The 72,089-nt window shown below is 44.6% G+C and overlaps 1 protein-coding gene across 1 annotated transcript; it reads left to right on the forward strand.

Annotated features, from left to right (window-relative positions):
• The first annotated feature begins 20,561 nt into the window (after nucleotides 1-20,561).
• On the forward strand, nucleotides 20,562-59,404 carry LOC139226205 (myosin-4-like). Its single transcript, XM_070856835.1, has 39 exons — nucleotides 20,562-20,762; nucleotides 20,870-21,013; nucleotides 21,095-21,251; nucleotides 21,404-21,431; nucleotides 26,638-26,752; nucleotides 26,868-26,960; nucleotides 27,133-27,196; nucleotides 27,305-27,403; nucleotides 27,561-27,664; nucleotides 27,982-28,120; nucleotides 36,227-36,345; nucleotides 36,447-36,596; nucleotides 36,699-36,869; nucleotides 36,957-37,257; nucleotides 37,354-37,424; nucleotides 37,608-37,695; nucleotides 37,851-37,968; nucleotides 38,058-38,181; nucleotides 40,269-40,405; nucleotides 40,528-40,783; nucleotides 40,876-41,118; nucleotides 41,232-41,408; nucleotides 41,503-41,648; nucleotides 42,447-42,537; nucleotides 42,647-43,036; nucleotides 43,158-43,284; nucleotides 43,404-43,522; nucleotides 45,451-45,647; nucleotides 45,743-45,926; nucleotides 46,015-46,180; nucleotides 46,305-46,429; nucleotides 48,091-48,399; nucleotides 48,650-48,853; nucleotides 49,859-49,984; nucleotides 50,107-50,277; nucleotides 50,427-50,531; nucleotides 50,659-50,754; nucleotides 58,787-58,921; nucleotides 59,390-59,404. The coding sequence occupies exons 1-39, from the start codon at nucleotides 20,562-20,564 to the stop codon at nucleotides 59,402-59,404; spliced, it is 5,805 nt and encodes a 1,934-aa protein (XP_070712936.1).
• The last annotated feature ends 12,685 nt before the right edge of the window (nucleotides 59,405-72,089 follow it).

Consider the following 72,089-nt stretch of genomic DNA (forward strand, 5'->3'; position numbering starts at 1 on the left):
CACAGCTACCATTGAGAGTCTTCGTGTCATGTTTGCCACACATGGTCTGCCCGACATCGTTGTAAGCGACAACGGACCTTGCTTCACTAGTCTGGAGTTTCAAGCATTCATAAAACTCAATTGTATCAAACTTGTGAGATCAGCAACATTCAAACACGCATCTAATGGTCAAGCAGAGCATGCTGTCCAAACCATCAAGCAGAGTAGAAACGTGTAACTTTCACTGCAGACTCGCTTGTCATGCATATTGTTTAGTTACAGGACAAGACCCCACACGCTTACTGGGGTCCCCCCCTGCTGAATTACTGATGAAGAGAAGTCTCAAGACCAAGCTCTCTCCTGTCCACCCTGACTTGAACGATCATATTGAATACAGACGTCAAAGTCAGCAGTGGTATCATGATCGCGCTGCTGTGTCACGCGACATTTCTGTTAACAATCCTGTGTATGTACTAAATTATGGTCAAGGTCCCAAGTGGATCGCCGGTACTGTTACGGCCAAGGAGGATAACAGAGTCTTTATCGTCAAGCTCAAGAATGGGCAAACATGCAGGAAACATGTTGATCAAATAAAGCTGTGGCACACGGATGAACCGGAACAGTCTGAGGAAGACACAATCAGTGACCAACCAACCTACTCTCAGTCATCAGAGGACTCCGCCGTCATCAATGAATCTTGACTTTCAATCCCTGACATGGTCATTGCCACTCCCATCAGATCGGCTACCCAGTCATAACAGACTCAGAACGCTCGCCCAAGGCTGGAGTTGAACTGAGACGATGAACTCGGAAGCGGAAAGCCCCGGACCATCTCAATTTGTAAAAAGACTGTTACTAATATCTTAAAGGTGGATATTGTCATGTATGTATGCTTGGGGTTACTAGCCACCAGTTGGAGCCACTGTCGGAGGTCATTGGGCTATACGCACATGTGTGCGGTCCAGGTATAAAAGGCAAGCCATCATGTAATGTATTCACTTTGGGCCCTAATAAAGCAGAGCCAGGTTTATACCTGTATTAGTTTACAGTATTCAGTCTATCGAGTTATTACATACATAACAGGGATGAGCTTGCAGAAGGCCCTACATACCTAACGGGGTCTACGTGTATTGGCTGATGTTCCTTGACCTGTCAGAGGAGCAGTGCTTCTGGGGGTTCAGAATGTCATGTCAAGTAATCGTAGATCCCTGCAGCCTCCGAGAGGAAGGTGCCTTCAACACCTGCGGGCCATTAGACGCTGTAAAAGTTACCACCGCCCTCAATTTCTTTGTCTTCAGATCCTTCCAGACTGCGACGGGAGATAGAGGAGGTGTCATAGTTGGCTACACATAAATGCATCTGGCATGTGACCAACGGATGATTTTCCAGGACAAGCAGGCATATAAGTTTCCCCTATGATGACTGCAGCTAGACTGAGTGAGCATTTGGATTCACATCTCTGGCTGGCTTCAGACAGCTACATCGACTGCCCACACTTGACAATCCAAACACCCGCTAGGCCAGCCAGGAGCATTTGTGAACTGCAAAGGATTTCATTCCATCAATGTGCAGCTCGTGTGCAACCACAAAAATAATTTTATGCGGGTCTACATGAGATTTCCAGGGAGCTGCCATGATGTGGCAGTCCAACATCCCAAACATGTTTAAACCTGGTATGTACCTGGTTGAAGAATGGTTGCTTGGGGGAAATAGGATTCTCTCTTCTAAATTTGGCTGATGACACCTCTGATGAATCCCATCAATATGGTAACGAGATGTGTCATCGAGCAAGCCATCGGCATGCTGAAATTGCACTTCAGGTGCCTGAACATGTGTGGAGGCTCTCTGCAGCACTCACTATAAAGTCCTGACCCTGCAGTACAGACTTACACGAGGCACATGCTGAAGTCAAGGTCACTCTGGACCTGCACCTTTATTTCACAGCTCTCGAGTGCCTCACTTGCCTGAGACCTGCCTTTATATACCTGTGTGGAACAGGTATGCAGTGTCTCCTGCAAGTGCACCCCTGGTGGTAAAGTATGCTTGTGGTTACAGGTCATATCGAGTTACAGTCATGTATAGCATGGTAAGATACAGTTACATACAGTAGTGTAAGATACATGACATCACCCTCCCCCAAGGTCTTATTGTCTTTATAGATTCATTCTCTCAGGTGGTCTACGCTCTTGCGTGGAGTGTCTTAGTTGTGGTTCAGTTGTTTGCCTTGGTGCCTGTTTTTCTTTTGGTGTGATTGCTGGTATCTCGCCTGGGCTGTCTATTTCATTCAGTATGATTGCTGGTATCTCGCCTGGGCTGTCTGTTGAGACTGCCCTTTCCTCAGGTTGTTCCCCCTGTCTGTCTACCAGGTCTGGTGTGAGTTTTACATTGTAGTCTGCCTCTGGTTCTGCAGTGTCGTTGGTGAATCTACTTTTTACTTGGTCTACATGCCTCCGGCAGGTTTGGCCATTGTGCATTTGTACAGCCAGTAGCCTGTTTCCTTCCTTGCCTGTTACTGTCCCTGCAAGCCATTTGGGACCCCTGCCATAGTTTAGCACAAACGCTTTGTCCCCTATCTCATTCCACCTCCCCCTCCAATTTCAGTCATGGTACTCAGTTAGCTTCCGGCGCTTTGCCTCAACAATTTCATGCATGTCTGGGAGGATTAATGAGAGCCTAGTCTTTAAGGGCCGTTTCATCAATAGTTCCGCGGGGGGAACCCCAGTCAATGAATGCGGATGAGATCTCGATGCCAGCAGCAGTCGCGACAGGGAACTCTACAGCGTGGGACCTTGGATTTTTAGCATGCCTTGTTTAACGATTTGCACTGCTCGCTCTGCCTGGCCATTCGAGGCCGGCTTGAACGGTGCCGTCTTAAACGTGATTTATGCCATGGTCAACTATAAAATCTTGAAATTCTGCGCTGGTGAAGCACGGACCATTATCACTGACCAATATGTCAGGGATTCCGTGCGTTGCAAACATGGTTCTAAGGCTCTCCACAGTGGTGGAGGTGGTGCTCAAGTTTAAAATGGTGCACTCGATCCACTTTGAAAATGCATCGACGACTATGAGGAACATTTTGCCCATAGTCTACATGCACCCGTGACCACGGTTTGGTGGGCCAGGGCCAGGGGCTTAGGGGGGCCTCCCTGGGGCCATTACTGAGTTGGGCACAGATGGTGCACCGCCGGACGCAGAGCTCCAAGTCTGCGTCAATGCCAGGCCACCAGACGTGGGATCTGGCTATGGCCTTCATGAGAATGATCCCTGGGTGCTCGCGGTGGAGCTCCCAGACAAATGCCTCTCTGCCTCGCAAGGGCATAACTACTCGGCTGCCCCACATCAGGCAGTCTGCCTGTAGTGATAGTTAATGCATGTGCCTATGGAAAGGTTTGATCTCCTCGGGGCAGGCATCGCCAGCCTCTGCCCAGTCATCAGTTAAAACACATCTTTTGACTAAAGATAACGTGGGGTCGCTGGTCGTCCAGGCTCTGACTTGGCGAGCCGTCATGGGTGAACCTGTGGATTCAAAGGCATTGATTGCCATGACCATCTCACAGTCCTGTTCAGCGGACCCTTCCGTGGTCGCCAGGGGTAGCCTGCTAAGCGCGTCGGCACAGTTGTGTGTGCCTGGTCTGTGCCTTATTGTGTGGTCGTAAGACGCCAGCATGAGTGCCCACCGCTGAATGCGCGCCGAGGCGTTGGCATTTATTGCCTTGCACTCAGATAGCAGGGACGTGAGGGGTTTCTAACGCGAACTTGGCCCCGAAAAGGTATTGGTGCATCTTTTTGACACCGTACATGCACGCGAGCGCCTCCTTCTCAACCATACCGTACCCGCGCTCCGCCCGCGAAAGTGACCTGGAGGCATGAGCAATCGGTTGTAATTTACCCGCATTATTGACATGCTGTAAAACGCACCCGATCCCATACGCTGATGCATCACACGTAAGAACTAGTTTTTTACTTGGGTCAAAAAAGGCTAAAACACTGTTGGAACATAGAAGGTTGCGTGCCTTATTGAAGGCACGTTCTTGGGCGTCCCCCCAAAACCAATCGCACCCCTTTCTGAGTAGCATGTGGAGAGGCTCCAGCACCATGCTCAAGTTCTGCATAAAGTTCCCAAAGTAATTGAGTAGCCCGAGAAAGGCGCGCAGTTCCGAGACATTCCAGGGCCTGGGTGCCAGATGAATTGCTTCGGTTTTGGATTCTGTTGGGCGGATTCCATCAGCGGCAATCCTTCTGCCCAAAAATTCAACCTCGGGCGCAAGAAACAGACACTTGGATTTCTTAACTCTTCGGCCTACCCAAGCCAATCGACTTAGTACTTCCTCCAAATTGCGGAGATGGAAGTCGGTGTCCCTGCCCGTGATGTGTAAGTCATCTTGAAACACCACTGTCACCGGGATGGACTTGAGCAGACTCTCCATGTTGCGCTGGAATATAGCAGCTGCCGACCTGATGCCGAATGGGCATCGATTGTACATAAAAAGGCCTCAATGTGTGTTGATGGTGGTGAGTAGCTTAGACTCTTCGGTCAGTTCTTGCGTCATATACGCAGATGTGAGATCTAGTTTCGAGAAAGGTTTACCTCCAGCCAATGTGGCAAATAGGTCCTCCGCTCTGGGCAGCGGGTATTGGTCCTGTAGGGAGACTCTGTTTATGGTAGACTTGTCATCCCCACAGATTCATACGGATCCATCAGGCTTCATGACGGGGACGATGGGACTTGCCCAGTCGCTAAATTTCACGGGTGAGATAATGCCTTCCCGCAGAAGCCGGTCCAGTTCGTGTTCAATCTTTTCCCTCATCACATAAGGCACAGCTCTAGCCTTGTGATGGACCAGTCTGGCATCCTGTGGTGATGTAGATTTTAACTTTGGCCCCTTTGAAGGTGCCCACACCTGGCTGAAAGAGATGTTCAAAACGACTTAGAACTGTTGAGCAGGAGGTCCGTTACTCTGACGACATGGCGTGAACATCATCCCATTTCCAATTTAGTTTTGCAAGCTAGCTTCTCCCCAACATTGCTGGGAGATCTCCGGGGACAATCCACAGGGGCAGTCGGTTCACCGTCCCTTTGTGACTGAGAGCATGGCGCTGCCAAGGACTGGGACAATTTCTTTGGTATAGGTCCTTAGTTTGGCGTTGATCCTTGTGAGTTTTGGTCTGTTGCTTTTGTGCGGCCGCAGCTGTTCATATTGTTGGACACTCATGAGAGATTGACTAGCTCCCGTGTCCAGTTCCATGTTGACGGGTATCCCGTTGAGTAGAATCCTCATCATTATTGGAGGCGTCTTGTTGTAAGAACAGTGGACATTGATCGTGTTGACCCGCTGTACCTCGGTGTCCCGGGCACTGTCCCCACCATCTTCTGGTCCGCTTTCCGACCTTTCCGATTCATATACCATCCGAGCTGCTGTTTTTCTACACATGCGAGCCAGATGCCCCGTATAGTTGCAATTTCTGCAAACAGCATGCTGAAATCGACACCCCCTGGTTGAGTGCCTTCCCCCACATCTCCAGCACAGACTGCTTCCATTGTTTCCGAAGGATGAGCTGCGTCTGGCTGATCTCTCTTGAGCTTCTCTCAGTTTGTAGTTGATTGCTCGCATTGTGGGTTGATTGCTCGCATTGTTCTTCGTGTGATGGCCCTGGAAGTGAGAAGAAAAAGATATAATAATGAAAATTTGTAAATCTTGAAATGCACATGATTCACCTGATCAGCTTTGATGATGTGCTGAAGTCAACTGAGGGTGATTTTGTCATGTAGGACATCCAGGTCTGAGAGATTAATGCTGTCACCCTGCTCCAATGAACCACAAACCTCACCATCACTAATGATCAGGGCAACAGAGATGTAATTTATATTCAGAGTCTTTTGTTCTATTGGGTAAATTTCAACAACTGCTGGGGGTCCGCCACTGGTCTGCGCTTTCTTCCCCTGCAAGGATGGCACAACAGACCTATGAGTGGCTCTGTGGCATGGGTGCATTCCATGGATGCAAAGCATGCAGTGAGGCTGGCAATCCGGCAGATGCATTACAAGTGAGACTGGCATGTATTTGAGGAACATGTTGACAGTGCCATTTCAGGCCATGTGCTGAGGATTGGGGCAGCTAAATGAGTTGGTATCAGATTACAGATGATTGGAGTGACTGGCAGTAGCCAAGGAAGGAAGCAGGAAATGATGATGTGAGGGGAGTGAGGTTGAGAGGATGTGCATCTAAGCAATATGATAGGTGCTGATGAAAGTGAAGTGGCTGTGAGGAGTGCTATGAATGGAATATGATTGACAAGACAGAGTCAGAGGGGTTTCTCTGCATGATGTAGGTGCATATAAAGGTTTGCTGACATTTCCTGATCTGGTCAAGTCAGTGACCTATTACGGTACTGGATCCAAGACCTCACGGTCAAACGCCTGCTGCTCATCTCTTCTGGCACATTCACCCACGCTGTGGTTGCAGCAGGTTTTTTCTTCCCACTGCTGGGAAATAGCACCTCTCTCCTGGCCCTTACTGCACCCAGCAAAACATCCAGGGAAACATCTGTGAACCTAGAGGCCGGCCGGCTTCCCTCTCCTTGCAGCAATAATGCACTATTTTTTCTTCTCCGTTTCAGTGCTGCACTGGGTCTTTAAAGAGTCACCAAGAAATTGAATAATTAGGGCAGGCCCGCTCATGCGTAATGGAGCCGCAAAGCCTCTTAAAATAATCCAGGCTTACCCATCTTGCGATGTTTTGTGTTCGTCACATACTCGCACCCCCCTCCACCTCCCCTCCCAACCAGCTCCCCCCTCCCCCACACCCTCCATTCCTGTCTCTGGATATTGGGACCTTACTGTGTTGGCAACAAAGTTTATGTGTGATGTTTGAGAAAAGTAGCTGCTTTGTGGCATCCAGTGTCCTGGTATCAAGCCAATGATGTCTTCCAAGTGAGTTAAGTGTCAAATCGTAAATTTTTATCACTGTTGTATGATAGCCAAATTGACAGTTGGCTGTCACTTCAGCTCTTAATTAAGTTGTTTATAGATCACTAGGCCTAAAATTAGACATCACACTAAAACAACTATAGCCATAAGTTCTTCCCACTTTTACTCCTTGCATGTTATACCTACACAGGATAGATGGCAGAATGGTGCATGTTCAAGTGAGACCTGAGGATTAGGGAACTAACAAAATAATAAAACAACTGTAGAAGGATGTTGACTGTTAGATTTAAAACAATGACACATGAAACAATTTCAAATTAATTTACAGTTTTATGCAATTACTGTGGTGTCCCTGCACCTTACTACAAATTCACACAAGGCATGTATTGCAGACACAGTCACTCTGTGACCTTAACCTTTATTCCCAGGACCAAGGAGTGCTGACCCTGGGTGGGACCTCCCCTTTTATACCTGGAAACCCAGGTGAGGAGTGTCTCCCACAAGTTCACCCCCTGTGGTCAGGGTGTTCATTTCTAGGGTATAAGTACAGTGTACAGGAGTTGCATGAAGGTTACAGTTACATGAAGATTACCGTTGCATGATGGTTACATACATGACATCACCTCCCCCCTTACATCTTTTTGTGTCGAAGGTTAAATCTTTCAGGTGGTCGACGCTCTCTCGTGGAGCGCCGCAGTTGTGGCTCTGGTGGCTGAGCCTCGGCATGCGTCTCTGTCACCTGAGGTGATTCCGGCCTGTCCGGGCTGGCCGCAGGGACTGTGCATGCTGTGGACTGTCCTTGTTGCTCGTCCACTGGCAGTGGTGTGGGTGACATCTCATGCTCTTCTTCAGGTTCCTCCGTGTCTATGCTGAACCTTTTTTTTACTTGATCTAAGTGTTTGCGGCATATCTGCCCATTGTTTTGATTCAGTGGGCCGGATCACGTCTGCGGCAACCCTCCTGCCCAAAAACTCGACCTCTGGGGCCAAAAACACACACTTGGCCTTTTTCAGCCGCAAGCCTACCCGGTCCAGTCGGCGTAGCACCTCCTCCAGGTTGTGGAGGTGTTCCTCGGTGTCTCGACCCGTTATAAGGATGTCGTCTTGGAAAACGATTGTTCCAGGAATGGATTTGAGCAAGCTTTCCACGTTTCTCTGAAAGATGGCTGCCGCCGAACGAATGCCATATGGACACCTGTTGTAGATAAATAATCCCTTGTGCGTCGTGATGGTGGTCAGAAGCTTGGATTCTTCAGCCAGTTCCTGAGTCATGTAGGCCAAAGTGAGGTCCAGCTTCGTGAACAGCTTGCCACCTGCCAGCGTGGCAAAAAGGTCCTCCGCTCTCGGGAGCAGGTATTGGTCTTGCAGCGACACTCGGTTGATGGTGGCTTTGTAGTCGCTACAAATCCTGTCTGAACCATCTGCTTTAAGGACAGAAAAGATGGGACTTGCTCAGTCGCTGAATTCAACGGCCGAAATTATGCCCTCTCTGAGCAGCCTGTCCAATTCACTTTCAATTTTCTCACACATCACAAATGGCACCGCTCTGGCTTTGTGGTGCACTGGTCTGGCGTCCGGAGTGATGCGTATCACTACTTTAGTGCCCTTGAACGTTCCGACACCGGGTTGAAATAGTGACCCAAATTTTTGTAGGACCTGTGAGCATGAACTTCGCTCCACAGATGAAATGGTGTGCACGTCCCTCCATTTCCAATTCATCTCAGCTAGCCAACTCCTCCCCAAGGGCGCGGGACCATTTCCCGAGGCGATCCAGAGTGGCAGCCGGTTCTGTGATCCATTATGTGTTACCACCAAGTTTGCACTGCCCAGCACTGGGATGATCTCTTTGGTGTACGTCTGTACTTGCGTCTCAATGTGTTCCAGTTTGGGCCTGCTAGCTCTGTGTGGCCATAGTCTCTCAATTTGTTGGACGCTCATAAGTGACTGGCTAGCTCCCGTATCCAGCTCCATGTGGAGTCATTGATGCCATTCATCATCATGGGTGGTGTTTTAGTGTATGAGCTGTGGACAGCCACATGAACCCGCTGAACTTCAGCATCCATGGCTTTTCCCCAGGCATCATCCTGCATTGCAGACCCCTCGTCTGGTTCCTTTGTCTCGCAGATTAGCCTCGCTACAGCCTTTTTGCACATCCTGGCCAAGTGTCCACTGACGTTACAAATCCTACAGGTATATCGCTGAAACCTGCAGCTTTTCGCAGTATGTCTACCCCCGCACCTCCAGCATGAGCTGAGATTGTTGTTAACAAAGGGACTGTTACCAGGCATTACTCACTGATTGCCCATTTGATTGTTTCTAAGCACTCTGATGTTGGGTGTTAATGATCCCATCGTGGGATGCATTGTTCCTTGTGATGGCATGAATTGCCGATCCCCTTTCCATTGTCTCTGTTGCGGGCCCACCCTAGAGTCTGTTGCTGCCTGGGCGGTTTTGAAATGCCCTTGCCTGCCTGCAGGGTCCCGAGCCGCGATCACCATGTTAACTCCCTGGTCCGTCGCCACACTGGGACCAGGGCTGTGCATGTGAATTAGCTTGGTCTCCTCTTCCCCTGCCATGAAGGTCTGAGCAATCAACGCCACCCTGTCTAAAGTCAAGTCCCTGGTCTTTATGAACTTCCTGAAAATCCCGGCATGATTAATGCCCTCAATGAAGAAATCCCGTAACATCTCTCCCCTGCAGGCGTTTGTGAACTTACAGAGACTGGCCAAGCGCTGCAGATCCGCAATGAAGTCCGAGATGTTTTGTCCCTCCTGACGCCGGTGTGTGTAGAACCGGTGCCGGGCCATGTGTACGCTATTCGTCGGCTTGAGATGCTCACTGATCAGCTGGCTGAGCTCGTCAAAGGATTTGTCCGCTGGCTTTTGGGGTGCAAGCAGGTCTTTCATCAGTGCATACATCTGTGGTCCGCAGCTGGTCAGTAGATGCGTCCTCCGCTTATCAGCCGCTGTCGCTCCCAGCCAGTCCTTCGTGACAAAGCTCTGCTGGAGTCTTTCCACAAAGTCGTCCCAGTCCTCACCCACACAGTAACATTCCTCTGTGCTACTGGTGGCCATCCTCGTGGTTTGGTGATTCCCGTTTCTCGTCGCCAAATGTGGTGTCCCTGCACCTTACTACAAATTCACACGAGGCATGTATTGCAGACAGTCACTCTGTGACCTTAACCTTTATTCCCAGGACCAAGGAGTGCTGACCCTGGGTGGGACCTCCCCTTTTATACCTGGAAACCCAGGTGAGGAGTGTCTCCCACAAGTTCACCCCCTGTGGTCAGGATGTGTATTTCTAGGGTATAAGTACAGTGTACAGGAGTTGCATGAAGGTTACAGTTACATGAAGATTACCGTTGCATGATGGTTACATACATGACATCTACTAATACATTTTACTTAATAAAAAATTGTTCTTGAACGTGTTGTTACCTCCAAAATCCATGCCCATCTTTTCCAGAACTCCTTGTTTGAATCCCTCCAAGCAGGTTTCTGCCCTGCTACAGTGCTGAAATTGCTCTTACCAAAGTCGCAAATGACATTCTAATTGTCTGTGACAAACTTAATCTATCCTTTCTCATCCTTCTGGACCTGTCTGCAGCCTTTGACATGGTTGACCACAAAATTCTGCTCCATTGCCTCTCCACCGTTGTCCAGTTGGATGCGACTGTACTCGCCTGGTTTCATTCTTATCTTTCCAGCCATAACGAATAAAGAGTCTGACCAGCTATTGTGAACTCAAAGTAAAGTGTGACCTTAGCCTTTCATTGCAGGTCTCCAGAGTGCCTCTCCAGTCTGTGAGGGCTCCTTAAGTACAGGTGCTCCCAAGGGATTGTGGGATCCCTTGGAACTCCAGGGGATGAGCCCTCTGGTGGTTAAACAAGGTATTTACAGGTTTACATATATAATAACAGTCCCCTCCCCCCCCCCACCCCCAAAAGTCAATAGTGTAACTATTTTCAAGGTGAGTCGAGCTGGGGCCTTCCTTTCCCTGGTTGATCGTCTCAGTGCAAATGCTGGTTTTGGTGAGTCGTTTGTTGGGCCCTCACTGGGCTGCTGTGCAGCTGGCCTTGCTGGGCTGCCTGGTGTGATGAGTCCTGCTGGGCTGCTGTGGGTGATGGTCAACCGCTGTGTCGGTTGTCACTGGTATGTGTGTTGGGGGGTCAAAAAAGGTCTAAAGTGGATTGCTCTGGATAGTCCGTGAATCTGAGTTTGGTTTGGTCCAAGTGTTTCTTGTAGATGAGTCCATTTGAAAGTTTGACCCGAAACACTCTACTCCCCTCTTTGGCTACGCCTGTGCCGGGAAGCCACTTGGGACCTTGTCCATAGTTCAACACAAGTACAGGATCATTAATCTCAATTTCGCGTGACACATTTGCGTTATCATGATATGTACTTTGTTGAAGCCGCCTGCTCTCTACCTGTTCGTGTAGATTAGGGTGGACTAACTAGAGCCTTGTCTTAAGTGCCCTTTTCATGAGCAATTCGGTGGGTGGAATCCCAGTGAGCGAGTGGGGTCTTGTGCGGTAACTAAGCAGGACTCGGGATAGGCGAGTCTGCAGTGAGCCTTCAGTTACCCTCTTCAAATTCTGCTTGATTGTTTGCACTGCTCTCTCTACCAGACCACTGGATGCTGGTTTGAACGGGGCAGATGTAACATGTTTGATCCCATTGCGGATCATGAACTCTTTGAACTCGGCACTGATAAAACACGGCCCGCTGTCACTCACAAGGAATCAGGCAGGCCGTGCATGGCAAACATGACCCGCAGGCTTTCAATGGTGGCAGCGCACGGGCTTGCCAACATTATCTCACTTTCAATCCATTTGGAGTACGCATCTACAAACACAAGGAACATTTTTCCCAAGAACGGGCCTGCATAGTTGACATGGACCCTAGACCACGGTTTGGAGGGTCAAGACCAGAAACTTAGTTGTGCCTCCCTGGGTGCATTGCTTAACTGTGAACATGTGTTACATTTGTGCATGCATCGATACCGGACCACCACACGTGGGATCTGGCTATCGCTTTCATCATTACAATGCCTGGGTGGGTATTGTGGAGATCACTAATGAAAGTGTCCCTGCCGTTTTTTGGTACCAATACCCGTTTACCCCACAAAAGACAGTCTGTATAGACATTTCATCTTTGCGCCGCTGCTACGACTTTATTTCTTCCTGCATTTCTAATAGGACACTGGACCAGCTCCCGTGAAGCACACAGTTTTTTACTAAGGACAGTAAGAGGTCCTGGCTCGTCCAGGTTCTAACCTGTCGGGTGGTAACAGGTGATTGCTCACTCTCGAATGCTTCAATTACCGTAACTAAAACTGCTGGCTGTGCCATTTCCACCCCAATGGTGGACAATGGCAGCCTACTGAGAGCATCGGCACAGTTTTCTGTGCCTGGCCTGTGGCGGATGGCATAGTTGTGTGCGGACAATGTGAGCACCCATCTCTGGAAGGGGGCCGATGCATTTGTATTTATCCCCTTACTTTCAAAAAAGTGGGCTATCAGTGGCTTATGGTCAGTTTCCAATTCAAATTTGAGCCCAAATAGATATTGATGCATTTTCTTTACCCCATAAACACACGTTAATGCTTCTTTTTCAATCATGCTGTAGGCCCTCTCAGTCTTAGACAGACTTCTGGATGCATAATCAACCGGTTGCAATTTCCCAGATTCATTAGCTTGTTTCAATACACACCTGACACGGCATCACATGCTAGTACCCAAACTCTTACATGGATCATGCAACACAAGCAATTGTTTGAGCATAACAGTTTTCTAACTTTTACAAAGGCATTTTCTTGGCTTTTACCCCATACCCATTCGTCTCCTTTACGCAGTAAAGCATGCAGTGGTTCTAACAGTGTGCCGAGACCCGGTAAGAAGTTACCAAAGTAGTTCAGCAGTCCTAGAAACGACCGCAGCTCCGTCACGTTCTGTGGCCTTGGTGCGTTCTCGATTGCCTCCGTCTTCGAATCGGTGGGCCTGATGCCGTCTGCCGCGATTCTTCTCCCAAGAAACTGCACTTCAGACGCAAGGAAAACAAACTTTGAGTGTTTTAACCTGAGCCCCACGCGATTAAGCCAACTAAGAACTTCCTCCAGGTTCTGCAGGTGCTCGACGGTGTCCCGACCTGTAACCAAGATGTTGTCCTGGAAGACGATGGTGCACGGGACTGACTTCAGTAAGCTTTCCATGTTTCTCTGGAATATCGCCGCAGCTGATCGAATCCCAAACGGGCATCTGTTGTAAATGAAGAGACCTTTGTGTGTGTTGATACAGGTGAGGCCCTTCGATGGTTCCTCCAGCTCCTGCGACATGTAGGCCGAGGTCAAGTCCAGCTTCATGAACGTCTTTCCACCCGCCAGCATCGCAAAAAGATCATCTGCCTGCAGGGAGAAACAATTGATAGTTACTTTGTAATCACGACAAATTCTGACGGTGCCATCTCCCTTGAGGACTAAAACAATAGGACTGGCCTACTCGTTGAATTCTATCGGCGAAATGATGCCCTTTCGTTGCAACTGGTCCAGCTCGATCTCCAACCTCTCTCTCATTATGTACGGTACTGCTCTCACCTTGTGATGGATGGGTCATGCCCCCAGAATTAGGTGGATCTGCACTTTTGCTCCTTGGAACTTCCCGATGCCTGGTTCGAACAGCGAGGTGAACTTGTTTAGGACCTGGGCACACGAAGTGTCATCGACGGGTGAGAGCGTTCGGACGACATCCCAGTTCCAGCGTATATTCCCCAGCCAGCTCCTGCCGAGCAGCATGGGGCCATTGCCCGGTACCGCTCCATCGTAGGAGACCTTTACAGTAGCACTTCGATTACAGGAATCAGTTCCTTTGTGTAAGTTTTCAGTTTAGTGCGAATTGGAGTCAGAACTGGCTTTGAGGCCTTGCTGCACCACAATTTATCGAAAGTCTTTTTGCTCATAATGGACTGGCTCATGCCTGTGTCCAGCTCCATTGACACCGGGAGTCCATTAAATTCAACCTTCAGCATTATCGGGGGACACTTTGTGGTAAATGTGGGCACCCTATATACCTCTGCCTCCTCGGTCTGAAGCTCTGGTTCATCGTGATCTGCCGTGGATTTGTCCTCCTCTGCAACATGGTGGTTTGCAGTATTAGCATGGTGTGCAGCTCGCCTGCACATACGTTGAAGATGTCCCATTGTTCCACAGCCCTTGCAAACATATCCTTTGAAGCGGCATGAATGGAAACGATGATCACCCCTGCAGCGCCAACAAGGTGCTAATGGCCTAGCATTCATCACCCTTGAGGGTAAACTCTGAGACATCTGCAGACTTGCAGCTGCAGGCATGTGAGGCCTGCCCTGTACGTTACGATTCGAAAACAACATTACTTTGTTCACAGTACTTGTAGCAGCACTTGTGTGCTGACAGATTTGCTTGGTATTGTCACTGGTGGCAATGAATGCCTGGGCTGTCGCTATAGCGTTACTCAAGGTGGGGTCTTTACGGTCAAAAGTTTGCGAAGTATTACCTCATGGCCAATGCCAATAACAAAGAAGTCCCTGAGCATGTACTCCAAATCTCCTTCAAATTCACAATGTCCTGCAAGGTGTCTTAACTCGGCGACATCGCTCGCCACTTTCTGGCCTTCAGATCTCTTGCATGTGTAGAACTGGTACCTCGCCATCAAAACGCTTCCCTTTGGGTTAAGATGCTCCCGGACCAGTGTGCACAAATCATCATACGATTTCTCTGTGGGTTTCACTGGAGCAAGCAGATTTTCCATACGTTGGTGCCCCGCAAACGGTGAGGAGAATCACCCTTCATTTGACAGTGTTCGCTTCTCCTTCCAGCTCGTTGGCCATGAAGTATTGGTCAAGTCGCTTCATGAAGGTTTCCCAATCATCTCTCTCCAAAAATTTCTCCAGGATGCCCACTGTTCTCTGCATCGTTGCGGTGGAGTTCATCATCTATATCGCCAGTTGTAGTGTATGAACAAAGAGTCTGACCAGATACTGTGAGCTCAAAGTAAAGTGTGACCTTAGTCTTTTATTGCAGGTCTCCAGAGTGTCTCTCCAGCCTGTGAGGCCTCCGTAAGTTGTGGGATCCCTTGGGACTCCAGGGGATGAGCCCTCTGGTGGATAAACAAGGTATTTACAGGTTTACATATATAACACAAATGACATCCTAATTGTCTGTGACAAACTTAATCTATCCCTTCTCATCCTTCTGGACCTGTCTGCAGCCTTTGACATGGTTGACCACAAAATTCTGCTCCATCACCTCTCCACCGTCATCCAATTGGATGCGACTGTACTCTCCTGGTTTCATTCCTATCTTTTCATCCGTAACCACAGAATCACTGCAATGGCTTCTCTTTCGATCCTGCACTGTCACCTCTGATGTTCCCGAAGGATATGTCATTGGCCAGCTCTTATTTCTTATCTACATGCTGCCCTTGGTGACATCAGCCGGCAATACAACGTGAGTTTTCACATGTACGCTGATGATACCCAGCTCTACCTCTCCTCCACCTCTCTTTCTCTCTCTCTCTCAACCCCTCCACCATCTCTATTCTATCAGACTGCTTGTCCGACATCCAGCACTTGATGAGTAGAAATTTCCTCCAATTAAATATCGGGAAGACTGAAGCCATTGTCTTCGGTTCATGCCACAAACTCAATTCCCTTTCCAATGATTCGATCTCATTCCCTGGCAACTGTCTAAGGCAGACCAAGTCTGTTTGCAACCTTGGTATCATATTTGATCACGAAATTGAGCTTCCTACCTCATATCTGTTCTGTCACTAAGACCGCCCATTTCCACCTTCGTAATGTCACCCAACTCCGCCCTTACCTCAACTTATCTGCTGCTGAAACCCTGCTCCAAGCCTTTATCAACTCTAGACTTGACTATTCCAATGCATTTCTGGCCGGCCTCCCTAGTTCTGCCCTCCATAAACTTGAGATCATCCAAAACTCTGCTGCCCATGTGCTAACTCACGTCAAGTCCCGCTCACCCATCTCCCCTGTGTTTGTTGACCTACATTGGCTCCCAATTAAGCAATGCTTCGATTTTAAAATCTCTCATGCTTGTTTTTAAATCCCTCTATGGCCTTGCCCCTCTGCCTCTGAAATCTCCTCCATCCCTATAATCCCCCTAGACCTCTATGCTCCGCCTATTCCAGCCTTTTGAACATCCCTCATTTTTAAATGCTCCACCATTGGCGGTTGTGCCTTCAGCTGCCATGGTCCTAAGCTCTGGAATTCCCTATCTAAATCTTTCCATCTCTCTTTCCTCATATAAGATGCTCCTTAAAACCTACTTCTTTGACCAAGCTTTTGGTCATCAGCCCTCACATCTTGTTATATAGCACGTTGTCAAATTCTGTTTTTTTTATGACACTCCTGTGAACCACTTTGGGATGTTTCACTACATTAAATGCGCTATATAAATATAAATTGTTGTTGTTATGCTTTCAAACCCAATTTAGAATGCTGCATATTAAGCACAGACCAAGACTTGGAGAATTAATGTCCTTATTACAATTAAATGGAGAAAATATAGTAAATACTGCAACTTCATGCCATTCATTGCTTTTCAATGGTGAGCAGGACAAAGACATGCTGTTTTCGCAAAGCCACTCGGACAGCAACTTTTAAATTTTTTAGTTTAACCCCTCGCCTGAAGTTGCTGCACCACTTGCGCATAAATAACGGCACGCACCATTAGCCTCACTTTTATTTTGACAGCAAAATCTGGCAATGTATCTTCTTTGCCGTAAATTGCTATATTTTGTATAAACTAATAATGGCAAGTAACATTAATTCACCATATTTATCCAGCAATTTCTAGGCCAAAATGTGCAAAAGCTTGTAAGAAAGATGCCATGTTCTACTGTATGATATTTTAGAAAAAATATACATCTCAGCAATTTTTCATTATAATTAATTTAATTGTAGTAAAATATTTTGATGCAAGATGTCATGCCATACTCCAGAAATATATGTTAGCAACAAAGGAATGAGTGGATTTATAAACAGCAAGGTATTTTTTGGCCAGTGGATTTCTAAATTATAAATGCAGTGTTTGCTTACCAAGAAAGTGCCACCTGTTCAACACAAGCCTATTTTAGAGGTTCGGTGGAATGAAGATTCTAAAAACTGGTCTTGTTGTATGTCAGCTTTACATGTTCATCTTATATGGATACACAAGATGACGACTGATTAATGTCACAGAATTCCAAACCAAATTGCTGACGTTGCTTCTCTAATTATATCCTAATATTAGAATGCCAGTTAATGCAATAAGAAAATCTGCTCATCAGGGTTTTGTACACTAAATATAGGAACTGGACCTGCTGTGCCTACAAAAAAAAACGTATATATATGATGTCCAGAGAACACATAAAGCTGCTGGTGTCCAACCATCAGGGTAAGTTTCTCACTAACTTTCTTCATGTTATTTGGGGTATTGATATTTTTTCTCGGGGACGTAGGAGGAAGAGGACCTCATCAAGTTATGTAAAATATTAAATTATATAATAGAGGAAATCAACCCAGAAAATTATCTCAAAATAAGTAAGGGCCAAAGGACATAAATGTAATTGATACATTTAAATCAGATCCAAAGAAGTAAAATTAACTTATCGATTATGTCTTTTCTTTTGCTAGAATTGCTGTGGAGGATTTTCTCTTATCTGGGACTGATAAAGGTAACGGATGTTAAGACAAGCAAGTGTAAACTACATTTCTTAAATAGAAAACGAATCCAAAAAGTCTAATAGCTTTGTTTGAAATTGAATTTGATCGTACATGTTCAATTACACTCAGTTAATTCATTAATTAGACGTTAATGACTCTCCAATGGTTGTTATTCAATACCGCATTCCAAGCAGCTGGGTCAGCATCGATAAACACAGCATCATGCAGCAGTTCAATACCATATAAATACGCCACACACATTCTATGTAACAGTGACAAGGCGATCATCATTTCCTACTATTATGAAACACTTATTCAGAAGTATTTAGTGTAACTGAAACGTAATGTGCCTTATGATTTATATTCCATTGAGCGATGTTTAAATCACATTGGTATTCTAAACATGCCAGGCAAATGAAAATTATTTTAAAGATATGATAACATGGGATTTTCTAGTCTCATTTGCAACACTATTAAATTACACAAGAACATTTAAAGCTACATTCCGCCTTGTGGCAATAATCCGAGAGCGGCAGACCAAAGATGCATCTTTGTTAGCTTTTTAAAAAGACTACCAAGGAAATACCAATAATATGCTTTAGATGAGAAACAGCTAACCGGAATATGAAGCTAACATAGTTCATCAAGTCTATCTAAACTGTCTTAGTCTTGAATGTATAAACTATATTTTGCAATCGGATGTCAATCAAATTCATAATAGACTGATGAACAAGGTCAGAGAATGCAGAGTCAGGGGACAAGTAGCAGACTGGATAGCAAGCTGGCTTCAAGACAGAAAGCAGAGAGTAGGAGTAAAAGGTAGCTTATTCACAGTGGCAGAAGGTGGGTAGTGGTGTTCCACAAGGATCAGTGCTGGGATCGCTGTTGCTCATAATTTATATTAACGATTTCAACATTGGAATCAAAAACACAATTTCTAAATTTGCGAATGACAACAAATTGGGGGCGATAGTCAATACTGAGGAGGACTGCGACAAATTACAGGAGGACGTTAAAAAAACAACAACTTGTATTTATATAGTGTCTTTAATGTAGTGAAATGTCTGAAGGTGCTTCACAGTATTATGAGACAAAGGATTTCACACCGAGCCACATGAGGAGAAATTAGGGCAGCTGAACAAAAGCTTGCTCAAAGAAGTAGATTTTAAGGAGTGTCTTGAAGGAGGAAAGAGAGGTTGAGAGGCGGAGAGGTTTAGGCAGGGAATTCCAGAGCTTAGAGCCTAGGCAACAGAAGGCACGGCCACCAAAGGTTGAGCGATTATATGCTCCTTAAGGCTGCTCAAGAGGGCAGATTAGAGGAGCGCAGACATCTCGGGGTGCGGGTGGTGGTGGGGCGGGGGGAGGTTGTGGGACTGGAGGAGATTACAGAGATAGGGAGGGGCAAGGCGATGGAGGGATTTGAAAATAAAGATGAGAATTTTGAAATCGACGTGTTGCTTAACCGGGAGCCAATGTAGGTCAATGAGCACAGGGGTAGCGGGACTTGGTGCGAGTTAGGATATGGGCAGTTGAGTTTTGGATCACCTCTAGTTTACGTAGGGTAGAATGTGGGAGGCCAGACAGGAGTGCATTGGAATAGTCAACTCTAGAGGTAACAAAGGCCTAATAAGAGCTTCAGCAGCAGATGAGCTGAGGCAAGGACAGAGACGGGCGATGTTACAGAGGTGGAAATAGGCGGTCTTAGTTATGCTGCAGATATGTGGTCGAAAGCTCCTTTCAGGGTCAAATATGACACCAAGGTTGGGAACAGTCTGGTTCAGTCTCAGACAGAAGTTGGGGAGAGGGATGGAGTCAGTGCTAGGGAATGGAGTTTGTGGCGGTGACTGAAAACAATGGCTTTGGTCTTCCCAATATTCAATTGGAGAAAATTTCTGCTCATCCAGAACTGGATGTGGGACAATCAGTCTGACAATTTAGTGACCAAGGAGGGGTCAAGATAAGTGGTAGTGAGATAGAGCTGGGTGTCATCAGCATACATATGGAAACTGAGGCTATGTTTTCAGATGATGTCGCCAATGTCATTTAGATGAGAATTAGGAGGGGGCCAAGGATAGATCCTTGGGGGACACCAGAGTTAACAATGCGGTGGTGGGAAGGGAAGCCATTGCATGTGATTCTCTGGCTATGATTAGATAGATAAGAGTGGATCCAGGCGAGTGCAGTCCCACCCAGCTGGACGATGGTGAAGAGGCATTGGAGAAGGATAGAGTGGTCAACCATGTCAAAGGCTACAGACATGTCAAGAAGGACGAGGAGGGATAGTTTGCCTTTGTCACAGTCACAAAGGTTGTCATTTGTGACTTTGATGAGAGCCGTTTCGGTACTGTGGCAGGTGTGGCAACCGGATTGGAGGGATTCAAACATGGAATTGCGGTAAAGATGGGCACAGATTTGGGAAGCGACAACACTTACAAGGATATTGGAGAGGAAAGAGAGCTTGGCGAAACTTGCAGAATGGGCATATAATTAGCAAATGAAGTTCAACACAGATAAATGTGGTTGGGCCGAATGGCCTGTTTCTGTGCCATATATGCTATGCAATCCTATGTAATTGAGAAATAAAATGATAGAAGTTAATAGACTTTTTTTCCAAAAAGCAATAGCGAATCAGATTCAAAACTTACGCTAATTAATAAAGGATACAATATTTAGTGGATCATTTAAATTCAAACCTGATAATAACATGTTATAATTGAATTTTACTTGATGAATTATTGCGACATGGAACAAAATCTAATAAACAAAGAAGTCATCATCACAATTCAAAATAAGTCAATCGGAATTAATTGACGTTTTTCTGAAAAGCATTAGCTAATTAAATTAAGTTCAAATATGAGCTATCTTGCTTTCTGATAAACACTGAAATATGTTGATTTTATTCGGGATCATTATTTATATAAACATGCATGTTTATTTCAGCAATAAACCGACGCCATGGGGGATGCAGAAATGGCAGTATTTGGAAATGCGGCGCAGTTTTTGCGTAAGACTGATAAGGAAAGATTGGAAGCTCAGAATCGACCATTCGATGCTAAAAGTTCCTGCTTTGTCCCCGACGATAAAGAATTGTACGTTAAAGGTGTCATCAAGAGCAAGGAGGGTGGCAAAGCCACGGTGGAGACCGAGGACAAGAGGGTCAGTTGAAAATTTAAAAAGAAATAAATCATTCTGAAAAGTCTTGTTGCTTTCATGAAAGCCACATTTTGTTAAATAACATGATAGGTCTGTTGATTATTTTTCAGACCGTAACTGTTAAAGATGATCTTGTCCTCCCAATGAACCCTCCAAAATTCGATAAAGTCGAGGACATGGTCATGATGACCCACCTGAATGAAGCCACTGTGTTGTATAACCTCAAAGAGCGTTACGCAGCCTGGATGATCTATGTAAGTACAATAGCTTCAGATTGCAAAATGATAACGACAATTGAATAATTAAAAGTTCTTAATTCCTTTCTCCGACTTTAGACCTACTCTGGGTTATTCTGTGTCACTGTAAACCCCTACAAGTGGTTGCCAGTGTACGATCCCATAGTTGTGACTGGCTACAGAGGCAAGAAACGTCAAGAGGCTCCTCCCCACATCTTCTCCATCTCTGACAATGCTTATCAGGCCATGTCAACCGGTAAGTATGTAGGTTTTGATTCTAGGTTTTTTTTGCTGTCCAGAACTGAGTTATTTTTGACTCTCGTTGAACCCAGAATCACGAACAAATTTATGCAACATTCTCTCTGTTGTCTGAACTGGGCGTTGATCTTGTGATTGTCTTATTTACAGATCGTGAAAACCAGTCCATCTTGATCACGTAAGTGTTGCTGGTTTAATATATCCCCCTGGATGTTATTTGTTTTCTGATAGAATTGTAATCCACTCGGACCACTCGGATGCTGGGATCCCTTGGGACTCCCTCTGGTGTCGGTATGATACTGGTTACATAGGGTTTTATACATAACATCACTCCCTCCCAAAGTCAATAGTACACTTAATTACAGGGTGAGATGATCTGGGGCTTTTTGCTCCCTTGTCGATCGTCTCGGCACAAATGCAGGTATAGGTGAGTTGGTTGGTTTATCGCTGGGCTGCTGAGCAGCTGTGCAGCTGGCCTTGATGGGCTGCTGGGGATGGTGAGTTCAGCTTTGTGGTCAACCGTGATGTCGGTTGCCACTTGTGTATGTATTGGAGGGTCGAAGTTAGTGTGTCCTCTTCAGATTGCTCGTGGCTGTCTGTGAATCGCAGGTTGGTTTGGTCCAAATGCTTTCTGCAAGTTAGTCCATTAGCAAGTTTGACCTGAAACACCCTATTCCCTTCTTTGGCTATGACAGTGCCAGCAAGCCTTTTGGGACCATGTCCATAGTTGAGTGCAAATACAGGGTCATTGACTTCACTATCACGTGACAAGTATGCGCGATCATGGTATATGCTTTGTTGATGCCGCCTGTCCTGGACGTGATCATGGAGATCAGGGTTGTCAAGAGAGAGCCTTGTTTAGAGCATCCTTTTCATGAGCACCTTGGCTGGGGGAACCCCGGTGAGCGAGTGGGGTCTGGTGTGGTAGCTGAGCAGGTGGGTCTGCAGAGAGCCTTCTGACACATGTTTCAAGCTTTGCTTGATGGTTTGGGCTGCCCATTCTGCCTGGTCATTGAATGCGGGCTTGAGTGGGGCAGATGTGACGTGCTTGATCCCATTGCGGGTCATGAATGCCTTGAATTCAGCACTGGTGAAGCACGGCCCATTGTCGCTGACAAGGACATCAGGCAGGCCGTGCATGGCGAACATGACTCATAGGCTTTCTATGGTGGCAGTGGACATGCTTACAAACATTATTACACACACAATCCACAACATAAGCATCCACAACAACCAAAAACATTTTGTCTGGTAATGGGCCAGCAAAGTCAACGTGGATCCTAGACCACAGTTTGGAGGGCCATGACCACAAACTTAGCGGTGCCGCCCTGCGTGCATTGCTCAGTTGAGGGCAAATGTTGCATTGGCGCATGCATGACTCCAAATCTGAGTTGATGCCGGGCCACCACACATGGGATCTGGCTATAGCTTTCATCATTACTATGCCTGGTGGGTACTGTGTAGGTCGTGTATGAACGTTTTCCTGCCTTTCTTAGGCAAAACCACGTGATTGCCCCACAAAAGACAGTCCGTCTGTATGGAATTTCATCTTTGCGCCGCTGGAACGGCTTGATTTCTTCATGCATTTCAGCTGGGACGCTGGACCAGCTCCCATGGAGAACACAGTTTTTTACAAGGGACAGTGAAGGATCCTGGCTGGTCCAGGTCCTGATCTGGTGGGCCATAACAGGTGACTTTTCATTTTCAAATGCATCCATCACTAAGAGCAAGTCTGCAGGCTGTGCCATTTCCACCTCAGTGGTGGGCAATGGTAGCCGACTGAGAGCATCTGTGCAGTTCTCTGTGCCTGGTTTGTGGCGGATTACATAGTTATATGCAGACAGCATAAGCACCCATCTTTGGATGCCGTCAGAGGCATTGGTATTAATCCCTTTGCTCTCTGAGAATAGCGATATGAGCGGCTTATGGTCAGTTTCCAACTCAAACTTAAGACCAAACAGATACTGGTGCATTTTTTTCACCCTGTAAACGCATGCCAGAGCTTCTTTTTCAATCATGCTGAAGGCCCTTTCGGGCCCTGGACAAACTCCTGGATGCATAGGCCACCTGTTGCAATGTTCCAGATTCGTTTGCTTGTTGTAACACACACCCGACCCCATATGATGATGCATTGCAAGCTAGCACTAAACATTTACATGGGTTATACAGAACAAGCAGTTTGTTGGAACATAACCGATTTCTGGCTTTCTCAAAAGCAGCCTCCTGTGATTTCCCCCTTACCCAGTCATCTCCCTTGTGTAGCCACATGTAGGGGTTCTAGCAAGGTGCTTAACCTGGGTAGGAAATTAACAAAATATTTGAGGAGTCTCAGGAACGACCGCAGCTCCATCACATTCTGTGGTCTCGGCAATTTCTTGATGGTCTCCGTCTTGACGTCGGTAGGTCTGATGCCGTCTGCCGCAATTCTCCTGCCTAAGAACTCGACCTCTGGTACCAGGAAAACACACTTCGTGCATTTCAACCTGAATACCATGCGATCTAGCCGATTTAGAACCTCTTCCAGGTTCTTCAAGTGTTTGATGGTGTCCCAACCTGTGATCAATATGTCGTCCTGGAAAACCACGGTGCGCAAAACTGACTTTAGCAGGCTCTCCATTTTCCTTTGAAAAATGGCCGCGGCCGATCGGATCCCAAACGGGCATCTATTGTAGATGAACAGACCTTTGTGCGTGTTGATGCAGGTGAGGCCTTTTGAAGATTCCACCAGCTCCTGCGTCATGTAGGCCGAGGTCAGGTCCAACTTGGTAAACATCTTCCCTTCTGCCAGGGTCGCAAATAGGTTGTCTGCCTTGGGTAGTGGGTACTGGTCGTGTAGCGAAAAACGGTTTATCGTTACTTTACAGTCCCCACAAATTCTGACCGTGCCATCGCCCTTGAGGACCAGAACAATCAGACTAGCCCACTCATTGAATTCCACCGATACGATGATGCTTTCTCGCTGCAGCCTGTCCCATTCGATTTCCACTTTCTCTCGCATCATGTATGGTACCGCACGTGCCTTGTGTTGGATGGGTCGTGTACCAGGAACCAAGTGGATCTGCACCTTCGCCCCCGAGAAACTTCCGATGCCTGGCTCAAACAACGATGGAAACTTGCCCAGAACCTGGGCACATGAGGCATCATCGACAGATGAGAGCGCTCGGATGTCGTTCCAGTTCCAGCGGATTTTTCCCAGCCAGCTTCTGCTGAACAGTGTGGGGCCATCTCCTGGTACAATCCATACTGGTAGTTCGTGCAATGCTCCATCATATTAAACTTTTACTGCTGCGCTGCCAATTACAGTGATCAGCACTTTAGTGTAAGTTCTCAGCTTGGTATGAATGGGCTAAGCTTGGGCCTGTGTACCTTGTTGCACCACAGCCTGTCGAAGGTCTTTTTGTTCATGATAGACTGACTCGCACCCGTGTCCAGTTCCGTGAATACTGGAATTTCATCCAATTCGACTTTTAACATGATCAGTGGACATTTCGTGGTGAAGGTGTGTACCCCGCACACTTCTGCCTCCTCAGTTAGAGTCTCTAGTTCAATCTGATCCACCATGGATCAATCTTCCTCTGCAGTGTGGTGGTTTGCAGGGTTTGCAGCTCGTCTGCACATTTGCTGGAGGTGTCCCATTGTTCCACAGCGTTTGCACACATAGTGTTTGAAGCAGCATTGATGGGCTCGATGATCACATCTGCAGTGCCAACAAGGTGTTAACTGCCTTGCATTAATGTTTGATGACGGACTCTGGGTCATCTGAGGTCGTGCAGCGGCAGGCGTGTATGTTCTGCCACATGCATTCCTGCCTGAAAATGACGTTACTTTGTGTACAGTACTTGCTGAAACCTCTTTATGCTGTGAAATTTGTTTGGTGTTATCGCTGGTGGACATAAATGCCTTGGCTATCATTATGGCTTTGCTCAGGTTCAGTGTTTCAACAGTAGATATGACCCTTACGGTTAAAGGGATCAAGGGGTATGGAGAGAAAGCGGGAAAGGTGTAATGAGGTGAATGATCAGCCATGATCATATTGAATGATGGTGCAGGCTTGAAGGGCCGAATTGCCTACTCCTGCACCTATTTTTTATGTTTCTATGTTTAACAGTCAATAGTTTGTGAAGGATAACCTTATGGCTAATGCCAAGCACAAAGAAGTCTCTTAGCATTTGCTCAAGGAATCCATCGAATTCGCAATGTCCTGCAAGGCGCCTTAGTTTGGCAACATAGCTCACCACTTCCTGGTCTTTAGACCGTTGACATATGTAAAATCGAGACCTTGCCATCAGAACACTACCCTTTGGATTTAGGTGCTCCCGGACCAGCGTACACAGTTCTTCATACGATTTGGTTGTTGGTTTCACCGGAGCTAGAAGATTCATGAAGCCATAGGTTGTTGCCCCACAGACTGTGAGGAGGATCGCCCTTCATTTGGCAGCATTCTCATCCCTGTCAGCTCATTGGCCATGAAGTATTGGTCAATTCGCTCCACGAAGGCCTCCCAATCGTCCCCTTCTGAGAATTTCTCCAGGATACCAATAGTTCTCTGCATTTTCGCATGATGGTTCGTTATCTCGTTGCCAGTTGTTATGTCTCAAATAAAGCAATGTAACTGAGTACTATAGACATGAGTAAGTGTGACCTGAGCACCTTTTATTCTAACTCCAGAGTGTTGGTACAGCATGGAAGGCCTGCTTATATAGCGCTCCCAAAGACGCTGGGATCCCCTGGGACTCGAACAGATAAACCCTCTGGTGGTGGTATAATACTGGTTACATAGGGTTGCATACATAACACACTCCATCATCAAAACTGCATACATATAACAACAACCCTGCCTCAGCTCATTTGTTGCTGAAATTCTATCCATGCTTTTGTTACCTCTCGGCTTCACTATTCCAATGCTTTCATGATCGGCCTTCCATTTTTCACCCTCCATACATTTGAATTCATTCAAAACTTAACTGCCATATCCTAACTCACATCAAGTCCGGTTCACCCATTAGCATTATGCTTGCTGACGGACACTGGCTCCCCTCCAACAGTGCCTCATTTTTAAATTCATTCTTGTTTTGAAATCGCCCAGCCCTGTGTCTGTAACCTCCTCCAGCAGTACAACCTTCTGAGATTTCTGCACTCCTCCAAATCTGGCCTCTTGTGCATCCCCAATTTAAAATCGCTCCGCCCTCGGCGGTTGCGGGTTTTAACTGCTGAGGCCCGAAGCTCCGGAATTCCCTCCTGAAAACTCTCTTCTCCTTCAAGACGCTCCTTAACACCTAACTCTTTGACCAAGTTATCTGATAGAATTGTAATTTACTCCAGTATTTTGCTTTATTGGGGCGGTAATAGTTGATTGCTTCATTTTCTACTCCCACCTCTTGCAGCGGAGAATCTGGTGCTGGAAAGACTGTGAACACGAAACGTGTCATCCAGTACTTTGCATCAGTTGCATGCACTTCTGACAAGAAGAAGGAGGATCAACCAGTTGGGAAGATACAGGTGAGACAAAACTGATACAAGGTACAATAAAATGTGGTAACTTCTTGTTTAGCTGTAATTCATTTCTTCGCGTGGTAAATGCTCCAACTCATAGTAATCAAAAGTATTTCTGCAGGGGTCCCTGGAGGATCAAATCATCCAGGCTAACCCGTTGCTGGAAGCCTTTGGTAATGCCAAAACAGTGAGAAATGACAACTCGTCTCGCTTCGTAAGTTTCTTGAATATGTCCTACAGTTGCATCTATTGCACCCTATAATGTGCACGATATTGATTAACAATCCAGTGTAACAATCAAGATTTTTCAATAACGCAATTATATTGTGCGCGTGTTGTGAAATCGTGTTTCAAATCTCTGACTTGAATAATCTTTACATTTCAAGGGTAAATTCATCAGAATTCATTTCGGCGCCACCGGGAAACTGGCTTCTGCTGATATTGAAACCTGTAAGTACCGTTGAACTTGATTTGCAAATATCAGCCGTAAATCAAGTTGTTGATATGTAGACTGGTTCTTCAGTAAATCCACATTTGTATTTCCACATGTCTCTCCAGATCTACTGGAAAAATCCAGAGTAACATTCCAGCTAAAAGCTGAAAGGAGTTACCACATTTTCTACCAGATGATGACAAACCATAAACCAGAAATTGTTGGTAAGGACGGAAGTTTTGGAATGTCGTAGCCCTGAATTATTTTTCTTGTTTGCTAAAATGGTGACTGTTAGTTATAACGGATTGTGATATGTTAATGTTTACAATATACCTTTATCTCACTCACAAGTCTTCTTAAAAAACATTTTGTTTTCCTCAGAATCTTGTCTCATTACCACCAACCCCTATGATTATCAATTCATCAGTCAGGGTGAAATTACTGTCAAGAGTATTGACGATACGGAAGAACTGGTAGCGACTGATGTGAGTATCAGTTGCATCTGTACCTTTATTTTTTATCGCCATTTATGCTTCATAAGGAATGTGCATATATGACCAACCATTACCAATTATCCATTTTGGTACAAACATGCATGTCTAGAACTTACGTGATATGGAATAAATAGGGATTATCAAAAAAGATCATCTACACTGTTAGTAAAAAAAAAAGTTACATTTTTAAAAATATTGGGGTACAAAATCTGGCATAAAACCGTTTTAAAGTAAATTTTTTAAATTTTTCCACGACTAAGTATATTAGCGTTTCTGTTGGATTCTAACTTTATCGTTTGGATTTAAAGACCGCTATCGATATTCTGGGCTTCGTTATTGATGAGAAATGGGGCATTTACAAATTCACTGGTGCAGTAATGCACTTTGGTAACATGAAATTCAAGCAAAAACAGCGTGAAGAGCAGGCTGAGCCCGATGGCACAGAAGGTAACAGTTTCATACGTCTCACTTCACTACAGCATTTACTAACATTTATATATTCAAATTAAAAAATGTTTACAGTGCTATATTTTGGAACTACATTATTCATGGAAACAGAATAATTCGTAGATTGTCTATATCCCCAATATCTGTATGATTAATGTCCTGCGTCTGAATGTGAGTTCTCGTGTGGGTCCTTACTCCATCCGTGGCACCTCCCAAACCTGATCTCAGCTCACTCGTTCGTTCGATGGTGATTGTTCAGTTATTTTTCCTGGTTTAAAATTGTAACTTTATCACCAGGAAAGGCCAACATCTTTGGATGGGTATTTAGCGTTTTTTATTCTTGCCCGTGCTAAAATCTACCTCTGGCACACCAACAGCAGCAGATAACATATGCACTGCGATTGAGATGCGGAGGTTGCTGTCGGTGGGTACCCTGCTCCACCACAGGGTGCGCTGTTGCAGTCTTCGTAGATGAAATCAACACAAAATCAGAAAATTCCGGGCCATTGTTTTTGCTGCCATTGTGAAGGGGGAACCATTTTGCAGCAAAGCTGTGGATGGTATGTAAATGGATCCTTAGAGTGTCTTAATTGCAGAATTAGAGACCACTGTTTCCTGAACCATTTATCCTACCAGGACACATTGAGCACTGCTTATCAAAAGATCAGAAGTTTCTGCAAGCTGAGGGCTACTGGGACTTCCTGTTGGTGCTTTCGAGGCTGCTATTCCAAAGCAGCATATTCTGTGTTCACCACAAGCAATGCAACAGAAGATACTCTGGTTTGATACTCTGGTCATCCCCCTGCAAAACAGATACACCGCTTTGAGTTCTGTTGAGGGTGATGATTCATCAGGGGAGGGCAGCAGCAGCCAAGTTCATGGCACCATGGCTGGCTCTGCTGCACATGAGGGCAGAAAAAAGAGTGGGAGAGCGACAGTGATAGGGGATTCAATTGTAAGGGAAATAGATAGGCGTTTCTGCGGCCGCAACCGAGACTCCAGGATGGTATGTTGCCTCCCTGGTGCAAGGGTCAAGGATGTCTCGGAGCGGGTGCATGACATTCTGAAAAGGGAGGGTGAACAGCCAGTTGTCTTGGTGCACATTGGTACCAACGATATAGGTAAAAAAAAGTTCCTACGAGACGAATTTAAGGAGCTAGGAGCTAAATTAAAATGTAGGACCTCAAAAGTAGTAATCTCGGGATTGCTACCAGTGCCACGTGCTAGTCAAAGTAGGAATTGCAGGATAGCTCAGATGAATACGTGGCTTGAGCAGTGGTGCAGCAGGGAGGGATTCAAATTCCTGGGGCATTGGAACCGGTTCTGGGGGAGGTGGGACCAGTACAAACCAAACGGTCTGCACCTGGGCAGGACCGAAACCAATGTCTGAGGGAGAGTGTTTGCTAGTGCTGTTGGGGAGGAGTTAAACTAATATGGCAGGGGGATGGGAACCAATACAGGGAGACAGAGGGAAACAAAATGGAGACAAAAGCAAAAGACAGAAAGGAGATGAGTAAAAGTGGAGGGCAGAGAAACCCAAGGCAAAAAACAAAAAGGGCCACTGTACAGCAAAATTCTAAAGGGTCAAAGTGTAATAAAAAGGCAAGCATGAAAGCTCGGTGCCTCAATGCAAGGAGTATTCGGAACCCAGGAGAGGGCTCTGAGCTAGTTAGAGTGGGTGAGAGCTCAGATGAACAGGAACCCAAGAAAGAATGCAAAAGGCAGGAGGCAACAGAGCAGAGTAGCACTGGGGTAAGTGTAAACCACAAGGTGATAGGAAGGGACAATATGTATGAATATAAAGGGGCTGCAGGAGGGGTCAAAACTAAAACTCATGGTTTAAAAACTAGTTTAAAAACACTCTACCTAAACGCACGCAGCATTCGAAATAAAGTAAATGAGTTGACGGCACAAATTATTGCAAATGGGTATGATTTGGTGGCCATTACAGAAACGTGGTTGCAGGGTGGCCAAAACTGGGAATTAAACATACAGGGGTATCTGACAATTTGGAAAGATAGACAAGAAGGGAAAGGAGGTGGGGTAGCTCTGTTAATAAAGGATGATATCAGGGCAGTTGTGAGAGACGATATTGGCTCTAATGAACAAAATATTGAATCATTATGGGTGGAAATTAGAGATAGTAAGGGGAAAAAGTCACTGGTGGGAGTAGTTTATAGGCCCCCAAATAATAACTTCATGATGGGGCGGGCAATAATCAAAGGAATAATGGAGGCATGTGAAAAAGGAACGGCAGTAGTCATGGGGGATTTTAACCTACATATCGATTGGTCAAATCAAAATCGCACGTGGTAGCCTTGAGGAGGAATTCATAAGATGCATACGGGATTGTTTCTCAGAACAGTATGTTACAGAACCTACAAGGGAGCAAGCTATCTTAGATCTGGTCCTGTGTAATGAGACAGGAATAAAAAACGATCTCCTAGTAAAAGATACTCTCGGAATGAGGATCACAGTACGGTTGCATTTGTAATACAGATTGAGGGTGTGGAAGTAGTGTCTCAAACGAGCGTACTATGATTAAACAAAGGGGACTAGAGTGGAATGAGGGCAGAGTTGGCTAAAGTAGACTGGAAACACAGACTAAATGGTGGCACAATTGAGGAACAGTGGAGGACTTTTAAGGAGCTCTTTCATAGTGCTCAACAAAAATATATTCCAGTGAAAAAAAAGGGCGGTAAGAGAAGGGATAACCAGCCGTGGATAACCAAAGAAATAAAGGAGAGTATCAAATTAAAAACCAATGTATATAAGGTGGCCAAGCTTAGTGGGAAAGTAGAAGATTGGGAAAATTTTAAATGACAGCAAAGAATAACTAAGAAAGCAATAAAGAAAGGAAAGATAGATTACGAAAGTAAACTTGCGCAAAACATAAAAACGGATAGTAAAAGCTTTTGCCGATATATAAAATGGAAAAGAGCGACTAAAGTAAATGTTGGTCCCTTAGAAGATGAGAAGTGGGATTTAATAATGGGGAATGATGAAATGGCTGAGACCTTAAACAATTATTTTGCTTCAGTCTTCACAGTGGAAGACACAAAAACCATGCCAAAAATTGCTGGTCACGGGAATGTGGGAAGGGAGGACCTTGAGATAATCACTATCACTAGCGGGGTAGTGCTGGACAGGCTAATGGGACTCAAGGTGGACAAGTCCCCTGGTCCTGATGAAATGCATCCCAGGGTATTAAAAGAGATGGCGGAAGTTATAGCAGATGCATTCATTATAATCTACCAAAATTCTCTGGACTCTGGGGAGGTACCAGCGGATTGGAAAGCAACTAATGTAATGCCTCTGTTTAAAAAAGGGGGCAGACAAAAGGCAGGTAACTATAGGCCGGTTAGTTTAACATCTGTAGTGGGGAAAATGCTTCAAGCTATCATTAAGGAAGAAATAGCGGGACATCTAGATAGGGATAGTGCAATCAAGCAGACGCAACATGGATTCATGAAGGGGAAATCATGTTTAACTAATTTACTGGAATTCTTTGAGGATATAACGAGCATGGTGGATAGAGGTGTACCGATGAATGTGGTGTATTTAGATTTCCAAAAGGCATTCGATAAGGTGCCACACAAAAGGTTACTGCAGAAGATAAAGATATGCGGAGTCAGAGGAAATGTATTAGCATGGATCGAGAATTGGCTGGCTAACAGAAAGCAGAGAGTCAGGATAAATGGGTCCTTTTCGGATTGGAAATTGGTGGTTAGTGGTGTGCCACAGGGATCGGTGCTGGGACCACAACTGTTTACAATATACATAGATAACCTGGAAGAGGGGACAGAGTGTAGTGTAATAAAATTTGCAGATGACACAAAGATTAGTGGGAAAGCGGGTTGTGTAGAGGACACAGAGAGGCTGCAAAGAGATTTAGATAGGTTAAGCGAATGGGCTAAGGTTTGGCAGATGGAATACAATGTCGGAAAAGGTCATCCACCTTGGAAAAAAAACAGTAAAAGGGAATATTATTTGAATGGGGAGAAATTACAACATGCTGCAATGCAGAGGGACATGGGGGTCCTTGTGCATGAATCCCAAAAAGTTAGTTTGCAGGTGCAGCAGGTAATCAGGAAGGCGAATGGAATGTTGGCCTTCATTGCGAGAGGGATGGAGTACAAAAGCAGGGAGGTCCAGGTGCAACTGTATAGGGTATTGGTGAGGCCGCACCTGGAGTACTGAATGCAGTTTTGGTCACCTAACTTAAGGAAGGATATACTAGCTTTGGAGGGGGTACAGAGACGATTCACTAGGCTGATTCCGGAGATGAGGGGGTTACCTAATGATGATAGATTCAGTAGACTGGATCTTTACTCGTTGGAGTTCAGAAAGATGACGAGTGATCTTATAGAAACATTTAAAATAATGAAAGGGAGAGACAAGATAGAGTCAGAGAGGTTGTTTCCACTGGTCGGGGAGACTAGAACTAGGGGGCACAGCCTCAAAATACGGGGGATCCAATTTAAAACCGAGTTGAGAAGGAATTTCTTCTCCCAGAGGGTTGTGAATCTGTGGAATTCTCTGCTCAAGGAAGCAGTTTAGGCTAGCTCATTGAATGTATTCAAATCACAGATAGATAGATTTTTAATCAATAAGGGAATTAAGGGTTACAGGGAGCGGGCGGGTAAGTGGAGCTGAGTCCACGGCCAGATCAGCCATGATCTTGTTGAATGGCGGAGCAGGCTCGAGGGGCTAGATGGCCTATTCCTGTTCCTAATTCTTATGTTCTTATGATATAGAATCATAGAATGGTTACAGCACAGAAAGATATCATTCGGCCCGTCGAGCCGGAGCCAGCTCTCTGCAAGAGCACTTCAGCTAGTACTACTCCCCCATCCTTTCCCCTGCAACTTTTTATCCTTCAGGTACTTATCCAATTCCATTTTGAAAGCCACGATTGAATCTGCCTCCAACCACTCTCTCAGGCAGTACATTCCAGATCCTAACCACTTGCTGCGTAAGCAAATTTTTCCTCATATCGCCTTTAGTTCTTCTGCCATTCACCTTAAATCTGTGTTCTTTGGTTCTTGACCCTTCCACTAGTTTCTCTCTTTCTACTCTGTCTACACCTTAATGATTTTGAACACCTCCATCAAATCTCCTCTCAACATTCTGTTCTGAGGAGAACAATCCCAGCTTCTCCAGTCTATGCACGTAACTGTCGTCCCTCATCCCTGAAACCATTCTTGTAAATATTTTCCGTGCCCTCTCTAAGGCCTTCACATCCTTCCTAAAGTGTGGTGCCCAGAATTGAACACAATACTCCAGTTGAGGTCGGACCAGTGTTTTTTAAAGGTTCAGCATCACTTCTTTGCTTTTGTATTCTATGCCTCTGTTTATGAAGCCCAGGATTCCGTCGACTTTTTAACAGCTTTCTCAACCTGCCCTGCCACCTTCAACAATTTGTGCACATATATTGCCAGGTCTCTCTGTTCATGCATCCCAACTTTAGAATTGTACACTTTAGTATATATTGCTTCTCCTCGGTCTTCTTACCAAAATGTATCACTTTTCACTTTTCTGTGTTAAATTTAATCTGCCACATGTCCACCCATTCCACCAGCCTGTCCATGTACTCTTGAAGTCTATGTAATCCTTCTCACTGTTCACTATACTTCTAAATTTTGTGTCATCTGTAACTTTTGGAATTGTGCCCTGTACACCCAAGTCCAAGTCATTAATATATATCAAGAAAAGCAGTGGTCCTAGCACTGACCCCTGGGGATCACCAATGTGTACCTTACTCCAGTCCAAAAACAACCGTTCACCATTAGTCTGTTTCCTGTCACTTAGCCAATTTCGTATCCATGCTGCCACTGTCCCTTTTATTCAATGGGCTTCAACTTTGCTGGCAAGCCTATTGGGCCCAAATTTCCACAAGAAAAAAAACGGGCGCCCCTCCGAGCTGGGCGCCCGTTTCTCGCGCCTAAAACGGCGCCTAAAAAAATCCTCGGCATTCTCCACCTACTTACAGGTCCCCTGGCCCGAGGCGCATTCCGCACGAGCTGTGGGGGGGCGGAGCCAGGTCCCGGCGCTGAAAACAGTGCTGGGACCTCTGCACATGCGCGCTACAGTCGGCACGCAAGTGCAGTAGCTCCAGGCGCCGAACTGTGTGGGAGGGGCCCGAAGCACGCAGCCCCTAGCCCTGGCTGAATGGCCTCACTGGGGCTGCGTCAATGAGACTCCTCCCACGGCCAGCTCCTGCTCCCCACCCCGACCAGACCCGACACTCACTCCCCCGCCCGCCGACCAGACCCGACCCGACACCCACGCACCCCCCCGCCCCGAGACCCGACACCCGCTCCCCCCTCCCCCCCGCCAACCAGACACCCGCTCCCCCCCCCGGCCCCGACCCGAGACCCGACACCCGCTCCCCCCTCCCCCCCGCCGACCTAAGACCCGACACCCGCTCCCCCCCCGCCCCGACCCGACACCCGCTCCCCCTTCCCCCCCGCCCCGGCACCCGCTCCCCCCCCCGCCCAGCCCGAGACCCGCTCCCCCCCCGCTGACTGACCCGACCCGCGCTCCTCTTCCCCGACCCTCCCCCCCGCTCTCTCTCCTCCCCCCCCTCTCTCCCTCCCCCCCCACTCTCTCCCTTCCCCCCTCCCTCCCCCCTCTCTCTCTCTCCCCCCTCTCTCTCTCTCTCCCCCCTCTCTCTCCCCCCCTCTCTCTCCCCCCCCCGCTCTCTCTATCTCTCTTCCCCCCCTCTCTCTCTCTCCTCCCCCTCTCTCTCTCCCCCCCCCCTCTCTCTCTCTCTCTCTCCCTCCCGCTCCCGCTCAGCGGCACGAACGGCTGCAGAATTCTCCCTGGCTGAAGCACTTTCACACAGGTAGGAAGATGGTTTATTTAATCTTTTCTTGGCTTATAAATGTTTATTCAGGTTGGATTTATTTGTATAATATTTGTAGAAATATAAATAAGGATTTATTGTCGAATTTAATGAGTTCCCTTCCCCCCCCTTCCCCCCCCCCCACCTCGTTCTGGACGCCTAATTTGTAACCTGCGCCTGATTTTTTAATGTACAAAAATCTTCACTGGCTCCATTCTACTTTAGTTTGGAGTACATTTTCACTGTGGAAACTTTCAAATCAGGCGTCAGTGGCCGGACACACCCCCTTTTGAAGAAAAAATTCTGTTCTAAACTAGAACTGTTCTATCTGACTAGAACTGCAGAAAAAAAAATGTGGAGAATTGCGATTTCTAAAATAGTCTGTTCTCCACCAGTTGCTCCTAAAAATCAGGCGCGAATCATGTGGAAACTTGGGCCCATTATGTGCTACTTTATCAAATGCCTTTTGGAAGTCCATATACACCACATCAATCACAATTCCCTCATCAACCCTCTCTGTTGCCTTATCAAAAAACTTGATCAAGTTAGTTAAACACAATTTGCCTGTAACAAATCCATGCTGGCTTTTCTTAATTAATCCACACTTAATGTTGTCCCAGATTAGCGCTTCTAAAAGCTATGTTCGACTTATCTTTCTCTCAATAGTTTCATTGGTAGTGTGAGTTATCAGTGTACTAAAAACTGCATGTGTTATGCGTGATGTGAATGGGATATCACATCACCCCACGAACAATTAGCCCTTAATTAAAGTATAACAAGAATCTTACCTCACTTTTCTATTTAACTCCAAAATGCAATAAATACCATACTGTCAGGCTGTTATGTTCAGTCTATAGCTAAATCAGATTTACAAGTAAGATGCACATGAGCAGAAAATACAGCAAAATAGTGTTGGAAAAAATATTTATAAAACAAGAAAAATAAAGCCAGTCCACAAAGGCTTAAATTATCTTCTGTAGAATGTATTTCTTGTAGAGACTGTTAATGTGCAAGATTTTTGGGAGGCAACAATCTTTCATAAATATTGTTCTTTCACCCTTAATACCTAAAGTCAAATAAAAAGAATCTACTTTTGCCATCTGTATGGTATTATTTATCTGAAACTCAAAAAGTGTTTGATGTTCAACTAACACTCCATTTTATTAACTGACAGAAAACTGTATTTAATGTTTGTTTCCCCATGCATCAATTCATACATAGTTCATAAATATAATCCATTTCCCTTTATGTTTTGTTAGAAGCCGACAAGGTTGCTTACCTGACTGGCCTCAACTCTGCAGATTTGCTAAAGGCTTTATGCTATCCACGAGTAAAGGTTGGCAATGAATTTGTGACCAAAGGTCAGACTGTTCAGCAGGTACAGTTTCCAAGAATTATAGTAAAATAACATGTCTAAATGTTTAAAATATTTAATTTAGGCTGCTGCTTTCAACTAAACTGTATATTGTATTCTTTCAGGTATACAACTCAGTTGGTGCCCTTGCCAAATCAGTTTTTGAGAAAATGTTCTTGTGGATGGTTGTCCGTATCAATCAGCAATTGGACACTAAACAGGCCAGACAGTTTTTCATTGGTGTGCTGGATATTGCTGGGTTTGAAATTTTTGATGTAAGAATCATAAATATCAACAAAATAAATTACTTAAAATTAACAGTATTAAAAAGGCAATCCAATGATTAAATAACACCTTAAATTGCTCTATATATTCAGTACAATAGCTTGGAACAGTTATGTATCAACTTCACTAATGAGAAACTGCAGCAGTTCTTCAACCATCACATGTTTGTTCTGGAACAAGAAGAGTACAAGAAGGAAGGAATTGATTGGGAATTCATTGACTTTGGTATGGATCTGGCTGCCTGCATTGAACTCATTGAAAAGGTAGGTGATACAGTGCACTTTGTTAATGTATATCACTTTATCAATTGCAAGAATGTCTTGATATTAATATATGTGTGGTAACCACAGCCCATGGGTATCTTCTCAATCCTGGAAGAGGAGTGCATGTTCCCCAAGGCCTCAGACACTTCTTTCAAGAATAAACTGTATGACCAGCATCTCGGTAAGTCAAACAACTTCCTTAAACCGAAGCCTGTCAAAGGAAGGCCTGACGCTCACTTCTCACTGGCCCATTATGCTGGCAATGTGGACTACAACATTACTGGCTGGCTGGATAAGAACAAGGACCCTCTGAATGAAAGTGTAATTGGACTGTTCCAGAAATCATCAGCAAAACTTTTGGGCGTTCTCTATGCTGCACCTGCTGAAGGTAAAACCCTATTACACTCAAATATTAATATTCCTTTTTGTTAACATTGTATTCTTTCCTTTTCCTAATCAGTTTAGACCTGTTGTTTTTTTGCAGCTGAATCCGCTGGCAAGAAAGCTGGCAAAAAGAAGGGTGGTTCCTTCCAGACAGTGTCTGCTCTGTTCAGGGTATGATTTTCTCTTACATGTGGATTTATCAATCTGTCGTGAACTAAGGTTTAATAAATATCAGTGGGTTAGCAAAACATTGATAGAAGTGTGCCAAATATGAGTAATACATAAAACAGTGTCATATTATTGTTACAAATACTCATGGGAAGGATCTATGTTACTTTCTTGTTCACCTCACAGGAAAACTTAGGCAAGCTGATGGCTAACCTGAGAACTACGCATCCACATTTTGTGCGTTGTTTAATCCCCAACGAGACAAAGACACCAGGTAAGGGCGATTCCTTTTCTATACATTACAATTTTGAGGAAATAAATCACAAGTGAAATCAGTAATGGATGCAATCCTCTGTTTTTAATTTAATAGTACAGGAAAAAAAATCATTGGTTTGTGTTGTATTTTAAGGTTTATGTTACATCCAACAGGTATTATGGAAAACCATCTTGTTATACACCAGCTGAGGTGTAACGGTGTGCTTGAAGGTATCAGAATCTGCAGAAAGGGATTCCCAAGCAGAATCATCTATGGTGACTTCAAGCAAAGGTAATGAAGCTCAAACTCTACTATGAAATTGTTGAGTATATTCCGTTCTAATGAGAAAAAACAACCTGATTAAATCTTTAATACAACAGATACAGGATTCTTAATGCAAGTGCCATTCCAGAAGGTCAGTTCATTGATAGCAAGAAGGCTTCTGAGAAGCTATTGGGATCCATTGATGTAGATCACACCCAGTACAAATTTGGACACACTAAGGTAATTATATTTAAAACCTAGATTTTCACTGTGAAATAATAGGCTGATGAACCTGTAAATATAATTTAAGTTTAACTTGAGAAGCATCAGAATTGTCGATCTGCTTCTGTGTTATTATGCAACTAGATATATGTAGCAATTCCAGTCACATTAGACTGCTCCATTCGGGTGGGGACAACCAGATCGCATACAGTGCAAATGCAACAACGGCTGCAATTTCGACAACCGTGGCAAGTCCGGGGCGGCTGAGGTAGGTGGCAGGTTGCGACACCGCTCCTGGCTCCATCCCGCACTGTGAAAAGAATCTGACCTTGATGGGGGTGGTTAAGCACGCTGTGCGAGGTTTCCGGACAATTAAAAGGAAGCGGATCCGATGACATCATTTGATGACGCGTCATCAGCCAGTTTCCTTCAAGGGACCATGGCCAACATTATTTTGACAGTTGTGCTGTCAGTGTTCTGCAGCATTGAGGTGCTGAAAATACTGACAAGCACAGCACAAAAGTGCAAGGCTGCTCCCAGACTCTTCATCCTTCCTCCATATGCTTATGGAGGGAGTCACACGATGCAAGGAGCTTCTCTTCCCTTCCCATGGACAGAAGTCACCTTCCCAGGACACCAACACAGCGTGATGCACATTGCTGAGGAGGGCACAAGCAGGGATGTCATTAGGAGCTGGCTGCAGTGGCGCAAACCTTTCAATACTCTCAGTAGATCACGAAACATTACTGCAAAGCCATGCTCAACCTTGTCCTGCTGTGCCACTCATCTCATCCCGATCACTCTGTCTTCCTGCCCCTACTCCTGCACATCCTTACTCACACCAACTTACCTTGCACCTCCATCTTTCTCTCTCTATCTACATTATCACATCCCCATCGCACTATCTACCCCTTACTCACCCTCATCTTTGTCCAATCATACCACCTATCAACACATAAGGGTAGGGACTTGGGTCTTTTAGCCAATGTTCTTGTAGAGTTTCTGATAATGTGTTGTCAAGCATTGAAATCCTTATTTTGAACACTTTGCATTCTTGGACAGATCTGTGTGTACCTTTGGAAGTGGCTTTGTGAGTTGTAGTGAATGGTGAGACATAAGAGTACCCCCCGCAATGGTGATGGGTGTGAAAGGAATGGCTTTGGCATTGCAGGAATGTTTTATGGTGCTGGTGTGGGGTGGTGCAAACCTAGCACATCATGTGGCAGCCTGGGTGTATAGCATCAAGTGAAATAAATGTGTATGGTGATGCCATCGCTGGCGTCCCAAGCTGCAATGTGGTCAGGTGCTGATGCCATGTCCTGTGCAGCATCAGGTGATCGCACAGAAGGTTGATGTTGTTGGTGATGCTGGTGTGTTTAGTGATGTTGGTGTTGGGGCTGACCATGGTGGGATTCTGAGGACAAAGGTGCGAATTTTTGAAGGGCACTGATGCTGATGGAATAGATGGCAACTGAAGTTGAAATGACGGAATCGATCTGTCAGCGGTGAGAGAGGATGCTCCAAGGAGATGATACTGGATAGAGAATTCATTTAAACACTTCAGACCTCGAAAAAGTTGAAAAGTGAATTCCAAATCCTGAAGGCTCCAGCTTCTTTGATTGGAAATTAAACAGCAGTGAAATAGTAGGTTTTATACCACTTCTGCTGCTGTCAACAAGTCAAACCAATCCAGATTTGTTGAGAACCCGACACACTTACCTGACATGTACCCCGAAGGACATGAACCACGTAAAAAAACTTGGAAAAATCTTTTGGATCAGGTAAACTGTTGCTTAAATAGCTTTAAGCAGCTTCTTAATTCGCACAATTGCCTGACACGTTGCTTAGTGCCGGGTGCAGGCAGAGCCGGCACTTTGGAAATTCACAAGGGGGCAGATTCGGAGCGGACTTCCGCATGCTGTCAATCACGGCATTTTGACAGCAGGCCCAGCTCCACACTCGCAGTTGCAGGGCTGGTAAGATTCCAGCCAACATTTCTAATATCAGTTCAACAATGCAAACACAAATTGAATTATGTTTTTTTTATTGTATTATATTTTGTGTATTGAACATAAAAAGTGAACACTAACCTTAATTTATTCAAGGTGTTCTTCAAGGCTGGTCTCTTGGGTGCACTTGAAGAAATGAGAGATGAAAAGTTGGCACAACTCGTTACCGGCACCCAGGCTCTTTGCCGTGGATATTTAATGAGGATTGAATTTACGAGAATGATGGAAAGGAGGTAAATATCATCCGTATGAACATCTAAAAATATATTTGCCAGTAAAAAATATTTTACTCTTACTCAAAAGCTAAAGAAGGATTTTTATGAACTGTGTTCCCCTGTCTAACTGTATCCATTAGGGAAGCACTGTTCACTCTACAGTACAACATCCGTTCATTCACGAATGTCAAACATTGGCCATGGATGCAATTGTATTTCAAGATCAAACCGCTTCTGAAGAGTGCTGAAACTGAAAAGGAAATGGCGAATATGAAAGATGAGTTTGAGAAAACTAAGGAGGCACTTGCCAAATCTGAAGCACGAAGGAAGGAATTAGAAGAGAAAATGGTGGCTTTTGTACAAGAAAAGAATGATCTCCTACTCCAAGTCCAATCGGTATCAATGTTAGCTGTCTTAATGAAATAAATTCTGTATACAACTTATAAAAACCATAGTCTGGTATAATTCATTGTATAATATTTTTACAGGAAGGTGAAACTCTGGCAGATGCGGAAGAAAGATGTGAGGGATTGATTAAAAATAAAATTCAACTGGAGGCTAAATTGAAGGAAGCTAATGAAAGATTGGAAGATGAAGAGGAGATAAATGCTGAACTCACAGCTAAAAAGAGAAAACTGGAGGATGAGTGTTCTGAACTGAAGAAAGATATTGATGACTTGGAGCTCACTTTAGCCAAAGTTGAAAAAGAAAAACATGCCACTGAGAACAAGGTATGACTAGCTGATTTTTATATATAATAAATATACAACTTATGAAAGGAAGTTCATACCTATTATTTACCTTCAAGACATTCTTCTATATGTTTTGTTTTTCGTGAACATAGGTTAAAAACCTCACTGAAGAGATGGCTAGTCTCGATGAAAACATCGCTAAAGTAACAAAGGAAAAGAAAGCCCTCCAAGAGGCCCATCAGCAGACTTTGGATGATCTCCAGGCCGAGGAAGACAAAGTCAACACTCTAACCAAAACAAAGACTAAGCTGGAACAACAAGTTGATGATGTAAGTGTTCTTAATCACAATTAAGTCAAATGGGTTTGATGATATGGTCATTGTTTCAAGCGAATTCTGACAAAACATGTTTTTGCTGTAAAAGCTCGAAGGTTCTCTAGAACAGGAGAAGAAACTTCGCATGGATCTTGAACGCTCCAAGAGGAAGTTTGAAGGTGATCTGAAACTGTCGCAAGAAACCATAATGGATTTGGAGAATGATAAGCAACAACTGGATGAGAAACTAAAAAAGTCAGTCTGGGGCTTTAACACCTTTATTCACGTACTGTTGCTTGAGTTCTATGCCCATCTTTTATATAGTTGATTAGCTATAGAAATTCAAACTGTAGACATTGATTCTTCAGTTAACTAACTTTACTGACCTTGAGCATGTGAACTTATAGGAACAAGAGTAGGTTCTTCAGCCTCTCAAGCCTGTTCCGCCTTCCAATGAGATCATGGTTGATCTGTATCCTAACTCCATCCACCCACCTTGGCTCCATATTCCATAATAACCCTGGCTAGAAAAAATCTATCAATCTCGGATAAAAAACTATTAATTGAGCTCGCATCTACTGCTTTTTGTGGGAGAGAGCTCTACATTTCTACCACCCTTTGCGTGAAGAATTGTTTCCTATCTTCTCTCCTGAATGGCCTTGCTCTGATTTTAATGTTATGTCCCCGTCATAAACTCCCACACCAGTGGAAAAAATTCTATCTACCCTTCCTTTCAAAATCTTAAAAATCTCAATCAAATCACCCCTTAACCTTCTACATTCAATGGAATAAAAGCATAGTTTATGTAATCTCTCCTCATAATCTCACCATTGGAGCTCTCGTAAAGCCTGTGGTTAGATAACTCAGCTGATGTAAAAATATTTCCTTAAAGAATAATGTGGTGTTAACTGGGGAATTAAGATTGCATTATAAATATCCTTAGCTATCCTATTTATATTACTGCTTTAGCATGTCAAGGAAAATAATTAGATTTCTTTTGAGTTAATTAATACTCAAAATCTATAATTTTATTTTTCACTCTTTTTATTAAAGGAAGGAATTTGAAATCAGCCAGCTTCTAAGCAAAGTTGAAGATGAGCAGGCTTTGGCTTCCCAGCTGCAGAAAAAAATTAAAGAATTACAGGTGATGTATCAGTCCAGTGAAATTATTGATGCTACCATTTTAAGGGTTATATATGCATGAACTATGTGTTATTGTTCTAAGATTATAAAAAGCACACATTTGTTTTAAGGCACGCATTGAGGAGCTTGAGGAAGAAATTGAAGCTGAACGTGCCTCTCGTGCTAAGACTGAGAAACAGAGAGCTGATCTTGCTCGGGAACTTGAAGAGATTAGTGAGCGACTAGAAGAAGCTGGAGGTGCAACTGCAGCACAGATTGAAATGAACAAAAAACGTGAAGTTGAATTTCAGAAAATGCGCCGCGATCTGGAAGAATCTACCCTGCAGCATGAAGCCACAGCCGCTGCTCTTCGTAAGAAGCAGGCTGATAGCGTTGCAGAACTCGGGGAACAAATCGATAACCTGCAACGTGTGAAACAGAAACTAGAGAAGGAAAAGAGTGAGCTGAAGATGGAAACTGATGACCTTGCTAGCAACATGGAATCTGTATCTAAAGCCAAGGTACGGTTCTGAATGTTTGTGAACCTCATTCCCTCATCTGATTGCATTATATTTAATTAACTTATGGTTTTTCTCACTTGTAGAATCTAAATTATTTGAGAATTATGTATATTGGTCTTAGGCAAATCTGGAGAAGGTGTCCCGGACTCTTGAGGACCAGGTTAGTGAACTAAAGACCAAACATGATGAGCATCAACGTTTGATCAATGATTTATCAACTCAAAAAGCACGTCTTACAACTGAGAATGGTATTTATCAGTTCCATAATTATACATTGTTATTTAAAAACAGTTACATAGTCACAATGTTTTGTAAATGCTTATGGCATTATTCAGCTTCATTGCTTGCAATCTCTTCTGATTTGTAGGTGAACTGAATCGCCAAGTAGAGGAGAGGGAAGCTTTGGTATCTCAGCTGACAAGAGGAAAACAAGGATTTACTCAGCAGCTTGAAGAGCTCAAGAGGCAATTGGAAGAAGAAACAAAGGTACCAAGATAATTTGAACAAAACAGTTGTATTAGTTTTAACTAAACTTATGAGAATGTAACACGACATATTCATACTGATTATTTAAACAGTTCATAGATATTTGGTCATTTACTTTTGATAACAGTTTAGTTTTCAAGCCTGTGATTTTGTAAAATATTACATTGCAAATGGTTTGACTGTATTTATAATTTTACTTTTGGAAATCCAAACAGCTTTAGTAATGTCATAGAAACATAGAAACATAGAAAATAGGTGCAGGAGTAGGCCATTCGGCCCTTCGAGCCTGCATCACCATTCAATAAAATCATGGCTGATAATTCACCTCAGTACCCCTTCGTCATGATAAAGTACAACATAACAACAACAACTTTTATTTATATAGCAGCTTTAATGTAGTAAAATGTCCCAAGGCGCTTCACAGCAGTGTTATAAGACAAAACAGATAAATTTGACACTGAGCCACATAAGAAATTACGATAGATGACCAAATGCTTGGTTAAAGAAGTAGGTTTTAAGTTGCGCCTTCAAAGAGGAAAGAGAAGTAGAGAGGTAGAGAGGCGGAGAACTTTAGGGAGGGAGTTCCAGAGCTTAGGGCCCAGGCAGCTAAAGGCATGGCCCCGATGGTTGAGCAGTTGTAATCAGGGATGCTCAAGAGGGCATAATTTGAGGAGCGCAGATATCTCGGGAGCGTTGTGAGGCTGAAGGAGATTACAGAGCTAGGGAGTGGCGAGGGAGGGATTTGTAAAGAAAGATGAGAATTTTGAAATCGAGGCATTGCTTAACCGGGAGCCAATGTAGGTCAGCGAGCAAGGGGTGATGGGTGAACGGGACTTGGTGCTAATTAGAACACAGGCTGCCGAGTTTTGGATGACTTCAAGATTACATGTGGGAGGCCAGCCAAGAGTGCATTGAAGTAATCAAGTCTAGATGTAACAAAGGCATGGATGAGGGTTTTAACAGTAGATGAGCTAAAGCAGGAGCGGAGACGGGCAATGTTACAGAGGTAGAAATAGGCGGTTTTAGGTATGCCGTGGATATGTGGTCGGAAGCTCATTTCCAGGTCAAATATGACACAAAGGTTGCAAACAGTCTGGTTCAGCCTTAGACAGATGCTCGGGAGAAGGATGGAGTCAGTGGCTAGGGAACTGAGTTTGTGGCGTGGACCAAAGGCAATGGCTTTGGTCTTCCCAATATTTAGTTGGAGAAAATTTCTGCTCATCCAGTACTGGATGTCAGATAATCTGGGACCTGCATTAACAGGACAAGTAACTGTGTATCTCTTTAACCAATCATATTGAAGAATTGTTAATGAGCAGCACAGAGTCTGAATCAGAAGTGTCAGTTAGAATAGTGAATTCAATGTCAAATCAGGGACAGAAAGCAAAATAAAGAGAGGGAAGGAAAGATTGGATTAAGAGAGAGATAAAAGAGACAGAAAAGAAAGAAAAGATTAAAAAATATTTTATTTAATTTAAAAAAATGTTTTCCAACAATAATTAAAAGCTGAAGGAGTGAGACTCCACACTTATAAAAGTTAATTTTCGGTGACAGTGAAGTTGTTTGTTAGAAATTAAGACTTATTACACTGTTAAAAGGGTACTTACTCTGGAATAGATGATATCTAACTTTTCCTGGTGAGTTTATTCATATATATCAGGTAAGTACAGCAACTTCATGCAGTTCAATATATTTGAATGGTGAGTCAGACGGCGAAATACAATTATCGCGCAACTTTTGGAGGAGTAGGGCATCTCGGACAGCAACTTCCTGATTTCCACATTTAACTGCGAAGTGCAGTCACTGGAACTTGCTGTCGGATTTACTCATTAATAACGATGAGCGCTGATAGCCTAACTATTATTTTTACTGAAAAATCTGGCCCAATAAATTGCATTTCATCATTATCAGTTCTTGATCAATTTCAGGCTAAGAGTGCCTTGGCACATGCTCTGCAATCTGCACGCCACGACTGTGATTTGCTCCGTGAGCAATTTGAAGAGGAACAAGAAGCAAAGGCTGAGCTCCAGCGTGGTATGTCCAAGGCCAACAGCGAAGTCGCTCAGTGGAGAACAAAGTATGAAACTGATGCAATCCAGCGCACAGAGGAACTGGAGGAGGCCAAGTATGTTATAATAAAATGAGAAATGGTTTCATACTACTTATTGTGTCAATTAATATTTAATGCTAATTCAACAACTTTGGTTTTGTACTTTTCAGGAAAAAACTTGCTCAGCGTTTGCAGGATGCAGAAGAGCACATTGAGGCTGTGAACTCAAAATGTGCTTCATTGGAAAAGACAAAACAGAGATTGCAAAATGAAGTGGAGGATCTTATGATAGATGTGGAGAGGGCAAATTCAGCAGCAGCAACTCTTGACAAGAAACAGAGGAACTTTGACAAGGTAAAAGTCATATTCCAAAGATTGGTCATTTCTCTCTCTTTCTCTTTCCTAATATTTGTTTTGTAATTTTTGCAATTGTACAATAAAGGTTCTGGCAGAGTGGAAGCAGAAATTTGAAGAAAGTCAGACTGAACTGGAAGCAGCTCAGAGGGAAACCCGCAGTCTAAGTACTGAGATCTTCAAGATGAAAAATGCATATGAAGAGTCTCTGGATCAACTCGAAACTCTTAAACGAGAGAACAAGAACTTGCAGCGTAAGTCTTGTTGATCTTTTGTTATTTCAATATTTTAAAATGTTGATACTTTTAAATTTCTACGTTTATCATAGAGCGCTTTCATTACAGAATTACTAAATTTGCATTTTTTTTCATAAAACAGAGGAGATCTCTGATCTGACTGAGCAGCTGGGTGAAAGCAGCAAGGCCCTCCATGAGCTAGAAAAAGCAAAGAAAACAGCTGAGCAGGAGAAGAGTGAAATTCAGTCTGCTTTGGAGGAGGCAGAGGTAAAAAATAACTATTATTTTGGAAGTACATATTAGAAATTGTACTTTAGAACAGCATTTGTTGAAACCAAATATTTATACAACAATAAATCTATATTATATTAAAAAAATCTTACAGTGGATGCAACTCTCCTATCCACAGCCTTATTTTTTGTTATCATGATTTTTGGTCATGATTTAGTGTCAACTCTATCCACATTTCCCATTAAATTTTCCTGTGTCAACTGTAGCTGCATCACCCTACCACTGCAATACCTCCATCTCCTGTCACCCAGCCCCACCATCACTGATGGTGCTCTGGTGCTTTCTGTTTCCCATATTCCAGCTGCTGCTATTTCGCTAAATGATTATATATTTTTTTTATCAGTCTACTTGTCCCTGTGTCTTCTCTTACTGCAATTTAAAAACAAACTTCAGTTGCAGTCCCCACTGCCTTCTAATCTGGCTTCCAACACTTCAGCATCACTCTAATTTAAATTACTGCCTCATATGGCTTTTGCTCCCAGCCCCGTCTGTCCCCACTCGGCAATTATATTTTTAAATTGTCTGCCTTGAGCATTGCCAGGTGCTGGCCATGACTGAATCTTGGCTTGAGCTGCTCTTTCTCTCAGTTCCAATCTGAATTTAAATTTTTTATTTGTCTGCCTCAGGTCTTGTGTCTCAGCCCTGTTCGTGGAGGCTCTTGTTCTTAGCCTGTCAGGCTTTCAGCCCCATTCCTGCTGCTTTCCTTGACTCAGACCACTCCCCAACTGTTGACCCTGCTGTTGCTGTTGCTATATCACATAAGGTCATGCTCTCCCTTCTGTCAGCTGCATAAAATGTTTAAAAAGTACAACCCTTCAATCCCCCCACCCCTTCAGTTTGTTTTTAAACCATTACAAGATGACCCTGATTCCCAGAGATCAGAGAGAGAACCGAATGTGAAAGAGACAGACAGAGATCAGAGGGACAGCAAGATAATAAGAAAGATCACTTGAGGACAGGAGTCATCATGAGCAATGCCAAGGGAAGTCTATTAGTTAATATATTTTGAAGAGCTGCAAAATTAGTTTAAATGTACTGGATTTTTAAAAATTCAGTTTGATCAACTGAAAGGCGTCAGTAAAACATACATTTAATGATATTCCTTAAGTGAATTTTGTGAATGACTGTTCAAAAGCAGTGCTTACTTAACCTTGGCTAAATTGTTTGGTCATGAAAGCATATTATAGGTTTGATCCAAGTAATGAATCATATTTTCTGCAGCGTAAAATGCTAAACCTTTAAAACTCAGATATTCTCATTAGAAAGTTAATGTTATGATGCATTGTTAAAGTGGGAAAAGTAGATAGATTGGCAACTTTGAAAGAATCTCTGGTCACTCAAAATGGTGACTTCCCTGTAGAAGTTCCAAGCTTTAGCAAGCCATAGCCACAATTAATAACACCATATTTAAAAATCTGGTGTTCAAAGTGTAATGGCTCTTGACATTAAATTATTTAAATAATTGTTGTCAAATAATATCATAACAGTTGCTGCATAATTTTCTTTTCAATTACATAACTAAAAGTTAATATACAAAGGTGCAGGTAGTTAGTACACACTATCATAGGTATTTCAAGCACTTCTTATAACTACAAATGTGTGACATGGTGACAATTTTGTGCAATGTCCTTTTGCAGGCTTCTCTGGAACATGAAGAGAGCAAGATACTCCGTGTTCAGCTGGAACTGAACCAAGTAAAATCTGAAGTTGACAGGAAAATTGCTGAGAAAGATGAGGAGATTGATCAGCTGAAGAGGAACCAACAGAGGGTTGTAGATACAATGCAAAGTGCCTTGGAGTCTGAAGTCAGGAGCAGAAATGATGCTTTAAGAATCAAGAAGAAAATGGAAGGAGATCTGAATGAAATGGAGATTCAGTTGGGCCATGCTAATCGTCAGGCTTCAGAAGCTCAGAAACATCTCAGGAACCTGCAGGGTCAATTAAAGGTTTGTATAATAGTGCATTTGTGTTTGTTTTTCATGTAATCACATTTAAAATATTATTAGTGAAACTCAACAAATTATTCCTTGTCAGTACTTTTAGACTTTTTAAACTGTTAAGCATTTTGGTTAAAAGTTAAAAGAAAACTTAGTATTCACCGTATAATACTGAAAATGTATCCGCACTAACAGAGTGTAAATGTTAAGTTTCCAATAAAATCTTACATTCTAATAAATGTTTATGTGTTGCAAATAGGATACCCAGTTACAGCTGGATGAAGCTTGTAGAAGCCAGGAAGACTTGAAGGAGCAATTGGCCATGGTTGAGCGCAGAAGTGGTCTGCAGCAGGCTGAGATTGAAGAAATGAGAGCAGCACTGGAACAGACAGATAGAGCTCGCAAAATTGCTGAACAAGAGCTTGTTGATGTCACAGAGAGGGTACAGCTGCTGCATTCTCAGGTTTGTTCATACATTCATGTAAAGTTGAACCAATTGGACATTCAGGGGGAATTGGGGTTACTGCCCCTCACAGTAAGTGGTGCGCAAAGTCCCGTGCTCCACCTTCTGTTCGAGCGGTGTCTGGGGCACTACACGGAGAAGCCATTGCCCTTCTGTTAAAGGGAAGGGCCAATGCGAACTCTGCATGGTCTCTGTCGGCCTCCACTGGGCCACCTGAACGGCATGGTGCCGTGGCCGCTGCACGGTGCCCAAACGGAGTGCCAGGCTGCACGATGGTGGACCAGACTGTCATGTATTCAACCATCATTGTAACCCATGTATAAACTGACCCAAGTTGTACACCGTGAGAACATTGACCACTAGGTGGCGAACTTGTGGGAGACACTCCTAACCTGGACTTTTAGGTATAAAAGGGGAAGCTCCACCCACCTTCATCACTTGAGTGCTAGCTAATAAAGGTTACTGGTCACAGAGTGACCTTCTCTCAAGCATGGGCCTCGTGTGCATTTATACTGTATAGTAAGGACATATTACAGACTACGCCAGGGAGCACCAAGATGGGCGGAGCAGTGAGTCGGCCAAAATGACAAAATTGTGGCTTGCGGCGCAGCGCAACTCCCCTTTAACTTACGCCCTGGAAGCGGAGGTTGGCCCGGTTCGCGACCCGCGAGGCTGGTACTGATACTGCTTATGACAGCCTTGTGGGGTGCTGAAGAATTTTTGCGATGGGGTGGCGTGCATGGCAATGACGTCATCGACGGTTGCGCGGTGGCCCGGGATGCTATCGGCGGAGCACAGCACTACCATGTTTGCATCTCTGCTAACTCCCGCACAATTTCGCAGGAGATGGTAGCAACCCTCCCCCACCACCCAGTGAAAACAGGTTCATGCCCTGTTAATGCCCTCTAGAAGCGCTAACGGGAGGCGCATAAAGGAGAATTTGCTCGCGCAATCTTTTTTAGTTTGCACATCCTACAAGTTCTTACAAATTGACTTTTCATGCAGAACACAAGTCTCATCAACACGAAGAAGAAGCTGGATTCTGACTTGAATCATCTCCAGTCTGAAATGGAAGAAACAATTCAGGAATCAAGAAATGCTGAAGATAAAGCAAAGAAGGCTATCACAGATGTAAGTCAGAAGTTATCTTAACTATTTATTTATATTTTTACAAATACTTATTGTCTCACTTCAATTACTTTTTTGAACTTGAGCTTGAATAATGATTTGCCCAATTACCTCACCGTTATAAGGCTGCCATGATGGCTGAAGAGCTGAAGAAGGAACAGGATACCAGTGCTCACCTTGAACGAATGAAGAAGAACCTCGAGCAGACAGTGAAGGACCTGCAGCATCGTCTGGATGAGGCTGAGCAACTGGCAATGAAAGGAGGAAAGAAACAGCTCCAGAAACTGGAGTCTAGGGTAAGCGTCAAGATTATGTTCATGGTATGCTGCATACCAGTATTTGTGAATACAGGTCATATTGAAACAATTAGGAGAAAAAAATTAAAAAGACATAGGAAAATTTGCATGGATATAAAACAATTAATACCATTTGGTGACTGGTTTAGGTGCATGAACTGGAAAATGAACTGGAAGCTGAGCAAAAGCGAGGCATTGATGCCGTCAAAGGTGTTCGCAAATATGAAAGAAGAGTCAAGGAGCTGTCCTATCAGGTATTGTATAGTTTTTTCTTGTGCTAATTTCAGAATTCTGCACAGTCTTATTACCTGCAGTGGCACAATGTAGTGTCACCAAGACTAATTATTTTCATGATATATTGTTCTTTTGTGCTATTCACAGTCTGATGAAGATAGAAAGAATGTTCTGAGACTGCAGGACTTGGTTGATAAACTGCAGCTAAAGGTTAAGGCCTACAAGAGACAATTTGAGGAGTCAGTAAGTAATTCGCCATTTTAAACCTCAAGGATAAAATATGTACAGAACTTGAAATGCATTTCTATTTCTTTAAAAAATATTTTATAAAGTTGTCATATTATGGAAAATAACAGTAAAGTTGTTCAATATTGTTTTTAATCAAAGCTACAATGAATGTCCAGCATTTACTGCATCCCCGATCATCACTAATTCATGTTTACATAAGAAACCATGGAATCAGAAAAGACCACTTAGCTCATTAAATCTTATCATTCCACAAGCTAGTTACAAACTGCCATAGTAAGATGTCTACCTGTCCAATTTATTCTCAAAGGAAAGTTCGAGATACTCCCTGATCACTAAAGAAGTCCAAGCACAAAGCTCATCTTTTGCCACATCTCTACTATTTAGCCACATACCGTCACATATTCTTCCCCCTCCCTATGATAAAAGCACAGAAACCAGCCTGTTTTATGTTATATTTAATCACCTCGGTTATTGTTGTAACCTGCATTCCTGTCTCCTGTCAGTTATTAATCAGGTCCTTTCTGAGGTCACCAACTGCTACAGCCAGCTGCTTTGCTACAAGTCAGCTTTAGGCTTTTAAATTTTAAACAGGTCTTCTCATTTTGTGCTTGCGGTCCAAATCAAATAGCCTGCTTACATCTATGTTAACTATGCTTCTCAGCATTTTGAAGACTTGCCTCATAGAAACATAGAAATTGGTGCAGGAGTAGGCCATTCGGCCCTTTGAGCCTGCACCACCATTCAATAAGATCATGGCTGATCATTCCCTCAGTACCCCTTTCCTGCCTTCTCTCCATACCCCTTGATCCCTTTAGCCGTAAGGGCCATATCTAACTCCCTCTTGAATATATCCAATAACTAGCATCAACAACTCTCTGCGGTAGAGAATTCCACAGGTTAACAACTCTCTGAGTGAAGAAGTTTCTCCTCATCTCAGCCCTAAATGGCCTATCCCTTATCCTAAGACTGTCCCCTGGTTCTGGACTTCCCCAACATCAGGAACATTCTTCCCGCATCTAACCTGTACAGTCCCGTCAGAATCTTATATGTTTCTATGACATCCCGTCTCATCCTTCTAAACTCCAGTAAATAAAGGCCCAGTTGATCCAGTCTCTCCTCATATGTCAGTCCAGCCATACGGGGAATCAGTCTGGTGAACCTTCGCTGCACTCCCTCAATAGCAAGAACATCCTTCCTCAGATTAGGAGACCTAAACTGAACACAATATTCCAGGTGAGACCTCACCAAGGCCCTGTACAACTGCAGTAAGACCTCCCTGCTCCTATACTCAAATCCTCTAGCTATGAAGGCCAACATACTATTTGTCTTCTTCACCGCCTGCTGTACCTGCATGCCAAATTTCAAAGACTGATGAACCATGACACCCAGGTCTCGTTGCACCACCCCCTTTCCTAATCTGCCGCCATTCAGATAATATTCAGCCTTCGTGTTTTTGCCCCAAAGAGGATAACCTCACATTTATCCACATTATACTGCATCTGCCATGTATTTGCCCACTCACCCAACCTGTCCAAGTCACCCTGCAGCCTCTTAACGTCGCCCTCACAGCTCCCACAGTCACCCAGTTTCGTGTCATCTGCAAACTTGGAGATATTACACTCAATTCCTTCATCTAAATCATTAATGTATATTGTAAAGAGCTGGGGTCCCAGCACTGAGCCCTGCAACACCCCACTAGTCATTGCCTGCCATTCTGAAAAGGACCCGTTTATCCCGACTCTCTGCTTCCTGTCTGCCAACCAGTTCTCTAGCCACATCAGTACATTACCCCCAATACCATGTGCTTTGATTTTGCACACCAATCTCTTGTGTGGGACCTTGTCAAAAGCCTTTTGAAAGTCCAAATACACCACATCCACTGGTTCTCCATTGTCCACACTACTAGTTACATCCTCAAAAAATTCTGGAAGATTTGTCAAGCATGATTTTCCTTTCATAAATCCATGCTGACTTGGACCGATCCTGTCACTGCTTTCCAAATGAGCTGCTATTTCATCATTAATAATTGATTCCAACATTTTCCCCACTACTGATGTCAGGCTAACGGGTCTATAATTACCTGTTTTCTCACTCCCTCTGTTTTCAAAAAGTGGTGTTACATTAGCTACCCTTCAGTCCATAGGAACTGATCCAGAGTCAATAGACTGTTGGAAAATGATCACCAATGCATCCACTATTTCTATGGCAACTTACTTAAGTACTCTGGGATGCAGACTATCAGGCCCTGGGGATTTATCAGCCTTCAATACCACCAATTTCCCTAACACAATTTCCGGTCTAATAGGGGTATCCTTCAGTTCCTCCTTCTCACTAGACCCTCGGTCCCCTAGTTATTCCGGAAGGTTATTTGTGTCTTCCTTCGTGAAGACAGAACCAAAATATTTGTTCAACTGGTCTGCCATTTCTTTGTACCCCATTATAAATTCACCTGAATCTGACTGCAAGGGACCTACATTTGTCTTCACTAATCTTTTTCTCTTCACGTATCTATAGAAGCTTTTGCAGTCAGTTTTTATGTTTCCGGCAAGCTTCCTCTCATATTCTATTTTCCCCCTCCTAATTAAACCCTTTGTCCTCCTCTGCTGAATTCTAAATTTCTCCCAGTCATCAGGTTTGCTGCATTTTCTGGCCAATTTATATACCTCTTCCTTGGATTTAACATTATCTTCAATTTCCCTTGTTAGCCACAGTTGCGCCATCTTCCCCATTTTATTTTTATTCCAGACAGGGATATACAATTGTTTAAGTTCATCCATGTGATCCTTAAATGTTTGCCATTGCCTATCCACCTTTAAGTATCATTTGCCAGTCTATTCTAGCCAATTCACGCATCATACCATCAAAGTTACCTTTCCTTTAGTTCAGGACCCTAATCTCTGACTTAACTGTGTCACTCTCCATCTTAATAAAGAATTCTACCATGTTATGGTCACTCTTCCCCAAGGGGCCTCGCACACAAAGTTTGCTAATTAGTCCTTTCTCATTACACATCACCCAGTCTAGGATGGCCAACCCTCTATTTGGTTCCTCGACATATTGGTCTAGAAAACCATCCCTAATACATGCAGTTACAACAGGCGGTGAAGAAGGCAAATGGTATGTTGACCTTCATAACTAGGCGATTGGAGTATAGGAGCAGGGAGGTCTTACTGCAGTTGTACAGGAGCTTAGTGAGGCCTCATCTGGAATATTGTGTTAAGTTTTGGTCTCCTAATCTGAGGAAGTACATTCTTGCTATTGAGGGAGTGCAGCAAAGGTTCACCAGACTAATTCCAGGGATGGCTGGACTGTCACATGAGGAGAGACTGGAAATCCTCCTCCACCGTATTGCTACCAGTTTGGTTAGCCCAATCTATATGTAGATTAAAGTCGCCCATGATAACTACTGTACCTTTATTGCATGCATCCCTAATTTCTTGTTTGATGCTGTCCCCAACCTCACCACTACTGTTTGGTGGTCTGTACACAACTCCCACTAGCATTTTCTGCCCTTTGGTATTCCGCAGCTCCACCCATACAGATTCTACATCATTAAAGCTAATGCCCTTCCTTACTATTGTATTAATTTCCTCTTCAACCAGCAACGCTACCCCACCTCCTTTTCCTTTCTGCCTATCCTTCCTGAATGTTGAATACCTCTGGATGTTGAGAAACATAGAAACATAGAAACATAGAAAATAGGTGCAGGAATAGGCCATTCGGCCCTTCGAGCCTGCACCGCGATTCAATAAGATAATTCCCTCAGTACCCCTTTCCTGCTTTCTCTCCATACCCCTTGATCCCTTTAGCCATAAGGGCCATATCTAACTCCCTGTTGAATATATCCAATGAACTGGCATCAACAACTCCCTGCGGCAGTGAATTCCACAGGTGAACTACTCTCTGAGTGATGAAGTTTCTCCTCATCTCCATCCTAAATGGCCTACCCCTTATCCTAAGACTATGCCCCCTGGTTTTGGACTTCACCAACATCAGGAACATTCTTCCTGCATCTAACTGTCCAGTCCCGTCAGAATCTTATATGTTTCTGTGAGATCCCCTCTCATCCTTCTAAACTCCAGTGAATAAAGGCCTAGTTGATCCAGTCTCTCCTCATGTGACAGTCCAGCCATCCCTGGAATTAGTCTGGTGAACCTTCGCTGCACTCCCTCAATAGCAAGAATGTAATTCCTCAGATTAGGAGACCAAAACTGAACACAATATTCCAGGTGAGGCCTCACTAAGGCCCTGTACAACTGTAGTAAGACCTCCCTACTCCTATACTCAAATCTCCTAGCTATGAAGGCCAACATACCATTTGCCTTCTTCACCACCTGTTGTACCTGCATGTTAACCTTCAATGACTGATGAACCATGACACTCAGGTTTCGTTGCACCTCCCCTTTTCCTAATTTGGCGCCATTCAGATAATATTCTGCCTTTGTGTTTTTGCCTCCAAAATGGATAACCTCACACTTATCCACATTATACTGCATCTGCCATGCATTTGCCCACTCACCTAACCTGTCCAAGTCACCCTCCAGTCTCTTAGCGTCCCCCTCACAGCTCACACCGCCACCCAGTTTAGTGTCATCTGCAAACTTGGAGATAATACACTCAATTCCTTCATCCAAATCGTTAATGTATATTGTAAAGAGCTGGGGTCCCAGCAGTGAGCCCTGCAGCACTCCACTAGTCACTGCCTGCCATTCTGAAAAGGACCCATTTATCCCGACTCTCTGCTTCCTGTATGCCAACCAGTTCTCTATCCACATCAGTACATTACCTCCAATACCATGCGCTTTGACTTTGCACACAAATCTCTTGTGCGGGACCTTGTCAAAAGCCTTTTTAAAGTCCAAGTGCACCACATTCACTGGTTCTCCCTTGTCCACTCTGCTAGTTACATCCTCAATAAATTCAAGAAGATTCGTCAAGCTTGATTTCATTTTCATAAATCCATGCTGACTTGGACCGATCCTGTCACTGCTTTCCAAATGCACTGCTATTTCATCCTTAATAATTATTCCAACGTTTTCCCCACCACTGATGTCAAGCTAACCGGTCAATAATTACCCACTTTCTCTCTCCCTCACTTTTTAAAAAGTGGTGTTACATTAGCTATCCTCCAGTCCATAGGAACTGATCCAGAGTCGATAGACTGTGGGAAGATGATCACCAATGCATCCACTATTTCTAGGGCCACTTCCTTAAGTACTCTGGAATGCAGACTATCAGGCCCCGGGGATTTATCGGCCTTCAATCCCATCAATTTCCCTCACACAATTTTCCACCCAATAAGGATATCCTTCAGTTCCTCCTTCTCACTAGACCCTCGGTCCCCTAGTATTTCCGGAAGGTTATTTGTGTCTTCCTTCGTGAAGACAGAACCAAAGTATTTGTTCAATTGGTCTGCCATTTCTTTGTTCCCCATTATAAATTCACCTGAATCCGACTGCAAGGGACCTACATTTGTCTTCACTAATCTTTTTCTCTTCACATATCTATAGAAGCTTTTGCAGTCAGTTTTTATGTTCCTGGTAAGCTTCTTCTCGTACTCTATTTCCCCCCTCTTAACTAAACCCTTTGTCCTCCTCTGCTGAATTCTAAATTTCTCCCAGTCCTCAGGTTTGTTGCTTTTTCTGGCCAATTTATATGCTTCTTCCTTGGATTTAACACTATCCTTAATTTCCCTTGTTAGCCACGGATGAGCCACCTTTCACGTTTTATTTTTTCTCCAGACAGGGATGTACAATTGCTGAAGTTCATCCATGTGATCTTTAAATGTTTGCCATTGCCTATCCACCGTCAACCCTTTAAGTATCATTTGCCAGTCTATTCTAGCCAATTCACGCCTCAAAACCATCGAAGTTACCTTTCCTTAAGTTCAGGACCCTAGTTTCTGAATTAAATGTGTCACTCTCCATCTTAATAAAGAATTCTACCATGTTATTGTCACTCTTCCCCAAGGGGCCTCGCACAACAAGATTGCTAATTAGTCCTTTCTCATTACACATCACCCAGTCTAGGATGGCCAGCTCCCTAGTTGGTTCCTCGACATATTGGTCAAGAAAACCATCCCTAATACACTCCAGGAAATCCTCCTCCGTCGCATTGCTACCAGTTTGGTTAGCCCAATCTATATGCAGATTAAAGTCACCCATGATAACTGCTGTACCTTTATTGCATGCATCCCTAATTTCTTGTTCGATGCTGTCCCCAACCTTACTACTACTGTTTGGTGGTCTGTACACAACTCCCACTAGCGTTTTCTGCCCCTTGCTTTTCCGTCGCTCCACCCATACCGATTCCACATCATCCAAGCTAATGTCCTTTCTTACTATTGCATTAATTTCCTCTTTAACCAGCAATGCCACCCCGCCTCCTTTTCCTTTCTGTCTATCCTTCCTAAATGTTGAATACCCCTGGATATTGAGTTCCCAGCCTTGGTCACCTTGGAGCCATTTCTCCGAGATGCCAATTACATCATACCCGTTAACTGCTATCTGCACAGTTAATTCGTCCACCTTATTCCGAATACTCCTCGCATTGAGGCACAGAGCCTTCAGGCTTGTCTTTCTAACACACTTTGCCCCTTTGGAATTTTGATGTAATGTGGCCCTTTTTGCCTTAGGTTTCTCTGCCCTCCACTTTTACTTTTCTTCTTTCTATCTTTTGCTTCTGCCCCCATTCTACTTCCCTCTGTCTCCCTGCATAGATTCCCATCGCCCTGCCATATTAGTTTCACTCCTCCCCAACAGCACTAGCAAACACCCCCCCCCAGGACATTGGTTCCGATCCTGCCCAGGTTCAGACCGTCCGGTTTGTACTGGTCCCACCTCCCCCAGAACTGGTTCCAATGTTCCAGGAATTTGAATCCCTCCCTTGTACACCACTCCTCAAGCCACGTTTTCATCTGAGCTATTCTGCGATTCCTACTCTGACTAGCACGTGGCACTGGTAGCAATCCTGAGATTACTACTTTTGTGGTCCTACTTTTTAATTTAGCTCCTAGCTCCCTAAATTCGTCTTGTAGGACCTGATCCCATTTTTTACCTATATCGTTGGTACCAATGTGCACCACGACAACTGGCTGTTCACCCTCCCTTTTCAGAATTCCCTGCACCCGCTCTGAGACACCCTTGACCCTTGCACCAGGGAGTCAACATACCATCCTGGAGTCTCGGTTGCAGCCGCAGACGCGCCTATCTATTCCCCTTACAATTGAATCCCCTATCACTATAGCTCTCCCACTCTTTTTCCTGCCCTCCTGTGCAGCAGAACCACCCACGGTGCCATGAACTTGGCTGCTGCTGCCCTCCCCTGATGAGTCATCCTCCTCAACAGTACCCAAAGTGGTGTATCTGTTTTGTAGGGGGATGAGCGCAAGGGACCCCTGCACTACCTTCCTTGCACTGCTCTTCCTGTTGGTCATCCATTCCCTATCTGGCTGTGTTCCCTTTACCTGCGGTAAGACCAACTCACTAAACGTGCTATTCACGTCATTCTCAACAATGCTAAATATTACTTACTGATATAGAATTAAATTGGCAACAACAATGCTAAATATTACTTACTGATATAGAAAAGAAATCAACCTCTATGTAAACAATGGAAAGAGAAAGAGCAGTCTTGCGAACTCCTCTTCAAATGAAATCACTCTAATATAACTACATTCGCCATGAGCTGACCCCAAATTGTGGATCAACCAAGCAAAGTGTCAATCAAATTTCTCCCTTGCATGCATTTGGCCTCAGACTGATGGTCCATTTTACTTTGAAAATTATCATTATGGAAAAAATTGATCCAGCTTTTCCCATAGATCAGCACTTAAGACCAAAAGTCCTTGATCTAAAATTGTATGTAGAGTTTAATCATAATATTGAATTATTAAGACTGGTAAAAGTATATTAATATATTTACCATTTCTGTATTCTTCATTTAATGCACTTTTTGGTGACTATTCATTGATCTTAAGCAAAGGGAAATTATTGTACTAATATTTTCTTGTATGTATTTTCTTTAGGAGGAGCAAGCCAATGTGCATCTGTCCAAGTTCAGGAAGGTCCAGCATGAGCTAGAAGAAGCTGAAGAGCGTGCTGATATAGCAGAATCCCAAGTCAACAAATTTAGGGCTAAAACCCGTGATGTTGGTGGCAAGGTAATGCAAATGATTTAAAAATTGAGTAAGTTACATAGTTAAATACACACTGAATTACAATAAAGTTTCAGTTATACTGTCACTTTCACAACACTGCAAAGCCATTTGAGTGTGCATCAACTCAAAAACAGCAGTACAACTTGGGAGTCGGGTCAGCCAATTGGCTCCCAAGAACACAAAAGAAACAATAGCCTTGCATCATTTGGGGTTTGCATTGTTGTAGCACAAATCCAATTTTAAAATGCTAAAGTTGTTTTTTGATTCAGTATAAGGTGCACTGGCAGTATCAGTCAAGTCCAGCAGTTGAGCATTGCATTCAATAGATATTAGTCTAAGACTGGTACCTTTAGTGTAACTGCAGCTTTTTTCAAAATATTGGGTGAATTTTCTAGTTTAAATTAATAATATTTAAAAAGCTCTCTTTTCATTGTATTAATTTAACAACTTGCATTTTCTTTTTCACATTAGGTAGCCGAAGAGTAGGAGAATTGAAATATTCCAGAGAAGAAATACGCAAAATGTGCGTTTCTGTGACATAATTTTGTAACATTCATTAATTAATTAGTCCTGTCCATAGAAATAAAATTGCAACTCTGAAAATTCTTCTTTGTTGTTTTTTTTGCTACATTAATCAATAATCATGCTTGAATGTGAACACTAACACATAGAGAAAAAGTTGTGTTAGGAAATAGATTTACTACCTATGCAGCGATTAACAACCAAAACCTTCTCAAAATGTTATTGAATCACTGAAACTATATATAGATTTTTTTAAATTAAGAGAAAGCTCTGAAATATAAATCCATGTTGAAATAAATTTAGATGTAGCTGATTCTACTTCTGATCAAGCCTGGTAAAATTGAATCTTTTTTAAACTATCTTTATGTTCATTGTTACCTTAATCTGTTGTTAAATTATTCATTTTATGTATCTTTTGGATAATTGTTAATGTTATTAGGGTGCCAGTGTTTTTTGTTGGTTTCATTGATTTTCTTTAGTTATATCAATGAAGAAAGGATACTCTCATGCACTCTAGGTGTAAGTGAATATTTAAAATACAACAGACTTTGTCCAAGATAAAATAACCGTCAATCTCCTGTGGCTTTTCACACAGTTTGATAAACCAAGGCTGTCTACAGGTCAAGAAGGTTAATTAGATAAAGGCAGAGGAAGGAGGAGATACGAGTTAATAATCAGGGAAGAAAGCATGAATGATGGGTGAGGAAGGAGAAAGAAATACTTCCATTTATATAGCGCCTTTCATGACCTTAGGACTTTCCAAAGCACTTTACAGCCAACTAAGTACTTTTAACAAGTAGTCACTGCTGTAATGTAGGAAACACATCAGCCAATTTGCGCACAGTAAGCTCCCACAACCGGCAATGAGGTCATGATCAGATAATCTGTTTTGTTAATTATGTTGGTTGAGGGATAAATATTGGTCCAGGTCAACAGGGAGAACACCCCTGATTTTTGAAATCGTGCCGTGGGATCTTTAATGTGCACTTAAGAGGGCAGACGGGGCCTCAGATTAAGGTCTCATCCAAAAGGTGGCACATCCGACAGTGCAGCACTCTACTGACACCGGAGTGTCAGCCTAGATTATGAAAAACTATATAGGTTCCAATTTATTGGATTTTTTAAACAGTGAAGAGGTTTTAATATTTCAAGCTCGAAGAGAATTACATTTTTTAAAAGCCAGTCATGCCCATCTATACTGGCAAGATTTCTTCACTCTGAACAGGCAACGATTTCTCCAGATTAATTCCTGTGAACAAAGTTAGTACTGAAAACCCCCATTATAGTGCCACCCAATATTGTAGTTAAATGTGGACATTATTGTAATGGGATTTTCCATAGGACCAGGTTCGCAAAAAGGCATAGAAATTCGACTGCGAAATGGTCTCTTAAGTCTCTAATATGGCGGGCAGGAAGCATGGACACATTTCTGACATGGAGTGTATCACCCAACATATTGGATAAGGTGGTTGTGCTGGCACCAGGAGCGTATATCAGACATATTGAAAGGTGGAAGTAATACATTTAGGATCCTGCAGGACCCATTCTCAATTTTTGAATGCCACAGTGTTTCGCTTGCCACGTGCTGAACTCGCACAGCACAATGTAGCGCTAACCAGCAAGAAAGCTCCCATACTTACCTGAATGTGCAAAAATCTGGAAATACAGTAAGGACAGGAGTGCTTCTTCTGATCCCATATTAAAAGAACACTGGTTGCACTCCCCACCACCCCCTCCCCCCCCCACTCCCTTGCTGGCCATCGATTTCCCCCTCTCGCGCCCCATCCCAATCACAAATCATTGCATCCCAGCCAACGATTCCCTCGATCTGGCCACCATTCGCTTCAACTGGCCATAGACCCCCTCAGCCCAGTAACCAAACACCTGGACTGGGCTATTGAGCCCCCCCCCCCGAACCCAATCACTGATTGATCCGTCCTGGCCCGAGGCCAGATCCTACACCCCCAATCACCGATCTCTTCCCCCCCTCCCTTATCTGAGGTCCGATCTCTTCCCTCCCATCCACTGATCACTTCACCCCCAGCCAATGGTACTTCACCGCCCCCAACCCATCCCCAGGCTTCCAAGTGAACGATTTCATCCCCCCCTCTACCCCACACCCCCACCCTCAACCACCATCATGCCAACCCTGCCCCCAGTCACACCCATACTTACCTGAGGCCCATTGCTAGCATCACCGCAGCCCAATCTTCAATGACACTTCTTGGGTGAGCTGTGGAGGGTGAGCGGCAGTTCACCTGGTTCATGAAAATGAGGCCTGAGGTCCAATATCGGGGACACATCATGCTTCACTATTCAGGTACACGGGACTGTAACCTGTGCTCCGGCTGCCCGAAAATTGGTGCACCTGAATTTCTAGGCCACGATGATATCTTTGCAATATTGAAATGTATAATTTATAGGCTGAGAAATTTGATACTGTTGGAAAGCAGGTGCAGACACCGCGATGCAAGATATGCCCATGCTGGATCAAAAGGCGCAGGCAACATGACAAATTCGTGCTGCCTGCTAATTATTATTATAGTGCATAGGCTAGCATGGAATGTGCTGCTGACAGTTCGCATAGCTGGAGTGCAGCTAGCTTGCTCCTCTCAAGGCAGTCTGCAATTCTTAAAGGTGAGCTGCCATCTGCTGATCAAAAATGCTAAAAGTAATTCAGCAGTAACACAAAAGGCTCAATAGGCAAGGGAAAGGGCACTCAGGTTCTCACATGCAGCACTCAAGCTTTGTGCAGGGGGGCAACACTGGAAGAGAGGTCCTCTATACGCAAGGGGCCAGAAAGAAGGATGTGAGACTAGATAGACGAGGCAGTCACTCCCAGCAGTGTCGCCCCCAGGAACTGGCTCCAGTGCACGAATAAGTTTCATGACCTCTCCCACTGAGAGTCATCAGCCTTCCACCAGCCATGCTGCAGCCACAGGGGTAGCACTGTGTGGGAGCACTAGGACAGGCAGTCACATGGAGACAGACAAAGGCAACTAGTTGACTTTTGAATGAAATAATGTAATGGTTTGATTCATAAAATTGGTTTGGAATGTTTTTTTGTGGTGACATTTAGTTTTGCATTGTGGCGAAGGGGATGCTGTGATGGTCAGTAACAGATGGAAGGTAAGAAGTGGGACTACTGGTGAATATGGAATTGGGATTGCTTTCACTGGTATCACAGTCGGATGAGTCGTTCATGTACAGCCCAAACAGAAAGGGTCTGTCTGGGCTGCCTCCTCCTTTCCTCCTCCCTGTCCTCTTCCGCTTCCTCTTCAACTGATCACGGTATGCCTGGTGGTAAGGGCTCATGATGCCGAGGTTGTAGAGCATGCAGCAGACTATGATGAATCTTGAGACATGTTCTGGTGAGTACTGCGGGGCTCCTCCAGAGTGGTCCAGGCAGCAGAAGTATTTAGGATGCCAATGGTCTGCTCTATCAGATTCCGTGTGGCAGCTTCCCATGTGCGTGGGTTGCGCAGCGGAGTCATAAGCCAGGTGGTATGTGTATAGGCCTTGTCGCACAGTAGCCATCCTCTTGTCATGGTGGCTCAAATGCTGATGGCAGAATAAAGGCATCATAGCAACTGGCAGGATACCGGGCATGATACACTGAGTATGGTCGCATACCAGCTGGAAATTGAGAGGAATCCCTTCTGGTTGCAGTACATCTCAAAATTGAGATGCAGTGCCCACAAAGCAATGTGTATGCAGTCAATGGCACCCTGCTCGAAAAGAAGCCTATCCCGGCGAAGCCATGTGCTCGCTCTGCCTGTTTCATTCTGGAAAGAGAGAATGAAATGTAGCACAAATAGCAGTTCAAAAACATACAAAAGGGAAGAGAGTAGAGTAACAGTCAGAAATTGTGCTTTAGGCACCACAGTAAAGGGAAAATTAAAAGATGTAAAGCGATTAAAACTGTAGAGTGAAATAAGAAACAAGTGAGTAAAACATTAAGAGCTGAAGGACAGGCTTGGGTATGCGCCACAAATAAGCATTCTTTATACAAACGCAAAGAGTATACAGAATAAATTGAATGAACTGCAGGTGCGAATTCAAATTGGAGGGTATGACACTGCAGCCATTACTGAGACATGGCTGCAAGACAGTGAAATAAGATGACAGATGCTCCGTATGCACTGGAGAACTTGCAGTTCTTACATAAGAACATAAGAATTAGGAACAGGAGTAGGCCATCTAGCCCCTCGAGCCTGCTCCGCCATTCAACAAGATCATGGCTGATCTGACCGTGGACTCAGCTCCACTTACCCGCCCGCTCCACATAACCCTTAATTCCTTTATTGGTTAAAAATCTATCTATCTGTGATTTGAATACATTCAATGAGCTAGCCTCAACTGCTTCCTTGGGCAGAGAATTCCACAGATTCACAACCCTCTGGGAGAAGAAATTCCTTCTCAACTTGGTTTTAAATTGGCTCCCCCGTATTTTGAGGCTGTGCCTCCTAGTTCTAGTCTCCCCGACCAGTGAAAACAACCTCTCTGCCTCCATCTTGTCTATTCCTTTCATTATTTTAAATGTTTCAATAAGATCACCCCTCATCCTTCTGAACTCCAACGAGTAAAGACCCAGTCTACTCAATCTATCATCATAAGGTAACCCCCTCATCTCCAGAATCAGCCTAGTGAATCGTCTCTGTACCCCCTCCAAGGCTAGTATATCCTTCCTTAAGTAAAGTGACCAAAACTGCACGCAGTACTCCAGGTCCGGCCTCACCAATACCCTGTACAGTTGCACCTGGACCTCCCTGCTTTTGTACTCCATCCCTCTCGCAATGAAGGCCAACATTCCATTCGCCTTCCTGATTACCTGCTGCACCTGCAAACTAACTTTTTGGGATTCATGCACAAGGACTCCTAGGTCCCTCTGCACCGCAACATGTTGTAATTTCTCCCCATTCAAATAATATTCCCATTTACTGTTTTTTTTTTCCCCAAGGTGGATGACCTCACATTTTCCGACATTGTATTCCATCTGCCAAACCTTAGCCCATTCGCTTAACCTATCTAAATCTCTTTGCAGCCTCTCTGTGTCCTCTACACAACCCGCTTTCCCACTAATCTTTGTGTCATCTGCAAATTTTGTTATACTAGATTCTGTCCCCTCTTCCAGGTCATCCATGTATATTGTAAACAGTTGTGGTCCCAGCACCGATCCCTGTGGCACACCACTAACCACTGATTTCCAACCCGAAAAGGACCCATTTATCCCGACTCTCTGCTTTCTGTTAGCCAGCCAATTCTCGATCCACGCTAATACATTTCCTCTGACTCCGCGTACCTTTATCTTCTGCAGTAACCTTTTGTGTGGCACCTTATCGAATGCCTTTTGGAAATCTAAATACACCACATCCATCGGTACACCTCTATCCACCATGCTCGTTATATCCTCAAAGAATTCCAGTAAATTAGTTAAACATGATTTCCCCTTCATGAATCCATGTTGCGTCTGCTTGATTGCACTATTCCTAAATAGATGTCCCACTATTTCTTCCTTAATGATAGCTTCAAGCGTTTTCCCCACTACAGATGTTCTTGTGCGAGATTGGGCAATTTGCCCATCTACCGGTCAGAAATTGTCCATGAAAGTTCTGCAGCAGATAGGAATCGGTGTAGAGCCTGCATTCTATTTAGCGAACAGCAGCAGGAGGAAGCAGAAGGAAGTAAGATGGGGACGTTTTGAATGGGAAGTTTATATAACTTTTAAATTTGAGAAAATAGTTTCTGAAAGGCTGATTTGAGTCTTTAACATCATAATTTTAGATATTTCATCGGTTTTGTATCTTATTCTTAGCAGTGTAGTTAATTTGAAGGGTAACTTCAGCTGTGTATTCAATTTGATTGCATTTGTTTTTAACCTGAAAATGACTTTCAAACTGAATGATTTTTCTCATAGTTACTGCTGTTTAAAATTTATCCAATAATATGTGAATGTTTTAAATGTTAATTGTTTATGTTGTTTAAAAATTTTATGTTTGAATTTATAAAGAGTCTTAAAAATTTTTTGGGGGCGTGATATTCATCAGACGGGTATGACGAGTGGCAATCAGATACCGATCATTTTGCTTCTCCACCCAATGTGAATTTCTACCGTCTCATTTTAAAAATGACTTTTACAGGTCTTTTCATCTTTCCTCCTATGTGTACAGCATCTATCTACAGAGGAAGCCTGTGAGGGAGAAACGTGCCTCTTTCTGATTTAATCCTGATCCTCTGTGAGATTCTGGCGCATAAAATGTGACGCTGTAGGGAACAACTAAGAAGATTGGTGAACCATGAACGTCATCTTATCAGAAGGAACTGATAGAGTATAGGGAGAGGCTATCTTTTGAAATGATGTCGGAGGAGTTATGTGTGAGAAGGCTGCACTTTAGCAGTCAATCGGATGACTGCGTGACATGTTACAGGATGACCTTCAAACACGCTCAAAGATCCGCACTGGCTTGTCTGTGTCCATGAAGGTAGCCACTATACTGAACTTCTTTGCACCAGAGCCATTTCAGACAGCCACCGGTGACATTTCAAACATCAGCCAGTTTGCTGCGAGGTCATGCATTCACCAGTTAATGGATGCCATATTCCATAGGGCCTCTTGAGTTCATACACTTTGACTTGTCCACTTGGCAGCAAAAGGAGAGTGCCCTTGCTTTTTATAAGCAAAATAGTGATTGGGGCTGTCGATGGAACCCATGTTGCATTGAAGGCACTAATTGGTACAACTGTGAGATTCATCAACAGGAAGGGGTATCATTAATTAAATGTAATGATCGCCTGTGATGTGCAACTCAGGATCCTAAGTGTTAATGCAGGTCACTGTGGAAGTACTCATGACTCCTTTGTCCTCCGTCACTCCAACATATATGACGCTCTCAACAAATTGCCTCCAGGATCCGCATGGATATTGGGCGACAAGGGCTACCCGCTAAAATCGTAGCTGTTGACACCATACCGCAGGACCAATAATGAGACACAGGAGAGATACAACCAAGCATATGTGGGCACACGGTCGAGAGGACAATTGGGGTTCTGAAATCATGCTTCCGGTGCCTGGACAGGTCAGGAGGGACATTGCAGTGCAGACCTGTGAAAGTGGCAAGTTGGCCTGTTGCACTCTGCACAACTTTGCCATGCAGGAAGGACTAACTCTTAACCCTGCAGATGAGCTCCCTGTTGAAATGGAAGATCTTGAAGGGGAGGCGTGAAGGGGAGGAGCCAACTGGTGCCGAAAACAGAGCTGCCAGGGAACAGCTAGTCGCTAACACGTTTATGAGGTGATGATACCGTTGCCTCCTCCCTCCCCCATACCCCAGGTGGAATGCATGAATCGCACTCTTAAAGCTGAGTTATCCAAAGTATGTGATTGTGCTGGAGGAGATTAGGTTAATCTTTTTCCATTCGTACTCATGCGATTGAGGTCCCAGGTGAATCGAATGATTGGGTATCACCATATGAGATCCTGTTTGGCCGATCCATGCCAATGTGGGAGAATCTGTTTGTACCTATGGATCCGAGCCTGACATTCACCCTGGCGATGGAGGAGTGGGTCACCTTGCTCCAGAGGCACCTACATTTGGTTAATGGCTTGGCAGGATGCATTGATGCTGAGCAGACAGCTCGCATGAAAAAGGAATTTGATCAAAACGCTGACCTTCGTGATTACCAGGTCGGGGATCAGGTTATGGTGATCAAAGACAGGAAGAGGCAAAAATTCCCCAAGGGAGATTGGGATGGGCCCGACAGAGTAATCGATAAATTGAGTTCCTCTGTGTATCTGATCCAGAGGAGTACAGCAATTGTCTGGAAACACGTTTGGGGAAAACAGCGCAGTGCACGGATTAATGTTGCGAATGAAGCGGGAAGGCAGTTAATGTTGGCTTATGCGTTTTTTTCTGTTACATGTTTATGCAGTTTGGGCGATTATGTGTACATAAAGTGCATCCTTGTAACGGTTTTATTGTTACTAATGACTAGCGACATATATATGCATCTGGAGGTTGGATCTATTGCTCTAATCGATCTCTTCTAATTGTGGAGTGTGGTAATTTACAATTCTATCAACACAAAGTGATCGCAGACCAATGGACTTTAAAATGACATCCTGAGAATCTTTTGATGTACCATTGATCAGGTCGTCGACCAGGCCAACACTTCCAGCATTGAAGCACTGACCACATTCGATCAGCTCCACTGGGCAAGCCACATCGTTCGCATGCCAGATTCCCAAAGCAAGCGCTCTACTCGGAACTCCTTCATGGCAAACGAGCCAAAGGTGGGCAGAGGAAACATTACAAGGGCACCCTCAAAGCCTCCCTGATAAATGCAACATCCCCACTGACAACTGGGAGTCCCTGGCCAAAGACCGCTCGAAGTGGAGGAAGTGTATCCGGTTGGGCGCCGAGCACCTTGAGTCTCATCGCCGAGAGCATGTAGAAAACAAGTGTAGGCAGCGGAAAGAGTGTGTGCCAAACGTGTCCCACTCACCCCTTCCCTCAATGACTATCTGTCCCACCTGTGACAGAGACTGTGGTTCTCATATTGGACTGTTCAGCCACCTAAGAACTCATTTTAGGAGTGGAAGCAAGTCTTCCTCGATTCCGAGGGACTGCCTATGATGGTGATGATAATGATGATGATGATAGTATGCCCGGACGCCGTCAAGGAGGAGAGAGGCCCAGCTGCTGTCACTGGAGGGGGCCGATTGCCACTGGAGGTGCCTGATCGCCTGGGCGGAGGCTCACCAGGCGTCGTTGAGGGTCGGGGATCGGGTGGAGCAGCTGGGTCGACATCGAAGGAGGGGGTTGCCGAAGGAGGTCGTCGAGGGATGGGGGAGGGGGGGGCGGAAAGAAGTCCAGGTCGCCGCTGCAGAAGGCCCGATCGTTGGTAGTTTGGTCGTCGTCCTTCACGACAGCATCTGGGCCTCCTGCTATTCTCTGACAGCGGTTGGCCTTTCCTCTTACTTCAGTGATGACTGGGCCTCTCCTTCCCCACTGGTGACCTGGCCTCTTCTGACTGGTGACCACCCTGACCTTCCACTCTGAACTCCAGTGGACCACTGACTCTACCAATGCCTGCCCCCAGCCAAGCTTTGGACAACCTACCATCAAGGGCGCTACTCAGCACCGAGCTTGCGGCCAACATCTCGCCATAGGCAACTAGGCCCATACAGCAGTGCCTGGTCTCCAATCATCTTGGACCCTCTTGCCACTGGACCAAGACCTTGCTCAGCTAAGCCCGTGTGGTAGCCGGTGTGCAACGACCACCCCGCATTAAAAGAACTCATGCACAGGCATCTTCCACTCCATTAACGTGAAGTTCCGAATCTGGAACGTCAGGACCTCATGGGCAACTCCAACAGCGACAGGCCTAAATGCCGCACTGCCATAGTTGCCCGGGAACTTAGACACTTTGATATCGACATCGCCGTCCTAAGCAAAACCCGGCGGGCAGGGGAAGGCCAGTTCAAGGAACAAGGTGGATGTTACACCTTCTTCTGGAAAGGGAAATCAGACGAAGAATGCCACCTTCACGGAGTTGGTTTTGCCATCAAAAACGAGCTGGTTGACCGCCTCAAAGACTCCCCCTGCGGGGTTAACGAACATCTCATGATTCTCCGAGGGACTGCCTATGATGATGATTCTCCGACTCACCGTATCCTGGAATCAATGTGCCACAGTCATCAGTGCAGATGCCCCAACACTCGATGCAACAGATGAGACCAAAGAGGGTTTTTACTCAGACCTTGAAAAATCCCTGTCCCGCGTCCCTGTGGACAACAAACTGATCCTCCTCGGTGACTTCAATGCCAGGGTCAGCAAGGACACAGCCCTCTGGGGAGGCATGATTGGCAGAGAGGGGTAGGGAAAACCAACTCCAGCGGTACCCTACTCCTGACAAAATGTCTCAAACATGATGTTGTCATCACCAACACCCTGTTCCGCCAGAGCGACAAGTACACAAGGCATCGTGGCAACACCCTTGCTCCAAACACTGGCACCTGCTCGACTATGTCATCGTCCAAGCCAAGGATCGTAAGGATGTGCGTATCACCCATGCCATGACAGGAGCTGATGACTGCTGGACAGACCACCGCCTAATCTGATCCACCATTGACATCAACATAGCCCAAAAGCGGCGAGGGTTGCAGAAGCAGTGCCACAAAAAAGTCAATGCTGGGGCACTCAAAAAACCCAGCTAAGAGAGCCCTATACAGTCAGCACCTCACAGCTAACCTGGCGCGCCTTGATGACCCCAAGACTCAGAATGCCCACAGTGCTTGGTCAGCCCTCCAGGCCTCCACATAACCAGTGCCTGCGAAGAGACGCTCGGTCATTCAACCAGGAAACACCAGGACTGGTTTGATGAAAATGACCAGGAGATCCAAGAACTAATAGGTCGCAAGTGCAGAGCATTTCTGAGCCTTAAACAATAACACAACTCAAGAGCAGCAAGGCAGCATTACAGGCGGCTTAAGGCCGAGGTCCAACAAAAAACTTCGGACCTAAAGAACAGATGGTAGCTGGAGAAAGTACAGGAGATACAGTAGCTGGCCGACAGCCATGATGTGCGAGGTTTCTTCATCGCAGTCAAGGCCACCTACGGTCCAAATACCCAAGACCCCACCCCACTGCTGGCCAAGAATGAGGAAACCGAGGCAGTCAGGGCCCGCTGGAAGGAGCACTTCGAAGATCTCCTCAAATCGAGACTCTGCCTTTGATTTGAGTGCTCTGGACTCCATCCCACAGCATGCTGCCTGCCACCACCTCAGTAAAACCCTAACACTGCACGATGTAGAAAAAGCCGTAAGACAGCTTAAGAACAACAAGGCTACTGGAGTGGATGGAATCCCCACTGAGGCACTGAAGTATGGCGGAGAGACATTGTTGGCGCAAATATGTGACCTCATCTCTCTCATCTGGAGGGAGGAGAGCATGCTGGGAGATCTCAGAGATGCAGTGATCATGATCATCTTTAAAAAAGGGGATAAGTCCGACTGCGGCAACTACAGAGGAATCTCCCTGTTATCAGCCACTGGGAAAGTCGTCGCTAGAGTCCTCCTCAACCATCTTCTCCCTGTGGCTGAGGAGCTCCTCCCAGAGTCACAGTGCGGATTTCGTCCCCTACGGGGCACAACGGACATGATTTTTACAGCGCGACAGCTGCAGGAGAAATGGAGGGAACAGCACCAGCCCTAATGCATGGCTTTCTTCGACCTTACAAAGGCTTTTGACGCTGACAACCTTCGTTTCGGATGTCCCCAAAGGTTCGTCACCATCCTCCGCCTGCTCCACAACGACATGCAGGCCATGATCCTTACCAACGGATCAATTACAGACCCAATCCATGTCCGGACTGGGGTCAAACAGGGCTGTGTCATCGCCCCAACCCTCTTCTCAATCTTCCTCACTGCCATGCTCCATTTCACAGACAACAAGCTCCCCGCTGGAGTGGAACTAAATTACAGAACCAGTGGGAACCTGTTCAAGCTTCGTCATCTCCAGGCCAGGTCCAAGACCACCCCAACCTCTGTCGTCGAGCTACAGTACACGGACGATGCCTGTGTCTGTGCACAGAGGCTCAACTCCAAGTCATATTCGACGTATTTACTGAGGCGTACGAAAGCATGGGCCTTACGCTAAACATCGGTAAGACAAAGGTCCTCCACAAGACTGCCGCCGTCGCACAGCTCTGCCCCCCAGTCATCAAGACCCACAGCGTGGCCCTGGACAACGTGGACCATTTCCCATATCTTGGAGCCTTTTATCAACAAGAGCAGTCTTTGATGATGAGGTTCAACACCGCCTCCAGTGCGCTAGTGCAGCTTTCGGCCACCTGAGAAAAAGAGTGTTCGAAGACCAGGCCCTCAATTCTGCCACCAAGCTCATATAGTCAAGCTCAAGGCTGTAGTAATACCCACCCTCCTGCATGGCTCAGAGACATGAACAATGTACAGTAGACACCTCAAGTCACTGGAGAAATACCACCAACGATGTCTCCGCAAGATCCTGCAAATCCCCTGGGAGGATGGACGTACCAATGTTAGCGTCCTCGACCAGGCCAATGCCCCCAGCATTGAAGCACTGACCACACTTGAACAGCTCCACTGGGCAGGCCACACCGTTCGCATGTCAGACACGAGACTCCCAAAGCAAGTGCTCTCCTCGGAACTCCTTCACGGCAAATGAACCAAAAGGTGGGCAGAGGAAACATTACAAGGCCACCCTCAAAGCCTCCCTGATAAAATACAATATCCCCACTGAGACCTGGGAGAGTCTGGCTAAAGACCGCCCTAAGTGGAGGAAGTGCACCGAGCACCTCGAGACTCATCGCCGAGAGCAAGCAGAAACCAAGTGCAAGCAGCGGAAAGAGCGTGCGGCAAACCAGTCCCACCCACCCTTTCCCTCAATGACTATCTGCCCCACCTGTGACAGGTACTGTGGTTCTCATATTGGACTGTTCAGCCACCTAAGGACTCATGTTTAGAATGGAAGCAAGTCTTCCTCGATTCGGAGGGACTGCCTATGATGATGAAGATAGTATGCATTGAATGTAGAGGTCAACGACCTGATTTTGTATAGAGTTGAGAAAGAAGACTGCTTGGACAGGACACTAGATTTGGAGTGTGTTTCTC

This window comes from Pristiophorus japonicus, chromosome 16, assembly GCF_044704955.1.
Source record: "Pristiophorus japonicus isolate sPriJap1 chromosome 16, sPriJap1.hap1, whole genome shotgun sequence".
NCBI classification, from domain to species: Eukaryota; Metazoa; Chordata; class Chondrichthyes; family Pristiophoridae; genus Pristiophorus; species Pristiophorus japonicus.

Coding starts and splice junctions, on each gene's coding strand:
- LOC139226205 (XM_070856835.1), top strand. CDS start 20,562: ATGGGGGATGCAGAAATGGCAGTATTTGGAAATGCGGCGCAGTTTTTG. Junction 45,927..46,014: donor AACAGAGGAACTTTGACAAG/GTAAAAGTCATA, acceptor TGTACAATAAAG/GTTCTGGCAGAGTGGAAGCA. Junction 50,532..50,658: donor TCAAGGAGCTGTCCTATCAG/GTATTGTATAGT, acceptor TGCTATTCACAG/TCTGATGAAGATAGAAAGAA.